Source organism: Pantherophis guttatus, chromosome 2 (genome assembly GCF_059756535.1).
Source record: "Pantherophis guttatus breed Tessera chromosome 2, ASM5975653v1, whole genome shotgun sequence".
Taxonomy (NCBI): domain Eukaryota; kingdom Metazoa; phylum Chordata; class Lepidosauria; order Squamata; family Colubridae; genus Pantherophis; species Pantherophis guttatus.
Window position 1 is genome coordinate 172,587,040 of NC_142064.1, and position 72,089 is coordinate 172,659,128.

Sequence of the window (72,089 nt, forward strand, 5' to 3'; positions counted from 1 at the left end):
TTAATTTTCAGGTGCAAACATTTATCACAATGTTATATTGGTGTAAAAGTATTGAAGCAGAATAATGTGCCATCATTTTAAAATACATTTGTGTGGTTATGCACTGTGCTACTTGCACTTTAGGTAGCACTATCTCTTCTTGCAATAGTTGGATATGCTCCATACATTAAATATGAATCCATTCTAAAAACCTTTGCTTGTATTTGCATGGAGTTTCTTATAGAAACTTATATTCTATCTGCATTACTCAGAGATGCATCACAGAATTTCAATACGGTTTAGTTATAACAATCACCCTGTTGTAACTCAGAAGCTGGAACATTAACTGATAAAAATTATTCTTTCCCTGTTATGATTGTGCTTTGGGCTTTAAGAATCAATAGGATTCTTAATACAGGTCTACAGCGTGAGTTGAAGTCCCCTATGTACTTGATTATTATTCTACTTGGAAACAATCAAAGTAAAATAGAGGGAAAGACATGGGAGTTGGCTAAAGGAATCAATACACATTGGAAAGAGAAATCTACAACTAATTTGCAGTGGTTGATTGTTGCTATGTGCTTGTAACCTTATGATTTTTTTTTTCAACAAAAGGAAAAGGAGAAAATTTTTGAGCAATATGAAGTTTTTGCAATTACATATTCTTTCTCATTCTCTTTTTATTATTACTGTACTTGTCAATTATGAAGTTGTATTGAACTTTTAATACTGTTATATATACCTGTACTTTTGCTGATTAGTTTAACATTAAAATATTAATTAAAAAGAACCTCTCTACCTGCAATTATCACAGGATGTAAAGCTATTCCATGTTTAGCACAAAATCAAGACATATCTATTTTCCTCTCATGGCACAGCAAAATTTTCTTTTTCTATTTTTATTTCTCTCTGTAACAGTCAATAGCTACATTTTGTCTGGGCAGTTCAGTGAATGCAGCTTAAACTTATACAACATCAGATAGCGCAACATAACATACCCTCTCTAAACATTAAGAAACAAATACACAAGAAAGCCTGAATAAATCTGTGCCATAGAAAGAGCTAAACAGTAGATTAAAACAAAAGCAAAAACAAAGATGAAGCCTTGTTTATTTGCACAGGCAACTTATTCTGGCTCCAAAGTGATCATTTATGCCAGATAAGTCTCTCTAGGACGAGTGTCATCATGGTCTCCATCTCACCTTTTGGGAGGGTGTCTGAGTTGGACCATCTGAAGATATCCCTAATACCTTTAACTCCTCAGAAATGCATAAATAATCTTTATACATTTATTGACATTTACTAAACTTAAAATACTGTAACATCTTTTAATAATAAATACATTAAATATCTGAAGGTATTCTGAAGACAATTTGGACAGCATGTATGAAAAGAGACAGCTCTGGTTAAATGTTTAATTTCAACATTTTAAACTAAGGCCAGAAATACAAGCAAAGACACTTGTGGAGTGTAAAGCAGTAGCATACATATCACTGCATCATGGTGAACAGTCTTGCTGCCACATTTTTGACCGGCTATTGTTTCCATGCTGTTATCAGGAAGCCCCTTGTAGTATGCTGTGGAACAAAGCCAAAATAAAGACACTCATAAAGAGTACCATTTTCAACTGGCACAGTAACTTTTCCAAGATGAAGGCTGATATACCCAATTTTTTATATGGGAAGCAAAAATTATCTTCTTGCCTATCACAGCTTGAATTCTCCTCTACAGAAGAGATAATGCCAACAATCTTGAGTTTCATATTTATTTTAAAGACTGAGATTCCTCGGCTGAGCTGTGCGATCTTTGTAACGAAGAAAGCACATGACCTCTTCAGCAAAATCATCTTTCCCGCTTTTTAAAAGCAGCAATCAATCATCCTTTCAAGCTAAGTGTTAAAAGAATAGCCAAGCTTCTAGATGTGGGAATCCAGAAATGACAGTTTGTTCCAGAACATTTTCATAGAGGAGGAACAAGCAATCACTTTTGTTGATCATCTTCTTTGCTGGGGGGGGCGGGGGGGGGGGGAAGAAAAGAAAAAAAAACAGACTCTGATGAAAGCCATCAAAGTTGTGTAGGTCAAGTCAAAAGAATTGATTTCTTGGCAAGTCCTCATGTAATAGAACAAATAACTTGTAGGCAAGAGTAGGAGAGACTTATTCCTGAACTACATAGCCCCTCCTTCTTCCCTTATTTGTGGGAGAGCAGAAAAATAAAGGGTGTCCAGAAACCACCTCATAATAAAAGATGAGGATGAAGATAGATCGCTATCTTCAGTCTAGGCCCTGGGCGAGTCCTTCCAGTGTCAATTCATTCATGATAGCTGGCTAAAGATTGGATCAAGATAGGGCCAGTCTCAGAAGAGTTCAAACGAAGACATTGATGAGGAAGAAGCCATCTTGCTGAAGAAAAAGGTAGCTAATGGAACTGCAGCCAGCAAGTCTCTTAAGGGCTAGTAGAAGTTTTAGGTCTTCAGGGGTGTCTGCTCAGTCAGGTTGCGTACATCTTCCAGGAATTGCTTGGGGGTCAGGATGTGGGATGACCCTGTTGGGAAGAGAAGGATTACCACAGGAGCCCATAAAAAAGAAGGCACAGGTGAAGAATCAGCCTATCCACTGGCTGTGCTCTTACCAATCAGCACTTCCCATTTTCCATCAGTAGCCTCTGTGACTTCATAGGCACAGCGCATCTCTGACATGGTAACACCGCCAAGCACATACAGGATAAGACGGGGTCCTGTCCTGTACTCAGTTGCTGTCTTGGTCTTGTGCCAATGTCCAAAACGGGCACTGTGAGACAAAAATGGATGTGGGTAGAGGAACCATCTGCAAAAACACAGTCAGCCTAGCAATCTGGGAAAAACAGCCTTTCCTTGCATGCTAGACATGCAACACCAAAGCAGGCCCAAGAGATAAAGGATCTCACCCTCCCAAATGTACATAGAAAGAATCAGCTCTATTGTATACTCTTCAGCCGTTCAAGGACAGGTGATGTTGCACCTACAATTCTTTCAAACAGGAGCATACGTGATGTGTGAGTGTTCTTCAACAAAACTTAAGTGGAAAAGCAAACATCTTTACCTAAGAGGCGAATACATTTTCTCCTAATCATTTACATTTAGATCCGTCGTGCTGTGAAGACCTTTTTATTCCACCAGGCGGGCTTGGCCTAATCTTTTCCCTCTTTTCTTTTTAATATGTAAATTTTAATCTGTTTTTAAATGATTGGGGTCTTTTAATTTGTCTGGACCAAAATTGTTTAACTCGATTTTATCTAGTTTTTAAATTTTGTATTTATGTATTTTATTGTTTGGCTGTTCACCGCCCTGAGTCCTTCGGGAGTAGGGCGGTATACAAATCAAATAAAGATAAAGATAAAGATCTGGTCTCTGTGTTAAAAATGGTGCTGCCTTATGCTTTCTTCTGTTTGGAGCATCACTTACCTCACAGCAGTTTGGGAACAGGGACCAGGGGCAGGGCAAGACACATAGGGCCAGACCTTCTTATCCAGCTTGTCTTCAATGGCATCCTGTGTCAAGATGAGCAAAAGTAAAAAGACGTGTTTCCTTTTTTTCTGGTTTGATAAAACCTGGGATTGTCTAAAAGGCTACGGAAGCCGTAAGGCTGATCCTGGCTGCTCAGTTTGCATGTCTGGGCACAGCCATTTTCATTTGTCATTTTCCCTGTGGGTGTTCTATTTTCAAAAATTTCATCCTAACCACAACTACTGTCTAAGCAAGAAGTCAAAGTGGTGCAGTTTGGCTGCACAATAGATCTGGATTATAGAACATAGTAATAAGGACTTGTTCTGCCCGAGCTATGGACCCCAAAGAACGCAGCACACACAAAGTCCGTTCAAACCTTAATTTACTGAATAAACCAGTCTTTTACAACAACGGCTGTTAATTAATTGCATTAACATCCGTCAAGAATTCAAAGAATAACTGAAAACTTACTATGGTTGGCAGAATGCTCAGAAGCAATTTGCAGGCAGCTGCTAAGATAAGCAAGATAAGACACGAAGGTATGTGAACTAAGTTGTTCCCTGCAAATTGCTTCAGTCAGCGGTCCTCCTTAAATAGGCTAAGGGAGTGGTCAATTAGCCCCAAGCCTTACTCTCGAGAAGACCTCCTCCTGAGGAGTCACTCCTGCCTTTGGCAGCTCTGCGCGCCCGTGCATTGAGAAGAGGCTCCTCCTATTCGTCCTCTTCACTTAAGGGAGCTTCTGGAGGTTCTAAAGGCCCTGGCTGAATCCCCGCCTCTGGCACCACATCTTCTCCAGCCTCCTCATTGTCCAACTCGAGTGCCAGCTGCACAGGCTGCTGGTGCAGCACCACACCAGCCTCCTCACTGTCTGAATCAGGCCACGTACAGGCCACAACAGGACTTCATGGTTTATCTTTTGTTTATTTTCTATGGCAAGAGCTTAATAATTTTTCTTGTGCAATCCAGGTCACAAAGATACACAGGGTAGATGGATTCTCAACTGGATTTGCCTCAGGGCTGAAGCTGAATCCATCTTCAAGTACACAACCAACACTCAAGGCAGCCAGCTCCCTCTCCCTCCTTCTGTGTACCTCCATGACATCCTTAAGAATGGGAATCCACCGGGAGAGTTGGTAAGTAGGCTCTAACCGTACTTTCCTCACAGGCTTCAGGTTTCCAGCAGTGTCCTGCGAGTAGAAAAAACCCATTAAAAAATAAAAACAGCAGGAACCGGGCCTGTTGGAAGAAAGACAGGAAGGGATGGACAAGATGGTTCAGGAAAGTTCAGTGTTTAGAAGAAGATGGAGTGGCTTACCTAAATGGCTCCAGCAGGACAGGCTGAGGGACAGGCAAGTGAGGAAAAGAGCAGAGAGAAGAATGAGTAGAGAGAAACATACAACATTGGCAGACTAAATAAGAGAGATTCTCATCTTCATCAATAGGATAGCCAGAGGTTACCCTTGTCCTTGAACTGCCAGGGCCATCATTCAGACTGCACTAGTAAGTGGTAACTGCACGAACCGCACAGGCACCAGCTACCTGCCCAACAAACGTCACTAGGCAGGTGTGTATGTGAAATACCTCTGGCATGATGGCAGCTCCCAGACAGTGCATATTGTAGAGGATGTCTCTCTCCTGCTGGATGTTGGCATGTTGGATGAGCTTGGTGAGGTTCTCCTCGTTAATGCCTAAGTAAAAGGAATACACTCAGAGTCATCCGAAGTTTGATAACCTTTGCCTTCTATTATATTATCCCTTGCTGTTGCCACATCAATCATCCACACTTTATTTTTCTCAACCACTGCTTAATCTGGTGTATTATGCTCCAAGGCTTTATCAGTTTGTATCTGGTAATACCACAATATTTCATCTTGCTCTATGCAACTACTTTTTCAACTCAATGTTCCCACCAAGTTTTACAGGTGCTCCAGTGAATCTTTTTGTGAATATTGTTTCTTCTGCTTCTTAGTACAATCTGCATTTTTCAGTTGTAACTCATCACCTAGTTTCCCCACAAAATGGTCTTCATGCCTAAGGGACACTAGAACTCTGGTCTCCTGGTTTCTAGGCCAGCACTTCTCTCAGTTTCTGTTGCTATTTCAGTTTTCATCACCCAGGAGAGGAAGTGGATGAGCACTAACCATGAGTGTGATGGTTCTAATCGTGTACGATGGATTTTTATGCTTTTTAAAAATATGTTCTGTAGAAACAAAAATTAAAAATGGAAGCAAGAGCCTTCTTTTCTCTGGTGGCTCAAAAGACTGTAAAATGGCAGTTGAGACAACCACCCGAGACTTATGAGTTTGATGTAGGTAATCATAGAGGGGATTTAAGACCACCTAGGAGACAGATGTAACACCTAGCAGTGTTGCGTGAGCATGGCATCCGAGTATGGGTAAGAAGCATCCTGAAATTTCTCTTCCTTTTGGTCCTTGTAGGGGACCTTTTCCCTAACCTAGGCAGCTGAGAGATAAGTTATCCAGCAATGGTACCATTCTGGAGAAGTATGCAAAGCAGGATAATGCGAATCTTATCAAATGCCTCCACACTGGTATCAAGGACAATTGGCACGATACTCTTCATAGGGTTCTTGATTTTCTCCCCTTCAGCATCTGCCCCTGTGGCCAGGTCCTGTGAGGAGAGAGAAGAGATGCCCTTCAGAATCAATCCTTTTCACCAGAGAAGAGAATGAGACATCCAAAGTAGGTTGTACTTCACTGTGAATACATAGAGTTGGGCTGCAATGGCTGTTCTCTCTTGTTCCCACCTCCCCTGAATTCATAATGTGCCTACCTGCTCCACGCTGCACAGCTTCTCTATGGTGCCCTTAAAGGTATTCATACAGTCTTCAGCCAGATGCAAATGGGTGGAATACTGCAGGATGAAAGAGGATAGTAAAAATATGGGCTTTTTGCCAGCGTTAAAGTTTTTCCCTCCTGCTCCTCCAATGAATAAAAAGATGTCTGTAGGTAATGAGTAAGGCAAGATCCAAGGGACTCCTGAAAAAATAGCCACATTCTGCAATAGCTAGAAATGCCATGGTCAATAAAAGTTACACAAATGAAATTAAGCTGGTCCCTGTGATTATTCTGCATAATCTGTCCTTCTTATACTTCTCGCAGTGCAATGACCCCAGCCATGGGTGGGTTCTACTTACCTTTACTACTGGTTTGCAACAGGGCTATGCGCGCGTGCATGCGCAGAAGCATTTTCATGACATCAGGGTCAGTGGGCAGAGCCTTCCGCCGGTTTTACTATCGGTTCTATAGAACTGGTGCAAACCAGGGGTAACCCACCACTGGCCCCAGCCCTGACTACCCAAACTCTTTTACAGCTTTGGAAGGCTAGCTGAGGAGCTTGAGAGCTTGTGGCAATTATACACACATTTTAACCACCGGAAACCTGCCTATTTAGAGAGTGTAAGTGATGAGATTCTCAGGGTGTCTCTGGGTAAAGATTTTGGCTCAGCACTGCAGGTGGCAAATGACGATTTTGAAGACAACACAAAATGAGAGATATCTTTCTCACAACCAAATATGGTTCTTAAAAAACAGCTAGCTTCCATGGAAGCTCAAGGAAGCAGCAGCAGTTTGGTGCAGAACATTCAGAAAGTATGAGAATAGTGCCAAGATGGGACAGGCTAAGTTTTGTGGAAGTCGTAACAATGGGGACTGTAGTCTTTTGGAGCTGTCATATTATAAGATACTGTATACAATCCATGTCCTGCCTCAATTCTTCTACAGCAGGGGTGTAAAACTTGCGTCATCATGTAACGTATCATGACTTTTCCCCTTCGCTAAACCAGGGGTGGGCGTGGCCAGTGTGCGATGCATCCGGCCTGCGGGCCGCGAGTTTAACACCCTTGTTCTAGAGCTTAAATTTAGCCAGGCCATTTAGCTACACATGAATGGGTGAAGGAATTAAGCCTTTTAGTTTAAAAGTTGTAAGCTCATACATGTTTCTATAGATAAAGAACTGTGCAGATAAAGAACTGTGAAGACTGTACCATGTCAGCTGAAATCAAAGAGCCAGAAGGCAGGATGAGGCAAACATTCTTATTGCTGGGAAAATTATAGACCTCCATGTCTATAAATGGGAAAAAGTTTTTTCCCCGATATTGGATTTGCTGCATGAATCAGAAATATATTAGGCCAGCAATTAAACATAGATGAACATGCCCAGATCTGATTTTGGATTGGATTTATTCAGCCTTTTAGTGTCAGATTTAAGGCATTTTAGAACATGAAACAATTTGCACTGTCAGTGTACTCTAATTTATGCTAATTAATAGTGGGTGATTATAGGATTGACTTATTTTAAATCTCTTATATAACTGACTGCAGCACACAAATAATTAAGTACAGGCACACAATACATTTTGCAGCTTTTACCTTGTGAAGTTCTTTCTGGTATTGAGGCATCTTCTTCAGGATCTGAGAGAGGTCTTTAATGTTAGCCTAGAAAGAAAAACAGTCATTACCCATGACAAACTCAACATAAAGGTAATCCAAACGATAGTAAAATTTCAGATAAAAGCAACTCTCTCACCTTACAACATCTCCCTACAACCTGACTGAATGACCTCCTAATACTCCTAGATACCCTGAATTTAGCCCCAAAATATGTGCAGGGCATCCAGGTTAATGAAAGTTGTCTTATAAGACCTACAGGGTGATGGTTCCTCTATTTTTTTACGTTTGGCTAAGTAAGCTCTACATTTCTAGAGCAGTCACTCAAGATGCGTGAAGAAACTCAATATTAAAACTTCGAAGAATGGAAATAAGTCATTTTGTCCAGAATTTCAGTTTGTATGAAGGCTCTATGGGGGAACGTCAGTCCCTATCCTATATTGCCTCTTATTCTCCCAAATGACTTCAATGTCACTTTTGCTGCTCTGCCTGAAGGTTCCTCAGCTTGATGTATCCAAAGGCCCTCTTGCTTTTGCATTATCTGTACCTCTCAACCTTTCTTGTGCATTGTGCACATAACTGGCTTTTCAAAATGTTGTCCAGAACAAATGAGACCTAGTTAAGTAAAGTTGTTTTTCCTTCCTGAAAAACCAAACAGCAATCTGATGTTTTCTTTCACTGTCACATAACTTGAACGAAAGAAGCCTAGCTTGCAAGATGTAGAATGCAAGCCCCCCTCCCTTTCCCCTGGCATGTCTCTCAGGAAGGCAAATCACAGCCAAGATGAGGCTCTGGCCATCCTACCTTATCTGTGGTGAGCCTTTTGCTTTCACAGAAGGTACGCAGGAGCTCAGTCACTTTCCTGTGGAAGGAGGTCACATTCAGGGCCAAATACAAACACTCATCCCAAAAGTGCAACTCTTCATCTCTCCCACAACAATGGACTCTGTGTAGCCTTCAAAGTCCAGGGATCTCTGCACCAGAAATGGCAGTAATTCTGGAACAGAGGGTAATGGTGGAAGCAACATTCCCCCCCTCCCCCAACTTCACAATGGACACCAATGGCAATCCAGATCAATTTAGGAAGAAGGGCTCCAGCAGTGTTATATCACTCCAGCCAGTTATCATTCTGGCTGATTCACAAACTCATCAGGCAACCAGGCAGTTGTATGTAGGGCTGCGTAGATGGGTAGGGTCTCACTTGGATACGTCTGCAATGTGCATATGGCGTAACTGCACCCAGAGGTCATCGTCCTCATCCAAGAGTACTACCTTTTCCCTGGAGTCACTGATGCCTGTGGATTCATACCTGAAGGAAAGCAACAGAGTAATATTCTGTAAGAAACATATGGTTGCTCTCTAAGTGGGAAGGCACAGAATTCTTTTACTCTCTTATTCATTCTTCATCCCCCACAATAGCTCTCACCGGTAAGTATCGCTGTCAATGTTGAGCAAGTCATAGGCCATGGCTTGAAAGGTGAGCTCATGAAGAAGTGGTGACACCAGATCATAGCTGCGGTCAACTATCAGAAGCTGTGATCGAGATTTGTCAGGGCCCTGAAAGCAGCAAAAAGGGAAAGACAAAAATAAATAAATAAATAAATAAATACAACCTTGTGATTTTGGTCTGGGTGTTATGCTGCATCCTTCCCTGCTAAGCAGAGTCCTTAGGCGTGGTCTGAAAGTCATCCACAGGACATACCCTGCATTTTAAGAAATGTTATGAACCATGGCAAGATTGATTTAATCTGTAATCTTATTTGTAAATAAATTCCCCCAAGCTCAATGGGCCTGAGTAAATAAAGATTGTCACAGAGCTGCACTGCTAATTATTTAACAGCAGCCCTGCTACAGGCACCAAGGAAGGGTGGAACAGCTAAGTCGTACAGACCCAATCTCCCCTCCAAACATTGTTGACTGTGTGCAGCCTCTCTAATAATCTTTGGTAGGGAGTCTGGTCAAAAATGTATTATTCGAACTATGCAAACCCCCTTTCAAGTGAAGTAAATACCCCCATAAGCATAATGGGCTTATACTTGTGATACTCTGCAAGCAACAAAAGAGGCAAACTAGAGGCTGTTGATTCTCTGTAGTGCAGATTCTGCTCTAGAGCCATTTGAAACAAGTCCTTTAGATTCAACCTGGACATCCTACCATGTCCACTATATCTTTAACTGACCTAATAATGTCCTGAGTTTTGAGAGTACTTTGGTTGTGATGACTGGGAGAGGATGGCAGGAGAACCCAGTTTTATCTAAATGCCACCAGTTGTTTAACATCCAGTGAAGACATTTCAAAGGCAGCAGCAAGGGCATCATTGTTACTTTTACTTTACTTTAATTTAATTACCGAGTTACCAAGGCATTTTCAGCATGCCCAAGTATTCAAAACAGTTGTAGCACTGTTGGGCCACTCTTTGGTGCTGGAGTACAATGCAATACATCATTTAGCCTGCAGGTGGCATGCAAATACACTATAGAGGTCTATGGACATTAATTTTCCTTTCAGAGAGCATAGTAGCATTCCAGATGTAGGTTATAACAGCCTTTTCTAAACAAATGTTCGCTGGTTATGTTGGAACTGCACAATCTCAGAAATCTCAATCACATAGCTACTAGCAGGGGACAGCTAACATATCCATGCACTACTGATGCTTGGATAGCATCCCTTTTCATGTATTCAGGAGTTTAATGACTACTTGATAACTCATAAAAACACATGCATGGGCTGTAGAAAATATGTCTTATAAGCAAGTGTCTCAAAATTGCTTGTTCTAGATAAATCAACGTCAAACTACTATCTCTTTCTTAAAGCAAAAAGCAGTACTTCTTCCTATTCAAAAGTAACACACTCTCAGGTTTCTAGATAAGAATTTCTGTTATGAAGTCACCTTGTCTTGCACAAAGAATTCTGTAGCTGTTGGATTTTCACACAATAAAGTCTTGCATTTGTTTTTCATTGTTTTATCTTTTTTTGCCACAAAAACTGATTAAATACAGAGAGATGGAATATCTGTATTGGGTCCTTTGGTTGGCAGCAGGAAGAACACTCCTCCACCTCCAAGACCACATTTTGATGCAGCATTCCTGTTCATTAACACAGTTGTTTAAAAATAAATTACAACCAATGGAAAGCCTTGCTTAAAAATCATTCAGTGCAAAGAAGTTGGTTCAAGTTATGACATGGGACGATCTCAGCCATAGATGAGAAACAAGTTCCTTCTCCTCTTGCCCTACACAATTAGGAAATTCTCCTATTACCTCCCTCCTGTTAACATTCTTTATTGTATTTTTATTTTAAGAGGACTTCACACCCATCAACAAAAGTCTGTCTGGCCTTTTCTTTATGCAGCAACTGACCTACCACTATGACAAATTACCATGTTGCGTAATTGTTACAAGTGAAATCAAAAAGTTTTTTTTTTCTTGAAAACATAGGTAGAGTATCTTGGTTCTAATCATAATGAATTGATTGATTGTATACTATCACATTGTTGTATGTATATTGATAGTATATTCTTGTGAACTCTGAAGTATATTTTCTTTATAATAATCTGTATCTAAACTGATCTTTCAGGTCTTCCATTATTAGTGCACCCATCACCACTTTAATTGAGTCCACCTATCTAACTCCTCTTCTTCTCTTTTCTTTCACCTTTTCCAGCATTACAGATTTCTTCACAGAGCTGAGTCTCATAATATGTCTACAATATGATGATTTGAGCATGGCCATCTGTGTCTGGTTTGATTTGTTCACTAATCCATTTGATTTTTTTGGTATGTCTATAATATTCCCCGGGTTTTCTCCAACATCAGATTTCAAAATGTGACCACTCTTTCTTTCCTGTTTCTTCAAATTCTTAACTTTCCAATTCATAGAGTGTCAGAAAGAATATCTGCATTGCTCTACACTAGTCCTGCATTATTCTGACCATTAGTCAAATTCAGGTCTTCAAAGCAATTCATGATGCTCACCTTGAAAATGGAGGGTACAGGCTCAAGATGGAAACTGGTTGGCTCTCTTCTTCTTTTGGCTTAACATGGGAACTTGCACATAAGCAGTCTGTTTCACCACCTGCAATCTGTTTCACAGTCACCACCTGGTCATATTATTGAACAACTCCACTTGTTTTTAGCAATAATGTAGTCAATTTGATTTCTATGTATTCCATCTAAAGATGTCCACATAGACAGTGTTAGTGATGAAGAAATAATTGGATTGGCAGTCCCAAAGGTGCTTTTTCAAGCACAAGAAAAACTTTTTCTTGTTTTTCTGTGAAGACGAAAAGGTGAAGAAACTTCTTGGATAAGAAGTGAAATGTCTTCGAAGAAGAAAAACAACAACAAAAAACAAGATTTAAGTCCAGTTGCCTCTTGAAAAAGTACCTTTTGGACAACTATGATCTGGATGACTGAGAACCTCCATTGACAATTGGATTGGCAGAAATCAGTAAGACATTTTCCTGTTTCATTTTGGTTTCTTAAGTCATATAGTCCAACTACATTTTCTTCCTTAATATTTCCAGTTTTGGCATTTCAGTCTCCAATCACAAGCAGCACATCCAAACTGAACTTGACCATCAAATTCTGCTTCTACATCAGTCGTTGTAGCACACATTAGGATAAATGTCAAATTAAAAGTCTAACTGATGTTACTGTCCACAAAGTCTAATTGATATATTTGATTGCAGCTAAGTACTGTTCTTGCTATACCTTTCCTAACTATAAAAGCAGTTTTCCAGCTCTGGTTTTCATGTCTTGAGTAGTAAACAGTGTGATCCTCTGACTCAAAATGTAGAGTTCCAGTCTGTCTCCATTCACTGTTGCCCATGATGTCATTTTGTAGTAGTTTGACTTTTTCACTGTTGTTGAGCTTTCTCATATTCTTACACTTCATATCCCCACCATAATTCTGTCTCTGAGACTTTGAATTTTCTTTTCCTGTTTGACAAAATCAGCAACTAGACTTCTTTAATCTAGCCACGTCATAAACATCATCAGCACTTCTCAGGTTTTTTTCTTAGTAGTAAGAATAATAGTAAGAAAAACAATAGTCAGTTGATGGCCCAGCCTGAACAGCCATCACCTAGCATTATATTGTAAATCATTTTATATTTTTATCCATGCTTTTTTCTTGGATTATCATTGCTTTCTCCTGTGCAGTATGAAAAAGGCTTTTGCCATTGTCATTAGAGTGATCATCTGCCTCCAGCATCTTTGTAGAGCATAATAGGTACCTGTTTTCTTTAGCTGGACAGCTGAGAAAATTTAGCTGAACAATTCATGCCTTGGGTAAATCTTCAGGGAATATATATTCTTGGCATTCTTTGCTCATCCCATCGTAGAAATATCCCCATTGCCATGGTGAGGCACCACAGGACGTGGGCATTTGTTATTAGCTAACTAGATGGTATGTGGAAAACCTGGAGGACTGCCCACAACAATTTATTTAGAACTGAAATGCAGCAGTGAGAATTTGTGCAAATAGTGTGCTTCAATCTTGTCTCTATTTTTCTGATCACTGTCTGGTTTTCTGACTTCTTGCTCACCCACTAGAAATGCCACTTGGAGAAAGTGATGTGCTGAATAGTAAGTCCAGGAAAGGGTTAAAGCAGAACCATTGTTCACAGTATTATTCCAATTAAATAGATAACCCACAGTAAAAGAGACTGCAGTCATCTTTCCCTGTGACCTTGGTCCTTAGTGAAGGTCTAAATGTGACTTGGAAAGAACTATCCCACTGCCAAAGGGCCTCTCCTGGAGCCCTTTGTGAAAAGCACCTTGACAATGCTTGGCTGGGCATCTTCACTTCTACTTAAATTAAATACACTGTTTATAATCAAGGATAGTATTTGGAAGACAGATTCTTCCAACTTTTCATGAGAGACCAGATTCTTCCAACTAGAGATGAGAGACTAGAAAATGTTCCATTTCTACACCCAACCTGTTCATTCTTAAATCCGTCACTAAGTGATACAACAGTCTTTGCTATTTTGTTCAACCCACCGGCCTGTTCTTCAACATTCTGGCATACTCTGGGATTGCTCACCTCTCCCATGGTTGGGTTGTCTGCTTTGAAGGCATTCAGTTTCGCCAACACTGCATGGGCCAATAGGCAACACTCTTCAGAACCACTGCAACCACAAATGCATAGTTATTTAGAAACAGGGCTTCTGGCATTCTAAAAGGGAAACCAATGCCCAGACAAGTAAAGAGTGTCTTGCCTCTTGCATTTCTTGGCCCACTTTCTTATACACATATACTGTAAGAAACTTTGTTTTCAATCCCTGGCAGCAGAGATGTGTCCAGGGAGCTCAACTGATGAAACAATCCCGCACATGATTAAAGCATCAGATCCTGCAGATGAACTGGTCTGGCAGCAGACATTCATTATAAGAAGTAGGCCGGTCCCCGTCTGCATCAACTAAAAGTAGCAGGATGCTTCATTGCATAATGGACAGATGTGGCCTCCCGATATGCTCCACAATTGCACCCCAGTGTTGTCAAGTATTACATCCCAATTTGTCCTCATTCTCTTTACGTGGTTTTAAACAGAGCACTGGTAGAATATCCGTTTTTTTCCCACCCTCTTCCCTTTGTACTAACTTCCTATAGCGAATTGAGGGGTATTCCTTGAGGGTGTCACACAGTGTGGCAATCTGCTCTGCCATCTTCTCTAAGTGGTTGTTTTTATCTTCCCTGCCATAGGGGCTAAAGAGATGATGGAAACTTTGAGCGCTGTCCAAGGTGTACACCTGAAGAGAAGGAAGGAGGAGAGAGGAAATGGGGGGAAAATGGGAGTGTTATATTAGTGATCTATGAGAAAGGCAGTGTAAACTCATACAGTGTTCTGGTAACATTTTTTTTTCACAATATTGCTGTCCCTCCTTAAAAATAGTCTGTTCCTCCAGGAACCACTCGCCCTGAATTGACTCTTGTCCTGTATTTGTCAGGATACTATGACCTCAGATGTCACTCCTCTAGACATAGTTTCCTCATTCAGAACTTCAAGTCATCATACCACTGGTAGGACCAGAGTTAATGGTTATTTGAAAAGAAAATCATCCTCTCTATTCAAATACATGAGAATAAGCTGTGGGCTACTTGACTTAAGATAGAAGTGAATGTAATAAACACAACTGATCAAGAAGACTGACAAAAAAAACAACCATTCTCAACACTTGGGTCAAGCAAATCTTTTGCTCAAATTGGAAATTGGGAAGATTACAGATTATTTTTTAGAACTCCAAGGGTTACCCACTGGAATTTCATGTAATATATAAACATGAGTTTATATACATTACATGACTCCAATGTATTGATGATTCTGGTCACTTACTAGAATGTAGTAGATTCTCATAATGAGTTTATAATATAGTCGATTTTCACAATGCCTATCTAAATTGCCATTACAATTCCAAATCATCACTAGCCATGCTGACGACAGTTGGAATCCAAAACAATTGGATTACAATTGCTTAACGCACTGTAAGCCGCCCTGAGTCTCCGGAGAAGGGCGGCATATAAATCAAATTAAAAAAATAAAAGAAAAGAAAAAAATTGGAAAGGACCAGGACATAATCTCCATAATTGCACAGGCTCCGCCCTCAAATTCTAAAGATAAAGGTTTCCCCTAACCAGTCCTGTTCGACTCTAGGAGGCGATGATGCTCATCTCCATTTCTTAGCAGAGGGAGCCAGTGTTGTCCGAAGATGGTTCCGTGGTCACATGGCCAACATGACATCACACCGCAGAGCAGAACATGCGGTGAAAGTGGAACACTTACCTTCCCTCCGAAGTGGTACCTATTTATCTCTTTCATGCTTTCAAACTGCTAAGTGGGCAGGAGCTGTGGCAAGTATGGGAGCATGACCCGTCACGCAGTGTTCAGGTCTTGAACACGGGTTGTCAGCTTTCCAGCTGACAAGCTTGGCTTCCTAACGACTGAGCCATCGTGACCTCCCCCTTAAGTTCCATAGATCCTTAAAAGAAGCTCTGCTTCTTTTCTTCTGCAAGGATTTTAGTATGGCTAGTAGCTCGATATAATTATTTTTATGAAAAGTGAAATCTCTCAGAGCAAAAGTGTTAATTCATGTATCCTTACAACCTTGAGACTATAGTGAAAATCAGAGGTCCCTGCTCTGTTCCTTTTTTTTTCCTCACCTGTGATTCATAGGGAAGGAATGCAACATTGATCTCCTTGAGCGTCTTGATTGCTTTCGTGATCCGGGACTTGCTGAGCTCATTAAAGAGGTCATCTGGGCAGGCTGAAAGACAAGGGTGGGAGTTAATGTTCATCATCCTCCATTCATTTTACTGAAAGTTTTTTTTATGGTTATAGGTCAACCCCAGAAACACTTAAGTAGACTTAAAATTTCATAAATGCCTCAGAATAGAAATTTACTTTTGAGCCCTCTTGGTCAACTTCTTCTCTGGGGTCTAGCACAATTCATAATCTCAGTGAAATGGGTTCATGACCCACACTAGGACGTAATTTTTTTGTCAGTTGGGATGCAATGTGTTAGATGAATCTAGCCATTATGGTGTGTAAAACATAGTTTACCTCTCAACAGAATTCATGAACCAAATAATTTATTCATCAAATCATGAGTCTGTAGAGTTCCTTGGTCATCCAGGTCATGGTTGTCCCAAAGGTGCTTTTTCAAGAGGCAACTGGACTTCCTTGTTTTTTTCCCCCTGAAGACGTTTTGCTTCTCATTCCCCACTATCCTGTCAGAGCTGAAGAAGCTTCTTGGATGAGAAGCGAAACGTCTTCAGGAAAAAAAAAACAAGGAAGTCCAGTTGCCTCCTGAAAAAGCACCTTTGGGTCATCAAATCACAGTTAAACAAATCATGGCTTAACATGAATTGTACAATTTTGAATCAAATAGATTAAATGCATCAACTATGGATTAGAGAGCCCAGTTTGGGGTAATAGTTAAAGCATCAGGCTAGAAACTGGGAGACTGAATACTAGTTCTGCCTTGGGCACAAAGCCAACTGGGTGAACTTGGACCATTCACTTTGTCTCCGATCTAGGACAGAGGGAATGACAAACCACTACTGAAAAACCTTGTGAAGAAACTGCAGGGACTTGTCCAGGCAGCCTCTGAGCATCAGACATGATTAAATGGAAGAAAAAAACCCCATCTCCCTAGGACCAGCAGCCATACAGCTCTGTTATTATATCTCAAGCAATTGTATAAAGCCCTTTGATTCATAGCAAAGAATATAATATATTACAAGTCAACACTTAGATTGGCTAAGTAACTGTTCAGTTGCTTTTATTCTTCATTAACCCAGCACCCAATAAATGTTATCCCAGGATCCCCCAATCTAGAAGACACCAAGTTAGTAAAGACAGTCCTACACAATCTTCTTGTTTGCCCGAGAACATTCCTTGAACTTACTGTCCGTGAAGAAGACGTGGGCAGCCTTATAGGTGAATGTGGGAGTGCTTTTAAAGTCATTTATCAGAGCACGGACAGACTGCAAATAGAGAACAGGCTGTTAGCAGCAGTTGTACAAATCCCAAACATTTTCTACTAACTCCCACATCTTGACCCTCCAGTTATACTAACCACCCTTAATCATTGTGATCTATGGGTGGATAATATTCCTGAGGCTTCAGGGAAATTGAAAGCATTTGCCTTTGTTCTTCCCACCTTTTTTTCTTTTCTCCTTTCCAAGGAGTTGGCAGAAAGTTCTAATTACTAGCCTAGGAATCTGTGGAAATTTCACAGGCTCTATCTTTAAGGAGGTATTTATCAATGTATTAACTGCCTAACTAGGCAATGGACCTACCGTCTCAATGGGGCTGATCAAATAGATGGCTTCCAGACTGGGAAGGGGCTCCCGGCGCTTGTTTATATCTTCAATAACTGAAGAAAGTAAAATGTATATTAGATGTCTGGATGGAAGGACAAAGAATTGGGCAACAATTCCTAGGGGTATGGAAGGAGGAAAAAAAATAGTAAAAGGATATATATATCTAATTCTGACAGTATCTACAGTATCTTACTGTAGATTGATCTAAAGAAATCAGGGCCCAGCTGTACCTGGATGGATACACTGGGCTGGGAACTGAGGCAAAGAGTTGTGCCACAAAAGATAGAAGCCTTTCCAGCTCTAATGAAGGCCTCTGCTGACAGGATCAACCATAGGCAGATAGTATCTTGCATGTGCCACTCACTTGTGATTCCTTCAGCCAGGAGATCTGACATCTTAAAGCAGGAGGAAAGGATGCGGGTGCTGGAATGATCCATAATGAGGACCTTCAGGGATAGAGAGGAAAATAGTATTATAATATAAAGAAGCAATTTTTAAAATGGGGCAAAGGTATTATTAAAGTTAGTTACACAAAAAGGCATAAATAGCTACACTCATGTTCCTATAGCACTTCCTTCTTTGTAATGAAATTATAAAACCAGGGAATTCTATTCTCCTATTCAGTTCTATATTGGTCTTCCAATTTTTTATTTCTACTCCCAAACGTGTATAGATAATTGAAATATGCCCATATTCACATCCATTTCTTGCCCCCACCTCCCACCAAATCCTTTTTCAGAGTGAGCCTGGAAGTTTTTAGTTTGGGGATCTGACCTGCTTTCTAAGGCATCTTTATCATTATGAAATGGCTGGATCATAATACTGGTACCACTTTGTTAGTAAAGGGGTATGTAAGTCAGCATTTATTAGTCCAATTCTGAGACTACTATAGAGAAGAGTTAGCATTTAAAACATTTTTACTTGCATTGGAGAGTCCTTTAAAACCCAGTATCTCATTGATGTAACTTCTCTCCAGAAAAGTAAAGGAAATGATACTTTCCGATCTGTTTTCTATCTTTAGCTAGTACTTTTTCGGCTAGTATAATGCAAGATTGGTCACAGCATTGGGGGCTCCGTGTGTGTGTGTGTGTGTATAAAAACTCTGTGTGTATAGTTTAAAAAGGCAATTATGTTTCAGAATATTCTGAAATGGAGAATATTTACTAACTTGACAGCAAATTGTAAGGAAGATATGAGATAATCAGCAGAGCCACATAACACACTTGCAAACCCAGTAGAGCAAAACTAATTTAATAACATCTTTGTCTGTCTCAGTTAGTAATTTCAAGGCTCACTTGCTACCTTGCTGCATCAGGAAAAGATATGAGAAGCATAAAGAACCTTAAGAGTCATGGTGAAGGATACAGCAGGTCTACCGAACACAAGGCCCAGAGTTTACTATACAATGAATTAAGATATTTTTTTTAAAACACATAAACGTCCAGTGCAGTTGCATACAATTTAGATTAGTAAACTGATCAGACAAATTTAACTCATCCAAGACACAGAGGTGTACTAACCTTCCATTCTCCTTCCTTCTTCATGCTGTGTATAACATCATTCAGGATCTCTGAAAAGTGAAGGTCAATTAAGTTAGAATGGAGGCTTTTTTTTGGTTACAATGAGAACGATTAGCTGAGTCCTGTGCCAGATAAATAATTTTCTTATCACCCCAGAATAGCTTTTTGTCACAATAAGAAAGGTTGTTCTTGATACTGATACAAGCCAAAATGAGTAAAATCACAAAACACACATAGTAGATGTTTTTGCATGGGTTTTAGAGCAGGAGGGTGAAACCCATGTTCTGAAGCGGCAGCAAGTATTCAGTTTCTGACACACAGCAACATCTCTGAGGAGAATCTCAAATTCTCTGGAATCAACTATTTAAAAGACCATTCCCGCACAGCATGGACAGCACCTCACCTCATCTGTTGACCTGGTCTTCAAGATCTTCAGAAGCTTTCCTCTACTGTGTGAAATAAGAGGGTAGCTATTTGAGAGGAACGCCCAGTGATAGAACCCTGGTTGTGGAATGCCCTCAGGTTGCCCTGAGGAATTTTATACAGGTGACAGAAAAACTATTCCATGGCAACATTTTGCTATTTAGAGGCAAGGACATGCTGTGAGAAGCCTGTTGTTATCATGAGGCAAAATGACCATTAGTAGTCCTTCTGTTTTTAAAGATTTTTGGAGGCTGTTTTTAAAATATTTTAGATATTATAATAAAATACTGTGTATTGTGGAATGCCCTCCTAAGAAAGGTTCATCTGACTACGTTATAGTCTTTTCACTATTCAGTGAAGGGTTTTTTTCGTTTTACCCTAGTTTTATAAGTCTGAAAGCTTTCCAGTGCATGTAAAATCTTGCATTTGTGGCTTTTTCTGCTGGAGGTTCTAACTTTATCTTTTAGGTATTTTGCTAAATACAGTATTTTAGGTTTTCAACTGGTACTGTGAACTCTGCATTGGATTCTGTTTGTAAAGAGCAGGCTGTGTATGTTGTACATAAACGCAATGTTAGAGGCCTGATTCTGAGACCCCCATTTCTCCTTGAAAGATGAAGTAAATGGGCAGGTCCTTTTTAATATTGCTGCCTTGTCTGTGCAACTATGCTCAGCTAATATTTTTCCAATGCAGGATTCATCTTATTTGGATGCTTGGTTGAATTTTCCCTGAATTCAGTTTGAAGACTACTGTTAGAAAAACATCATTTAAAGTTGTTAATTTGAATTTAGAATATATTATGTGTGACTTTTAAAATATTTTACTGAAAAAAGTGAGATAAACATAGTTGTAAATAAACAGGATGCTGCATTACGACGATATGGAGGGGGAACATTCAATAATGCAATTTCTATACCTCCATGTTAATTTGACCAATTACTGAAAACAGAAAGATTGCTGGCAGTGACCCAAGGAATCACAATAAGAGCCTTGGTGGCTCAGTGGACTAAACTACTGCTGTTAAAGTAGTACTTAGCTGCCAGCTGCCTGCAATTACTGTGAGTTCAATTCTCACCAGGCTCAAGGTTGACTCAGCCTTCCATCCTTCAGACGTAGGTAAAATGAGGACCCGGTTTGTGGGGGCAATAAGCTGACTTTGTATAAAATAGAATACCGCTCTGTTGGGGGGCGGGGCAGCGGCAAAAAGCCCTACTTAGCAGGTATATACAAAAGTATGAAGGCTATTGCTTAATGCATTGTAAGCTGCCCTGAGTCGCCGGAGAAGGCTGGCATATATAAATCAATCAATCAAACAATCAATCAATCAAACAAACAAACAAACAAACAAACAAACAAACAAATATTGCTTCTTATATGAGGAACTAGATTGTTGGGGGGGGGATATGCTGACTCTGTAAACTGCTTAGAGAGGGCTGTAAAAGCACTGTGAAGCAGTATATAAGTCTAAGTGCTATTGCGATTGTATTTTCAAGACGGCAATAAAAATGGCTAATATTAATAAGAATCCAGAAGATTTTAATCAGCCTTTCAGATATGTTGAAACTATAACTTCCAGATTCCTCCGTCTCAGCAGAAAACAGGGCATTGACTTGTCCCAAATGACAGGGAAGTATGATTTTAATATTGCTTCTCCTGCAGGAAAAAAAAAAAAAAAAAGAGCATCAGCTCCCTGTTGATTGTACTCCTGCTCAGAGAGGAGGTTAAATTCCAGGAATCCTGGGTCCAAAGCTCATTTTCCCCTAGTCAACACATTAGTCTTTCTATGAAAAGAAATGAGAGCCAAGATTTCTATTTTTAAAACTCATTCTGATCTCTAATTGACAAATGGCAGATGTTTCCCATGGATTAATTATAGAAAGCTGTTCCTACAACAGTAACTATATGCCAGCTTGAACCAATCTCTTGAGCTGTAATGTCCAAATACCTGATAATTATCTTAAAATTCAAACAGAAAATTGAGCTAGTGGTTAGGAATGAGATAAGTTGTCCTTCTTTACTAAAAATACTGAATATATTTATAAAGCGCCTGAGTTTATGAATCCAAATGAAATTTGATGGAATTAATCTTCAGAAAGCAGCTCAATAGTAAGTGTTGTTTTTTCTGGTTTTTTGGTTATCTAAATTAATCACACAGGTTAATTAAATAATCTAACAGACACTTAAAGTGCATAAATATTCAGATTGCACCAAATGTTTGTCTGTCTGCCTCTCACACACACAAACTTATTCTAACAGGACAGATAGAAATAAAAAAAAGAACTGGTAATACTGGTTTGGAAAGTTGCAGTAATAACCAGAGAATGTAAAACAAGCTCTAAAAAGTGGTTGCAACAAGATAAATGGAAGGATTTCAGTGCCTGACCCCTGACTGAGTATAGCAGGCTCCATATGACATCTTCCCATGCAAAACAGCTAACTGCAGAAAAAAACTAAAGCATGAATTTTCATAAATGTGTACCTGTATTACATAGTGAGTAACATACTGACCTGGAACAAAGAAATCTGGGTTGATTTATTTAATAAAAGATTAAAATAATTTACCTAGCCAGTAATTATATAAAGCAGAAGATAAAATGCTTTCATCACATGCTTAAGTTATCATAAGGCTGTGTACTATTTTAGGCATAAATCCATTGATTGACTGTCAGTCAATGGTGGGAAAGATCTCATGACTAGAATACCGTACAACACAGGTCTTGATTTATGACCAGGCATTTTATGACTGCTTTCCAGTTCCAATTATGGTCTGAAGTTGAGGATTCTCTCTCCTGGAAGGATATAATTTATTAAAAAGAAACAGGCCCAACAAATTGAGAGCTGGAGCTTCATTATATGTAGAGAATGAAAGGATGAAAACCCTGCTGAAAGTGCCTGCGTGAATATTAAGAAGAAACAAACAAAAATGACAGTACTGGTGTGGGTTTCAGGACACTCAACCAAGCAGAAGATACAGACAAAGTGTTCGCAGACGAGATGGCCAAGGTATCTAGGAAACGCGTCACTTTGAGAACAGGGGAATTCAATTGCCCTGACATCAACTGGGAATCAAACTTTGTGACAACTCAGAGGCTTCTGCCCTCTGCCTGGTTAAATAGGCATTTTGTTAATTGTTGTCTAAAAGAATACAGCAGAGAGCTCACCAGGATCCACCTGAAAGTGAGCACCTCAGTTAGGGTACTACCACTGGTCCTCTCTCAGTTGTACCTAACTGTGGGACCATTACTATTAATCTTAATCTACACATTGGATAGGAGTAATAAGTTATTACTCAGAAGCATACTCCTACAAATTCAATGGGGCTTACTCTTTACTAAATATATCTAGAACTGTAGTATAAGTGTGGTGCTGAATTAATTAAGGAACAAATGCTTTCTGGGGTCTGTGAGCAGAGTAATTCGTAGTAGACAGCAGCGTCCTAAGTAAACCCACTTGAAGCTGGTGCCAGAGGCCAGATCAGAGGCTGATGAGAATGTAACAAACTAATCTGTCTTTAAAACAAACAATCAGTGAGATAGCAACACTGAACAGACAATAGGTAGCCAAGAACAGAGATTCTTGAAATAGGACCAATGTTGTGGGTACAAGAGCATGTTTGTACATTGAATACTTATATATGTATTGTATACTTGAGCATAACTCATTTGATTCTCCCACTTATTACAAATGACATTCTGTTTGCGAAGTCTGAACCAAAATCTAATACTACTGTTAGCTCAATTTGGGGCACAATAGATACCCGTGACTATTGGGTCATCATCTCAGAGATTTTCCTTATCTAAACAGAGAAATAGAATGACCACGGAGCAGGCAAAAAAAAAAAAAAAGCAGCAGGAGCAAGAGTGACTTCTTGCTGGCTTCACCATTAAATTTCTTTGTGGGATGCTGGCAGGGAATCGAAAATTTGTCTTCCTCCCTGCCTCCCTCCAATACCTGCTGGCTTTCCCATTTACTGTATATATGGGAAGCTTGCAAGGAGAAAGTCAGTTTCAACACTGGGAAGTTGCAAGTCAATCTACAGTACCAGAAATTGGAAGAGGCAAGAGAGGGAAAACACTATTAAAATTCATGAGTAAGTGTTACAGGTAGTTATTGATTTATCACCATTTGTTTAGTGTCCATTCAAAGTTAGGACAGCACTGAAAAAAGTAACTTATGACTAGTCCTGGCACTTGACTGTTGTGGTGTCTCAGTGGCCATGTGATCAAAATTTGGGCACTTAGCAACTGGCATGTGTTTATGATAGTTTCAGCATTCTGGAGTCATATGACTGTCAATTGTGATCTTCTCAGTCAGCTTCTGATAGACAAAGTCAAAAGGGAAGCTGGATTTGTTTAATGACCGTGGCAAAGGTTGTAAAATCAGGCAAAACTCTCTTAACGACCACCATGCTTAGTAATGGAAGTTTTGCTCCCAGTTGTGATTGTAAGTTAAGGACCATCTATTCTATACATATTAAATTGTTACTTCCTAATGTGACTCTCTGACGCTTTTATATGTGGAGTGGAAAGATTTTGTAAAGCTCCACAAAGCATATTATCAATCTATTCATTGCTATTACCACATAGTTCTAGATCACTTAGATCTCAGGTCTGGCAATTTTAAAGGAAAAGGATCCCTGGCTAGGTATAGTTATTATCTAAAACAAGCATTCCATTCAAGACTGTGGCCTACTTGCTAGTCTTTCTTGCTGGACAGACTCTGACATACCTAGTGCACATAATCTTGGACATGGAATCTACATCTGCATGAAATACAGTTACATGCCCTGGGCTACCTACAAAGTGAGGTCACCATGCCCTTGCTTTCTGTGGAGAAAAAAACCAGGTTGTCTCTGTAAAACAGAGAGAGAGAAGATGGAATTCAAACTGAGAAGAGAAAATGAGGCCTTCTTCATTTCCCCAGCAGTCTTCGAAATAACTGACTGATAATTGCCTTGGAAATGAATCTTCCCTGTGTCCATCAAGGCCATTTTCTATACTCTCTATAACCCTCTCAAAACCCTGTTCTGATGTGGAATCCGGTTTTTTATAGTGCTTCTAAAATTGACATAAGAATCTCAATTTCTATCATATTCACATTCCCTCAAAGCAATTATATACAAACAAAGAAGAAGTTGAACTAAAGAAAAGAAAGGGAGGAATGCAAATTTGAATAAAAATATAATAAAATTAAAACACAATAAAAATACAAATGAAATTTTGAAAAAATGTTTAAAAAGAAAATAGATATAATGGTTATGACTGAGTACTATTTGAAGGAATAGTAAAGTAAAACCAAATGGGAAATATCTAAGACACATTATGAAGGCATATTAGAATAGTATTCCCATAGAATTTTCAAAAAGGTAGATGACAAACTACTGAATTATTTTTCCATCACCTGATCTCTTAATTCAGTATATAAGTGCTCTCATCTTCCCAGGCTCATTTGCTTTTGTCCTTAAGAAGTTCTCTAGCAGGAAATGATTCACACCTATGCATGCACTCTTGTACAGCCCCTTGAACATTACTACTGATAAAAGCTCTTGAAAAACTTTTATATAATTTCATTTAATGAAAAAAAATAATTTTGAACCAACTGAGTTATCAGGTAGGCAATGTGGTATCAAGTCTGGTTTCCATATTTGACAAAACAGATAACCTTCCATTTTATTTCCTATAATCATAGCCTGCATTTCCTCAAGAAGTCCAAAGTAATGTACATGGAAATCTCTGAATATTTGACCTTCATCACATAACCATATGAGGATGGGTTTAGTTCAAACAGAGGTTCTGACTGTGAATAGCTTCAGGATCAGATGGGGATTGAAACTAAGATTCTTCATTGAAGTGCAACTTAATCATGAAAACATACTGGATTTGCAACTTTTGCTATTTATTTTAAACCAACAGGTAAAAAACATTTATTTATTAGTTCTAACTTTAAAAATAATTTAACCATTCTAAGCGCTTGACAATATTCAGTGTTAGATCTTCCAATTTAATATTCACGAACATTGCATTTTACAACCCCTTTGTACTAGTGTTAACTTGCAAAGATATTAGCAAACAAGCACAACCACCCAAGGCTCTGGCCAGAAAACACATGGAAAAACCCATTGTAAAAATTAAAATATACAAACATTTTAAGACTCAGCTTATCTGTGGGCAGTGCATTTTTCATGATATTTTAGTTAAAAATTAGAGGGTTGGTTTACCTATGGATAGGATTCTTCTACAGGAGTATATATGGTAATAAATGAATGGAACAGTGGCCTAGAGGTGAAGACACTTGCCTCACATGCAGAAGGTTGGAAGTTCAATCCTAGGCAGTGACAGATGTTTCTCTATCAGAGCGCAAAGAGAAAATATCTGCTGCGAATTCTGCATAGGCCTCAGTAAGGGCATCTGGCCAGTAAACACTCAGCTCCATTCAGTCGCCCACACCCCCTCCCAACGCAAGGGATCACAGGATCGTAAAAAGAATATATAGATATATATAAGTTTTCATGGGTATATATCAGAACACACCTCGACCCAATCAGAACACAGCCAAACTCCCACCCAATCAGTTCACACCCCCACTGGCAGTTAAAAGGAAGAAACAGCTGCGATCACACATTGCTCCTAGAAGCACGAAGCCGAAAACACCAGCCTGAAGATGACGAATGAGACTTCGTCGAAACGTCGCCAAGACACTTCCAATTTTACGTGGGAGAAAACCCGAATAACCAAAGACCTACATTCATATGTGTGTATCATATGTGTGTGTGTGTGTGTGTGTGTGTCTTTGGTTATATATATATATATCTGAGGTAATAAATAATAAAGTTATGATTGAATCAGCTCCAATACATAGAAGGGAAACAACTTTTCCTCTGAATCAGACAGCCTTGGGATCCTCTTCATCCTCTTCATTTATCTCTGCTTTGGGGACTTCCTATTTTAATTCTGGAGCCAATACTAGAACTGTGGGTTCAAGTCCCATCGAACAGCTATAACTGGTAATACCTTAATTAAATATAAAAATATATACCTCAAAAGAGCCTTCATAGTACAGTGGTCTAAGCACCCTGTTATTAACACAGCTGCCTGCAATTTACTGCTGGTTCGAATCTCTCCAAGGTTCAAGGTTGACTCAGCCTTCCATCCTTTCTAAGGTAGGTGAAATGAGGACCCAGTTTGTGGGGGCAATAAGCTGACTTTGTATAAATATACAAAAGTATGAAGGCTATTGCTTAACGCATTGTAACCCACCCTGAGTCTCCGGAGAAGGGCGGCATATAAATCAAATTAAAAAAAAATATCTTTATTAAAAAGACATCAGCCACCACTCTGGCTTTAGGGTTAGGGTTAGGTTAGGCTCCACCTTTGTCCTATATTTTACTTGTAGGAATAGGAAACAAGGAATGCAGTTTTTTTTACATTTAAGGGCAGCATCCCACTGTACACAGCCTGATTATGGCTATCATAATTTACAAATATATTTTGGCTAGAAAGCAAGGAAGTCACAGAGGAAGTTTCACAAACATTTTGAGTGCCTATGGCTTTTACAAATGGATAGAAAAGCACTTTGTTCTTTAGGCTAAAAATACTACTTGTTCAAAATGTTCAACAATGATGAACATTTTGTTATAGGAACAAGTAGCACTGAGACTTGAACTCATTTATGTTTCTTTTTCATTCCCTTAACTTCAGCTATAATGGGATTGGAAACTCTTTTCTCCAACTTTCCATTAGTCCCAATTTAGCATTTCACATGAATTCTAGAGGGTTGTTAATGTTGTTGAAAAAAAGCCATCTTCCTATCTTGGAATATGAATCTGGGTCACATAATTTGACTAAAGTTGAGGTTAACTTTGTGTAAGACTAGGACAGGGGAAACCCAAGTCACAGAAGCCCACTGGGTGATTTGGGTTTTTATCTCCTCTTTTTCTCTTTCTCTTCAGCTGAACCTACCTCACAGGATGGTGGAGGTGAAATTGGGGAAGTTCTATGTTCACCACCTTAAGCTCTCGGAAGAAAGGAGCTCTAGGAAATCTATCAAATAAGTCAATAAATGAAAAACTAAGACTTATCAAATGGACATAAAAGCACTTGATTTTCACCCCACAGCTATGCCAAAGAAGAAAATGTGGGGGAAAGCAAGAAAGCCTCACCAGGGTTGATTTCTATAATCACACAACAGTTTAGTTGTACTTCATTTGGTCCCCCTTTCTCTCTAGTCCTCTCTCTATATATATATACTTTTAGATGCTTTATATATATACTTTAAAGTATAAAGTGGGAGATAAAATGTGGTTAACATATCTCAATGTAGTCTTCAGCGAAATATAAATTGTATGAAGCATAACAGTTGTCTTATTATGTTGTGGAAATTATAGTAAGTAAATCATGCTATAGGATAGGGTCATTTTACCCAGGCATGCTGGGAGTGGAATCAGAGAAGAAGCTAAATTTGAATTGATTTTATTTGCAACATTAGATATAGTTAATAGACAATTAGTTTCTAATATTACATTTATTGTTTTTCACTTCCATCACATTAAAAATTACAATTTCTTAACAATATTTGGAGGGCTCTGGGACTAAATCTTGCATGCAGCTTTAGGCTGTACATCTTTACGTTACAGTTTGTTATATCAATGCAGGTAAACATCATTTAGATTAGATTTTTTTAAGAATGTTTTTATTTTGCCTTTAATATTTTTAGAAATAACTCAAGATGGCGAACATACCTAATATTACTTCCTCCTATTTTTTTTGCAACAATGACCATGTGACGTGAGTTGAACAGAGAGAGAATAAATAGCCCAAAGTCACACAGCCAGCTTTCATGCCTAAGATGAAACTAGAACTCAGTTTCCCGGTTTCTAACCTGGTGCCTTTATTTATTTTTAAAATATTTATCAAATTTCTATACCCCAAACCCATCACATTTGCATGCCTCTGAGCAGTTTAGAGAAGGAGGCTGACTTCCCTACATTGTACCAAACATCAGATTAAACTTTCAACCAGCTACAAATGGATATGCAGTATATATCTTTACTCAACCTTGAACATCATGTTACCAAGAACAGCCCGCTGCAATATTTATTGAGTAGCAGTGTCTGCCTTCTAAACCAATTATTTCTGCTCAGTCTGATAAAGATAGTTTGTTTCCCTATTCATAGACATCCTTTGAACTGGTCTGCACCTTCATTAATGGTAATGAAAAGGAGAATAAGTGACAGCTCTGAATTAAGGTTTTCATTACAATGGAAGATAAGACAATTCCAAGCAAACAAGGGACTAGGTGGAAAGCACTCTTCAGTTTGTGGGTGTTTTATGTTCCACCCTTCCTTTCTGTGATCTAGAATTAAAATAAAGCTCTAGAAGGATGAAAGCTAGCAGACATTAATTGGAGACATTATTCTCACACTCTTTCCAAATTAGGAAACTCGAAGGACCAGAGCAAACATGACCGAAAAACAAAGGTTGTGCAGGTCATAGACCAATACTCCTTCGATGCTCCTATTTTCCCCACAACAACCCTGTCAGCTGAGTTGGGCTGAGTGTATATACTTTTACAAGTTATTTATTCGCTTTAAGACTGGGTCTGTTAAGTAAATAATTTTCTTAGATGGATATGACAACTTATCTCTATCTTTACATCGACTCCAAAGTTGGTTCATAATCTGGGAAGTAATACAGTAGATTAGGGAAAAGATGGAGGGAGAAAGGAAAAATGATAGGGACCAAAAACAGTTGGGGAAAAGGGATAACTATTCAAAATTTTGAACTGGAGGAATAAAACAGGCCATTTTCCAAAGAAACACAACTGGAAATACTCTAGGAAGGAATTGAGCTGTATTTATTTGGAAATTAGCTGCTGGACTTATTAAACAACAACCTGAAAGTTAAAACTGGAGCTTTTAAAAACAAATCATAGCTTTTTTCTAAATTCCGCTAGGATGTGTCACTTTTTTGTAGTCTAATTTGTAAACTTACTTATATGCAATGAGAAAATGCAAACATAAAGCTAAGAGTAAAGACAAAAGTCGATGCAGAAAATTGTAAAATTGTATATATCTGTTGTTAGTATTGTATTTTAACGTCTGATGTGCGTGCGTTTTTGTTTTTTGTTTTTGTCTCTTGACTTCTTTTGCTATTGTGTGTTTGGTTTTAAAATGTAAAATACTCAATAAAAATTATTTATTTTTTTAAAAAAGAGAAAATTCTAACATAATTAAATTTTAAAGATTAGTGGATTATAGCGGCAATATATTTCTATTTGGATGAAGACACAGATTGCAAAGGAGTTTACCACTGAACTGGATGCTTCTTCTGTCTTTTAGAATCCAAGAGAACCTGGATTCTCTTGTTACCCGAAGAAGCTTCTAGCACAACAGACCAACCAGTTGGTTCGTGAATTGAGAGACTGGGAGTACCTAACCATAATATAGCCAAAATGGACATAAAGTTTGCTTAGCCTCATTTCTTTTGGAAATGCTTACTTGCTTTTAAGTTATTAGAAACATTTGCAATTGCATACTTTAGAGTACCAGGTATGTTTCTTTTAATTCTTAGCAAAAGAGATTTTGAATACAGATTTGAGGATTAGAAAAATTCATTTATTTTGGAAAAAACAGCAAAGAGGTGATTAAAACATAGATTTTGGAAAGTTACAAATGAACTAAAGATGCAGATGGATTCAAAATAAGATTTTGAAATTAATTATAAATCTTAATTATAAAGATTAAAAATTCACTCCTTCTGAATTCTAAAAAAAAAAAAAAAGGATTTTGAAGGTTACCATAAATACTAGAGGAGACCTGAAGGAACTAAGATTACAATTAAAGGAGAACACAATTTGATTTACTAATACAGAATGGGGCAAAATATTTTTGCATCGGAGATATTAAAGACTTTTTTTTAATTTTAAAAATCTCTGCCATTATAGACTATATTTAAAAGGGGTAATGGAAGAAGAATAGGTTTTACCAGATAAAACTGAGTCTGATTTGAATGTGGATTTAAAAATGACATCTAAAAGAGTGATATAGAAAAAGATACTATACTGGATATACAAGTGAAATTGGCTGATGTCTTAATAATTAAAAAGAATATAGAAATAACAAACCAAAACAGTGATATGGCTAACTTTTCTTTAATCCTTAGCAAAAGAGATTTTGAATACAGGTTTGAGGATTTGAAAAAATCATTTATTTTGGAATAAACAGCAAAAGGGGTGATTAAAACATAGATTTTGGAAAATTACAAATGGATTAAAGGTCCAGATGGATTTGAAATAAGATTTTGAAATTAATTATAAATCTTAATTATAAATCTTATAAATGCTCCTGTTTTGAATTCTTTTTAAAAAACAGATTTTGAAGGCTGAGCACTAGAGAAAACCAGAAGGAACTACGATTACAATTAAAGGAGAATACAATTTTACTAATACAGAATGCAGCAAAATACTTTAAAATCAGAGATATTAAAGGATTTTGTTTTACTTTTAAAAATCTCTGTCATTATAGATAAACTGTATTTAAAAGACAAAATGGAAGAGAAACAGGTTTTACTGGACAAGACAGTCTGATTTGAATGTGGATTTAAAAATGACGTCTACAAAAATGATATGGAAAAAGATACTATACTGGATATACAAGTGAAATCGGCTGATGTCTTAATAATTAAAAAGAATATAGAAATAACAAACCAAAACAGTGATATGGCTAACTTTCCTATATTTGATTTACAAAAGAATCTTATAGGTTTGAGGGATTTTATGACAAAAAATGAAAACAAATCAAATTCTAGGACAGTATTTGAAGGGATTAAAGATCAAAATTAAAAATAAAGGGAAGGGATGCAAGTTTATTTGATCAAGGTTAAAATACATATATTTACTCTGGTAACTTAATGGATTTTCACTGATTAGGACTGAATGAGGTTTTAAAGGTTTGCTTATTGATAGAAAATGAGATGGAGAAAGCAGAGATCATTTATTGTATTTTAAGAGAAAGTGATGTTACTAAAATGGTTATACTTATTATGAAGGAGGAGATAATTTATATATTTTTTTTACTATATTCTTTTCTTTCTGCATATTATTCTTTCTTTTCTGCATTTATTCTGTCATTCCTTTTTTACTTTGTATTAATTATCTTTTAAATCAAATGTTCAATAAGATTATAAAAATGCTACAATATTTACTTCAAGGCATAAATTCCTCCAATAACTTTTCAAAATTATTTTCCTTACATACAGATAAAACATGCAGAATATTTTCAGGCATAATGTCTGGAACAGAGGATTAGTAGGTTGTTTTCCTTGTGTGTGTTCAACTTGTGGTTGAAGGGGAATTATGCCAACATCCTGAAATTGTAGTGAAAATCTTTTTCAAATAAATGATGATAGGTACATGAAAGAACCAAAGTGCAAAGAAAACGAATATGTTTACTAAAATATTATGTAAACAACACAAATCATAGGAATCAGATGATACACAAAAAGGAAAAAAACTATTCTCAAAGTACATGAGACACACTCCTTTTGAAGGGCTAAAGTATGAAAAAAATGCTTACTGTGCCTAATAATTGCTAAAGAGATTTATTTACAAGAGATTAAAAGATTTCAATCTTGTTTAAAATATATTTACACTCAAAAGAAATACATTTACATACTTTTTCAACTATTGTTTTAAAATGTCTATAGGAGAATAGCAATATATGTAACAATTTTGTTTAAACTAATGCGATCTCATTTCATCCCTGAAGGAAATCAGATCATTGTTTGCACACCTTATAAGGTTGTAAACAATGTAAACAAACAATGCATGCATCATTGGATTTTAGTTTGGGGTGTATCCTAAACCTGCAATAGAACTGGAATATTCTTCTTTTGCTAACTGAAGATCTTGATTTGTAAAATGGCCATTAACTGTAAAATAATGCCGCAAGGGAAAAGATACTTTGGATTGTAAAACACTACCAATTAAAATCCAACTCTTTATGATACATGAGCTAGAATATTTATTTATTCTTAAATCTAGTATATCAGCAATGTACTAGCCTTTCTCCTGTCTCAAAAACAGTCTCAAAATTTTCAGGGCATGATAATGATGATAATAATAATTTTTCTATCAGACATATTACATTTATAATAAACATACCAAATAGCTACAGTATACAATATATTGTATGGCCATACAGTATAACCTTTTTTTATGTGCAGAAATTAAATTTGATTTTCCTTTTCTTATTCTTTTGGGATCAAATAATCGAGGATTAACTAGAGTACTAAAATTCAAAAACTTTGGAGTGCAAGCATTATTTTGAATACCAGAATTAAATGACATTCCAACGTTTTACTCCTTTACCCCAATCTTTATTTCTGTGATTGGTTGGATATTTTATGGTGATGAAGGGGAGGCCATTTTGTTTCAACTATACTAGAACTGAGGAGTCAAAAATCCTTGTTAAAATGAGCTCAGTCAGTAGAACTAGATAGAACACATCAATGATAATCAAAACATGAATAAGAATTTAACATTAATCAATTCCTACTACAATGTTTTAATTCTGTTTTACCTAGCCTGGTTCCCTCCCTATGTGTTGGAATAACAATCTCAAAAATTATATATTTCATCAGTATATTTGGAAAATACCAGGTTTCTTTAATCAATACTTTTCCTAGTTCAAGTAAGGAAATTGAGCAAAACTATTGAAACCATTACTAGGTTTTGGAATTTATTGCAGAGCAAGAAATACTGGGTTTTATCAGGAAGATAGAAATAAAGAGGTTTTAGGGCTTGAGGCTGCACTAGTGTAGGCAGGTGCTAAATAACTTCATAAGGCAACAAAGATGTACAAGTTTCAAGGGCATTTATTTTAAGTAATTAAGAAAGGTTCAAAGCTGTACATGCTGCTTACTGATAGTGGCCTACAACTGCACCTGCAATTGTAGGCCATTATCAGTGGTAGATTGAAGTTAAATATTTTATTATGACATAGTTTACTAAGAAATGAATTCCCAAGCATGAAGACATGTTTATAAGCTTATGAAGACATGTTTATAAGCTTATGAAGATACAGAACCAGTTTGGTCTAGTGGTTAAGGTACCAAGCTAGAAAGCAGGAGACTATGAGTTCAAGTTCCGCCTTAGCCATGAAAGCCAGCTGGGTGACTTTGGGCCACTTCCTCTCTCTTAGCCCAACCCTTTACCTCACAGGGTTGTTGTTGTGGGGGAAATAAGAGGAAGGTGTGTTGGATATGGAACCCTTGGGGATACAAATAAAATTTACTTAGAAGAGGAACAATTCAAGCTTCTACTTTTAAACCTGAGTTGGAAGAACAGTATTCTAAGTCCCATTTTTAAATTACCCTTTGTCAAACAAATCACAATGTTCTAGTTAAGGGGTGTCAAACTCAAGGCCTGGGGGCCAGATCTGGCCTGCGGGGTGCTTAGATCTGGCCTGTGGGGCCACCCTGGAAACAGCAAAGGACCAGCCTACGGTGCAAAAACAGAGCTGTTGTCGCTGGCAGAGGGTTGCAGGAGGCCGTCGCAGCTGAAAACAGAGCTTGGGAGCCTGTTTTCACTGGCAGAAAACAGTGCTTGGGCCACCACAGGCAACCCCGACACAAGTGACGTTGAGCTGGCCATATCCACCCTGGCCCCCCAAGGTCAAACACAACCCTGATGCGGCCCTCAATGAAATCGAGTTTGATTCCCCCCCCCCCGTCCTAGTTCAAATATGTTAAGCTGTGAGTGGTTGTTCCCCACAACATGCTAAGTCGATAAAAACTATCTATTTCATGGCTTAATGTTGCGCAATGGTCAAATTTAGTGAGGGGGAAAATATGAATTTGTGATGGTTCTTTCCCCAAACATTATGATGCTGTACTTTTTAATAAAACTTTAGCATCTGGTAGCTTAAGGAGGAGAATGCAAATTTGGATTTACCATAAAGTGTAGACAGAGTTTGATTTAGGACAGGGGAAAAAAACAGCACCATATCCTAAAAACCCATGAAATCTGGTGCTACTTCTCTGGGGGAAAAAACAAATTAAGGACACATTAAGGAAAAAAAAAATTGTAAGGAGGGGACTCTTCTGAATGATTAGTGACTGCAAATATGTTGACGGTTGAGTTAAGGCAGAATAAACTGCTGTGCGTGGAGGCGAAGAATTTAAGAAGCAAGCAGCAGGAAGAATGAAGAAATGCAAGCAACAAAGATCACCAGAATTGAGGAAGTCCTATTTCCATATTCGGACCTTAGACCACGAGAAGCGGGTTAGGAGGAGGCGACTGGATTGTCAGCCCGCCCTTCTTCTTCCCCCCACCCCCCACTTCACAAGCCTGCTCCTATCAGAGAAGCCCCTGTTGCTACCAGAAGCCTAGGATAAATAAACCCCGGGAAAAAGCGACGTGGAACGGAAGGCGCTACTCGCGCCTCCCCCACTCGAGAAAGCTACCACCCTCACAGCCACAAATTCCGCAGGTGTTAAGCGACCCACCCGGCCCGTTCACACTCACTCTCGCCAACGACCGCCTTCAGCCCGGTGGGCGCCATGTCCCACCCAGTCCCTCTTTGGGTCCTTCTGTTGCTGTTGCTGTTGCTGCTGCTGCTGCTCCGCCGGAGGCTGCCACTTCCGCGTCTTCAGGCGGGAGGAGCCGACCTCGAACCTCGCCACCTCTCAGCCCGGCCCGCGGGGACCCACCCCTCACGTGCAGCAGGCGCTCCTGGGCTCCCGCGTTGGCGCGGCGGACCGGATGTGGGAGCCCGCGTAGGCTCGGAATGGGTTGCCTGCAACGGGTTGTACCTGCAACTGAGTGTCAACTCGGTGCGTAGGTCTTGGGGCTGCTGCTAATCGGCAAAGAGAAGCCGCCTTTGCGCAAGCAGGCCGCGCTTAGGAAAAGGGCAGAGGTGATAAATACAAGACGGCGACGGGCGATAGATAAAAGACACCACCCAGGAGCTCCGATCGGTGCTTTCTTCGATTTGTTCCATAGCATTTCGAAACGAACTTTCCACTTTCTCACTTTAATTTTAATGTTCCGGTTTAGCTTTATTTTGCCTAAAAATATATATTTTGTATTTTGAATAAAATAAAAATTTGAGTGGGAAAAGGAACTTTACTTTTTAATCTTCTAATTGGATCGAGATGTCATATTCGGTTCGGGTTATGGAAACTGCAAAGCGAAGGAAGATTTTGGAGGAAAAAAAGAATAGTTTGATAGGAAGATGCGAGTTGTAAAATAAAGAAGGGGTGGGTTAGATGGAGAGGGACAATCTAGGGCCACAGAATCAAAAGAGGGGTCCTGCTAACCTGTTATGAATTCCCTGGAAAGCCATATGATTTGGGACTTTACCCAGGAACAGTCAAGAAGCCAAAATCAAAGCCCAACACAGGATTTATTTTACCCAACACAATTTGAGCCAATAATTGGGCTGAGAAAGGAAACTGCAATTCAATACTTTATTTCTGGGCAGAATTAAAGAAGTATGATGTCTTGTCCTGATACTTCATCACTTGTTCTTAATTTAGGGAAGAAATGGCAAGTTTAGGCTAACATCTCATACAAGTATAAGGAGTGCACTTATAAATATAAGCTTTTCATCCTCTGGTTTTTTTTTAACATGCTAATGATGAACTTTTTACCTCTTGGCCTATGCCTGGACATTCTTGATCAATTCTTGACCACAGTTTAATATTACCTTTCCTTATTGTAATGAATCTACTTGCAAAATTCTTCAGGACAGCTACAAAAGGCCAGCTAGACTAGCACTTCTATAACTGAAATGTTTGTTGTCAGCCTCTTTAGCTTCTTCTGGTGTCAAAGTAGGTGTTAGCTAAGTGCTGATTTTAATAATGGCTACATCAAGCAAAAGCAGGGACAAACTGGACTAGCTCTGGTGAAGCTACTTCATGGCTCACTTGCAAAAGAGCCTTTTAATAGTTTGCTAATAATTTAATAGGCCAGGCCCTCAGCCCAACCCTGAAAACAAATCCTGGAATTCTGAAAAAGGAGAGGAAGAATATTTTCTCCCTCTGGAGGCCTGGAAAGGATGGAGAAAAGGTGCAACCAAAATGATGAGAAGAGAGCTAGAATCCAACTCTTTTGGGGATTTTTAGGACATTTCAGACAGCCATTCCAGGATGAGCATGGTGCTCCTGTACACTGCTTGTTCTTGGCAGCTGAACAGTCCAACTCAGCTGTGGTGCCAAACAGGTATCTGCAGATGTAAGTTCATGCTATCTATCCTGGGGTGAATAATTTTAATTAGAATTTTTTTTCTTTGCCTCACCTCAACTTCTGGCTCTGGGCTTCTTCCTCTTCATGAGGAAGGTTAAATGCCACACTATCATTGCACACTATCATTGGTTGAGTGCCAGTTTTTGCTTTCCAGCTGTTGATCAGCTGGAGGGAATGATAGATCTTGTAGAGTTTTTACTGGGGTCATCCTCATGTTCCATGTTAGTATGTAGTATGTTAGTGGGCTCATTCTCATGTCCTCATGTTAGTATGTATATATGCACAGAAGACATATCTGCCTGTATGTCACCTGGCCATTTGTAGAGTCCTCTTAGATCCATCTTATCTGTACAGATTTTAAGGAAGTGCTTTGTTCCTTCTCCAACACATGTTTAGTGTCAAATTGACATTGTTAGTGATGATGTGGTTAGTAGCTGGGATCTTACCTCTCATTGGCTGATGTAGGATCCCTTACTGATGACGGTGTAGTGCCTTCTATGACTATTTTGGCTTGGACCCCAAGACGAAACTGGGCCCCTGACTCTTGCAGAGGGATCTGTCCATGTAATATCTCACCAATACTTTGCAAAAAAATCCAAAACATCCAGGCATTACAGAGTCTCCTTATGCATATGCATATGTTACATATGCCTTTCCGGCACTCAATATGGCTCGTGCAGCTGCACTTTGCAGCAGCTGAAGTTTTTGGATATTTTCAAGGATAGCCCCATGTAAAGCACATTGTTGTAGTCCAAATGGGAGATGACCAGGGCCTGAATGACCGAGCAGAGAGCTTCCCTATCCAAAAAATGGCATAACTGATGCACAGCACAGATTTGAGCAAAAACCCTCCTAGCCATGGCTGCCACCTGTTCTTCATGCTCTTTCATGCGTTTCTCAGTTACAACACATGATTTTCCTAACTAATGTAAATAGCGATGATGTAAATTAGAAATCAATCAGTCGTTACCAAAGGTTGTGCTGTAGCTTCTTGATTCCAGAGAGATTTCCCAGAGTAGAAAAATTTGTGAGAGTTTTTCAAAAAAAGAAAATACAATAGCAAGCTTTGAATGGGGATACTCTTACATTCTACACATACACTTGTATATATTTAATAGACTCCTTCCATCTTACGTATAGAAATCATCTATTCGTCTATTTTATAGCCTGAAAGCATTGGGACTGGCCAACATTTGGTTTTCATCGACCGTTGTCATGAGATATTGTTACAATTTTGAAGACAATTTTGGGAGGGTTATAACTATTATTGAATGGTTCTTGTTCATGGAAGTCCACATTCTGACTCTTGGTACATTTTCCCAACAGTCATACTTCCATTTTTCCCTGGTGTTTAGCACATCGTTATTTTAGTTTACCCTAACTTGCTGTTGTGTTGCATCCACCTGGCCATTCATGGGTGGCATGTGCTTATTAGATGGAATTTGTTAAGCTCTTTATTCATCATGATCACTAGAAGAGGTCAGTGCTGGGCCTGATTACGTTCTGATTAAACATGGATTTTTTGAGTTCCTCTAGCCTTTGGTTTCTATATATCCAAAATACTTTTTCAACAAAGGGCAGCATTATATTATAGCTATAAAATCATATATAGTATGGAAAATGTAGATAAATAATTTCCCCTGTGTCTTATTTTTAGAATTTGGAATCAGCCATTGAAACTAGATCGCACTATATCAGAAAATGGAATATAAATCCCAGAGCAAAACATCATTTATATATGTTGGGGCTAAGTTGTATTATATACAGTTTTAGAATAGAAATATCCAGGTGATAACATTGATGTCAGTGAGCAACAAGCACAATGGGAGCATATTCTGCAAATAAAAAATTCTTCAGTATCAGGAAAAACAACAAATGGATGAATCAATTGTACAGATGGTATGTTCTTTCAGAAACCGCAAACCCAATCCTGGTTGCTCAATTCCATTATTGCAACGGGCTGCTGGGATTTCATATAAATAAACAAGGGGGGTTGATAGGATGGGAGAGAACATGTTTCAAAATAGAAAAACTGGCTGTCCTGAATCACTTGGGTCAACACAGCAGTTTCTGTCCTTTTTTCCCACAGCTTGCAAAGCAATTTCCCATTTGTAACTCACCAGCATATAATAGAAGTGTTTGGAATTGATCTAAATGATCGTTTGGGGATCCTTCACAAGTTAATATAATTGTAAGACATTCAAGATTAGAATTGTGCAATTCCTTCCTAAAATGTGCTTTATTCTTCCCAAAGTAATTCGGTCCAAATCCTGAACAAACAGTTTTTAAATGGAAAACAAAACTAAAAAAAACTGTGTCCTACTTATAAAATGATGGAGGAGGGAATACTTTTATCTTTAGAAAGCATAATTCTTTTCTTTTGTATTGTTTGTGAGAATTCATTTTTTCCTCTGACTTTTCTTTAAAATATTTTTTTAATCCTCTAGCTCCCAGAAAGCACGGTTCAGATTGTTAATCTTAAGAGGAAATGTCCAAATCCTGCCAAGGCTATCCTGATGAGATTAGTTACTGGAGTTAAAATATTCTTTTTTAAAAAAAAATTTTTTTTATCATTTACATATAAGTATATTGAATACAGTGTGACCATCCAGCATTTCATCCGCCATGAATACCAAAGTGAAAGACAAATAACACATATGTTACTTACACAGGGCTAGTCTTGTACAATTATTTTTGACCAACGTATTCATTCTAATACACATATAATATCTCATTCCGGGTCTACTTAGCCTTATTTTTTCGTGTTCCGACTCCCACCTCGTGCTTCCAACTATTGATAAAATCTGTTCCATGTGTCATAATGTTCTGACTCTCCTTTATTTTTTAATTCTAACGTTAATGTATCCATCTCTGCGCATACCAATATCTTCCTTATTACCTCTTTTTCTGAAGGGGTGTTTTCACATTTCCATTGCTGTGCATATACCATTATCGCTGCCGTCAGGAGGTGTAGTATTAGGTATATTGACCCTTTGATATAGCCATCTGTTATAATGCCTAATAGAAATAATTCTGGCTTAAATTCTCTACATTGTCCAACCATTTTTTCTAGCCACCTCTGAATTTTTAACCAAAATTTCCTTGCTTTTTTACATGTCCACCACATGTGGTAGTATATACTTGGTGATTGCTTACATTTCCAACATTATGGGGATGTATTACTAAATTTTAGCCAACCTTGCCGGGGGACATGCCACCTGTAAAAATTTTATAAAGATTCTCTTTATATGAAGTGGCCAATGTCAATTTCCTATTTCTTTCCCAAAGTTTTTGCCAATTATTCAAATCAAAATAATATCCAAAGTTTTTTGCCCATGCAACCATTGTCTCCTTAACTTGTTCTTCCTCCATTTTGTAGTGTAGTAAATATTTATATATTGTCTTTATCAATTTGTCATTGGTTTATCTAATGTCATTAATTCTCTATACTTTCACATCCTTCACATAACATGATGGTATTTGCAGGTATTCGCCAACCAGGTGAAAAAGAGTGGGCAACTCTACGGTATTTAAAAATGAGTAATTTGTTCAGGACAGAGAACATATTGGGGAAAAAAATCCTTCCTATTAAAGGTAAGTTTGTATTTCTTTTAGAAAGGGAATTGGGAGATAAGAACAGGAGGCTACTCTAATGTCATAGAATATCTACAGTCCCATATGTTTATCTGAGAATCCGTCCCCTAGAACGCCAAGGGGCTTCTGATTGCATTGCCAAGTTACAGATTGTTTACTTGCTTGTTGATTTGACTTTTCTCCATAGAAGATTAATTTAACTAAATAAATGGATGAAATGCTGTAATTGCCAAATAAAAACTCAGTAGAATTGTTCCCTTAGGAATTGAAATATCTGTCATGGTTTATTTGGACTTTGCTACAGATTCATATTGATCCTGAGTCCTGACTAGAGAAATCATTTAAATTTTTTTTTTGTAGGAATCTAGTGGTTAAACATTTTGTTATATTACCATATTGGTAGCCTACCTAAGAGCAATGTTTTCTGGCTGGTTTATAGCAACAGAATATTAAAATGCAATAATATCTTGAAAAAGACAGCTAAAAACATTAAAATTTCAACTGCAGCATCTTTAAAAGAACCCAGCATAGCTACAATGGTGAACTAAAAGTTCAGAGAAGTCAACATGCAAGACTTTTCACAGTTTTCATCAGATACTAGAAGCAATATTGTGTCAAGCAAACATTAATGGCTCTAAATTCCATCACTGGGTCAATAATAGTCAACATTCTTCCCAGTTGCAATTGCCTACATCTTATTAAGTTGAAGAATGAGAGATGAACCTGCAAGAATTTATATGACAATGATATGATCATTCAAGAAGCTCGGATAAATAAGTAAATAAATAAGTAAATGATTCCTCACCGATTTATAATTGATTTATTTAAGAAAGCCTTATCTCTGAGATCTTTTTCTCATCAAATAACTGGATCAAATTCATTCGTGAGTTTATAAATATTTTAGTAATTTTTCACTATATATTGCATTTAATTAACATTTCCCTTAATTGTAGACTCTGGCAGGGATGATGGAGAGGGTTATGGGTTTAATTGGGCAAAGGCAAAAAGTTTGCTTTCCAGAGGTTTCCTACTCCCTTACACCCCTTATAATGCCCCAAAGGTTGGGGGGGGGAGAACCCTTAAAACCTAGCGCTGCCTCCTGGAGATTACAACAATTGGATATCCTCCTGTTCTCCAGTTGATAACTGAAGTGAGTTCCAGTCCCTGGGGATATAACCAATTGCCCAGCCTGACTTCTGACAGGAGTGTGTAAGAAAGGCACGTGCAGGGGTGAAATGCTCCCAGTTCGGACCGGATTAATGTAGGTAGGTAAATGCGGATCCAGCTGGATGATCACTGAAGGGCCCTCTTTATTCATAGTATTGTAGGAAAGAAAATGTGCTTGCAAATTAACCAGTTGAGACAGTACAGAGGCAGAACAAAAGTTCCTTTGAAGTAGAAACATTTACAGAAGGGCCCTCAGTTTTCAGAGATAAGAAACATTTGATGATATACAGTATGAAGGTTAAAGAAATCAAGTATGACCACATGTAATATTAACAAGAGATAATTTGAATCTATGCTTCAGTAATCTACAAAAGGAATTATGACTGTTGGCAAAGAATAAAATGAAACGGTAATTGGGAAGTGTCAATTAAAAATGACAAATGTATATGACCATATGAATTGCTGAGTTAACAGAATCCTTTGTCTAGAAGGGTATAAAAACCATTGTACCTAATTTCTGTCTTTGTTCAACGTTTCATGTACAGAGCTTTGAACCTATTGCGCAATATACATTGTCTCTGATTAACCCCGAAAAGTTTTGTTGGTCTTATTAAATCCACAACAGGATCGCCTGATCCAGTAGCAATGGTGGGTGGTGGTTCGGAGAACCGGTAGCAAAAATCCCTGTGCTCCCCCCCCATGCCCAGCTGAGCTGCGCGATCAGTAAAAAAAGTTTTAAAAAATGCTTTTAGAAGCTCTGATGATCCCAGCTGAGTTGCCTGATCGTCAGAGGCTTTTAAAAGCATTTTTTAAACAATCTTTTTAAGCCGAAGAGTTTGTAGAAAAAATGCTTTTAAAAATAAAAAAAATTAAAAAGTTGGCCACTGCCACCCAGTCACATTACTCCCCACCAAGCCACGCCCACAGAACCGGTAGTAATTATTTTTCATTTTACCATTGGGCATGTGGTGAGGAAGTCCCTGCAAGAATAGATATTTAGTGTTACCAGATGTGAATGTGGGTTGTAGCACTGAATTTTTTTTATTTAATCATTTATACATACAAACATACATATTACTTTCTAATATATGTAGATATGCACTGATGTCTTTCTCTCTGAATGTTGGGTAAAGTAAGTAGGCCTGGGGAAGAAAGAAAGATATAGGAATAAGGGGGCTCTAAAAGTACCATGTCAGAGTGAATGATTACATTTTTTTCTCCGCAGGAAATTCTGCATCCCTAAGATGAAGAAACTCTTCATATTCCTACTGTTTACTGTGTTGCTTTCTGAAAAGTATGCAAATACTCAGGTGTATGCAGTTGACAATGTGATTAAAGACTAAGGAAATAATCCCTTCTGAAGGTATTTTTTATTGTTTTATTGTTTTAAATTTATATCCCTCCTTTATTATTTTTTTAAATAACTCAAGGTGGTTAATATACCTAATACTCTTTCCTTCTCCTATTTTCCCCACAACAACAACACTGTGGCTTGGGTTGACTGAGAGAGTGACTGGTCCACAGTCACCCATCTGGCTTCCATATTTAGGCAGGATTGAAACTCTCTGTTTCCTGGTTTCTACCTTTATCAAATTGTTGTACTCCTCATCACATTTGCATGCCTTTGGTGCTTTTCCTCTTCTCCTATCATCAGATGCTTTCTGGAGGCAAAATAGAGTGTTTTGCTGTGCACGGGACAGGCAGCCTGCAACAGTCTGTTCTCTGTTGGCACCAGGGTGGTTCCAATTCGTTTTCCTAATTTTTTGAGGGACCAGCCTCTTCCATCTGGAAGTTGTGCAGCCAATTTTTGTGGTCACTTTTAAAAACTTTTATAAATGGGTTGATAACCAGATCAGTGGTTGAAACTGACTAGCCTGTCTCTTATTAACATTTCTAGTTGGAAGGAATCATCTTTTGTACACTTGAACCTGCTTGGCAGGGAATTCCCTTCCTAAGGAAGTCTTAAGCCTTGGTTCATGTTGTCCTTTCCTTAATCTTTTTATTTATTTATTTCAGAAAAAAAGCACAATATTTTTTTACATTTGTAAAGAAATTGTAACATGTACCCTTGTAATGGGGTTCAATTTAAACAATTAGGCATCATAGAACAGCAAAGTCATTAAACAAATCATCATAATAAAGGAAATAATAAAATGGTTCTGTTCAAAAGTTTGCATATCTTTGACTGTTCGGGCTCATACAGCTCCTACACTTAAACTTCCCCCAATTCTAGCTTTTCAAGAACATTTATCCAGCAGCTGCACAGATCTCTTGGCTTCCACCTAGTGGTCAAGAGGTAGAAAAACTACCTGGTCTTTTCATGATATATATATTTAAAATTCTATTGACCATATGACAAGAGAGAAAGGGGATGGGGGGAAGACAGGGAAAAAAAAAATTCACTCCATAGAGGAACCAGAATGTCATGCAGGTCAACCAGAGAAGACCTTTATGTTGGATAGGGCAAAGAAAGAAGTGACTTCTGACTTTTTTCATTGCTCTAGAGCAATGGTTCTCAACCTTTCCTTCACCACAGGCCCCTCTTTAAATATCTTTTGTGGCCATGGACCATGTCCATGGACCTACAAGACTTAAGATTTAAATCATAACATTTCTTCAAGCCTTCGCAGACACCTTGTGATGGCATCATTACCCCCCAGGCAGTGGTGGGTTCTTCCCGTTCAGCCCGGTTTTCCCGAGCCGGTAGCAGTGACTATATGACATCACCGAACCGGTTCTGCCCCCCCGCCCCCTCACCCCCTGCGCCCCCGCACCCCCTGCATTATTCTTCCCTCCACCCCCAATCTATTGCTGCTTCCTGAGTCCCAGCTGATGACTAGAGAGAAAAAAAACTGTTTAAACTATTGCCCTGCGGCTTCAAAGGGCTGCCCTACAGCTGACCAGTGTTAAAAGAAAACAAATGGGTAGACCAGTGCCTGCAAAAAACAAATGAGTACACTGGTACAGTTCTACAAGCAGTTAAAAGCCTGGTAGACCAGTATCTCTGCTAAATCCTAAATAATTGTCACAGACCATCAAGCCATGCCCACAAAATAAGCCACGCCCACAGAACCGGTAGTAAAAAATTTTAGAACCCACCCCTGCCCCCAGGGGTCCACAGACCATAGGTTGAGAACTACTGCACTAGAGTACACGAAAAGTTAGAAGCTCAACCTTTTGCTTTACATTTTTAGTTAATTCAAACCATTTCTATAACAGCAAAGTCAATCTGATCATCAAAACCTAAAATCAAAGCTTCATTTTTTTTCTGTTTCGAGCATAAAGCAGCAATTTTGAGCGTCCAGAAGCAATTTTCAAGTAGGAAAAAAACTATATAAATTATTTTTAATTAAAACAGTCGGTTTTGCCATCTTCACCATCATCTTTACATCTATTCTTTCATTGTGGGAATTGATGTGTGTTTCCATCTTCGTGGATATAAAATTCTTAGCACTGTCAGCATACAGAGTAAGGGTTCTGAATTTTATTTCAAGTTCTTTATCACATTGAAAAGGAAAAGTTCTGGTTTTAGCTTTATATTTATTTTAAGAATCTTCTGAATTAAAATTAAGTTCTTGTCCAATTACTTTTTTGCTTTGACACAACTCCACCAGAGATAATAAAAAGTATCCTTATTACATTTACATTCTCAGCATACATAAAATTCCTTTATATATCTTTGATGGTTTCCTGGCATTAAGTACCAACAATACATTATTTTATAAAAGTTTTCTTTCAGATTGTAGCTCAATATTAAAGTCAATTCATTTATCCACATATTTTCCCACTGATTCTTACCAAAGTTCTTTGTCCATTAAATCATAGAGTCTTTAACATAGTGATTTTCCAAGTTCAATTTCAACAATTTATAAATCTTAGTAATAATATGTTTATCATTTGCACCAGGGGTGGGTTCTACTTACCTTTACTACCGGTTCGCAATGGGGCCTCACGCGTGCGCTCTTCTGCGCAAACGCAGAAGCGTTTTGATGATGTTAGGGTCAGTGGGCAGAGCCTCCCACCAGTTTTACTACTGGTTCTATAGAACTGGTGTGAACCGGGGGCAACCCAGCACTGATTAGCACACAATGCAATTTCAAACTCACTTTTTGCAAACTCTAGGTATGGATTTTCTTATCTAAGTTAAAGCTTTCTTTTAGTTGCAAATAGGTGAACTAGTAACAAATATGCCTTCTAACAAACTTCAATTTATCTTCAACTTCAAATTAGGTTAACCTTGAATAAAACATATTATTTCACCATAAGTTCACCAAATTGGTCTTACTATTATTTCTTTTCTAAGAAAGGCTTCTTGAGGTGAACAACCAAAGAGATATCTTAGGAAGAAGCCTTATTTTACATTTATTCCAAATTTTTAGGATGGCACATGTAAAAAATGATTCTTGAATGCTTCATTGACCTTACTTTTTTTTTTTTTTTAATTTGATTTATATGCCGCCCTTCTCCGGAGACTCAGGGCGGCTTACAATGCGTTAAGCAATAGCCTTCATACTTTTGTATATTTATACAAAGTCAGCTTATTGCCCCCACAAACTGGGTCCTCAATTTACCTACCTTAGAAAGAATGGAAGGCTGAGTCAACCTTGAGCCTGGGGAGATTCGAACTTGCAGTAATTGCAGGCAGCTGAATGTTAATAACAGGCTATTAGTCTGCTGCGCCACCAGGCTCTTTTACCACAAAGGCCTACCCTCCAAAACTCAATTTATGGCCCTCCAGATCTAATAATAATTTTAATTAATAGTTTTTAGGATCATCCTTCCATAATATGTCTTTTAGACATAGTGCATCCATAGAGACAGATTCTCTGTTGATACTTGAAATTAAGTGGTTCAAAAATACTCTTCAATATGTTCAATATTTTGCTTCATTCTGTAATTTTAAGTCAATATTATATGTTCTTCTCCTTTAATTGTAATCTTTAGTTCCTTCTAGTTCCCACTAATGTCCAATTTTTTAAATCTTACCTTTTTAAAAATAAAGCAAACAAAAAGCATTTTGAAGAATTCTTTATAATTAATTTCAATTTTTTATTTCAAACTTAGCTGGATCTCTAGTCTATAACTTTCTAAAACCAAAGTTTTAATCACTATTTTGCTATTAATCAAAAAATAAATTATTTAAGTTGTTAAACTCATTAAAACGTTCTTTTATAACTAAAAAAATAATAACAAAACGTTTCTGGGACTGATTAGAAAAAAAAAAGTGAAGTTAGTCTTTTCAAAGGTGTCACCACAGTTTGAGCAAGAGAGATAAACTTGCCAGAGACTGCTGTTGTGTGATCTTTTCATTAGAAACAGCTATCTGGAATACTTGTGGGCAATCTCAAGTTCTCTCCTTGTCTGGAGAGGAATTATTGAAGAGTCAATCTACAGGTAGTTTTCAATTTACATCAGTTCATTTAATGACCATTCAAAGTTATGCCTGGGAGGACTTTGGTTCCCTCACAGAGTATGGGCACCTCCTTTCCAGGAAACACAGCTGTCAGTTTTCGGACCAAAAGGGGGCCTGGGCAGACCTGATTTTCCTAAGCAGTCGAGAACGGGCAGCTCCTGACATAGGGCTTTGCTCAATGTCTTCCCAGCTGGTTATCCTCTCTCATTCAGTTTTCCATTCCATTTTCACATACTCTCTCCTTTCCCTAACAGAAGGTCCTGTGCTCTGGCTTGACCCCTATACATTCCAGGCTCTCTTGGTAGAACACACAGAGGAAGCAAGATCCAACTGTGATTGGAAGAAGGGCCATTCGTCAGGTTAGCTTGGAGTCCCATCTTTGGGTGCCAAATTGTTGGAAAAAATGTCCATCTGGGTTCAGTTCCAAGTGGGGAGAAAGACATTGGATACACGGAGGCTGTTTGGAAAGATGGTTTAATGGTGGGCTATTAACAAAGGTGGGGGATGCTTTCCAAGAGCATGTTTCTCCTTTTCTCACCCAGGGAGGTATAATATTCTGCCTTTTTAATATTTCCTGAATATTTCATTCTTCTAGGAGAAGGGTGGGTGCTAACTTTCTACAGGAAAAAGCCAGAATAATAAATGATTGCATGTAAATAAATTGACAAAGGGGGGAAAAATCAGAGGGAAGATCATATTTTTTCCAGGTGCCCTTCCCATATGTGAAGAGGGGAGATCAAAGTTTCCAGTGATGTGAGTGGCTGTTACTCACAAAGTAATTCAGGCATAAAAGTATTTAAATAGCTAGAAATCCAAGTTTTCATCTGGAATAAGAAATCCATATGCTTGAAATGATGAACACAGAGTGATAAGTGAAGTGCAGAAAGTTAGCACCCACCCTTCTAGAAGAATGAAATATTCTAGGAAATATTAAAAAGGCAGAATATTATACCTCCCTGGATGAGAAAAGGAGAAACATGCTCTTGGAAAGCAGCCCCCACTTTTGTTAACAGCCCCAGAAAGACTGGTGCCAACCTATCTACAAGACAAAAGGTTGGGCCAGCTTATCTACAAAACAAAAGACCTTCACCTTCAGGACATAATAGGATTAGCCCTCTACCCATCTCACCACATGGCACCTGGGAAGATTGAATCACCCAGCAAGGTTCAACCAAGCCTGGGACTCAAGACAGCCTACAAAGTTACCCCTCCATGGCCCCATGAAAGCCTGACAACAATCAGAATACATGCCCATGCCACAGGAACAGGAAGCAAGTTCATAAGTGTCCAAGAGAAAATCTGGTATAAATCTCTCTCTCTCTCACCCATGTGCTCAATTGCCCAGGACCTCAAACCATGTGGTCCTATCCAACATTAAACCATCTTTCCAAACAGCCTCCATGTTTCCAGTGTCTTTCTCCCCACTTGGAACTGAACCCAGATGGACATTTCTTCCAACAGAAGAATGATGAAAAATGCAGAAACTTTTGCCAACTTCATTGATCCATGATAAAAAAACCTCCAACATCTGTCTTTGCCTTCAGATAAAGCTAATCCTTCCTGTTCAGTCATCATGGTAAAGAAGCATTTTCTCTCTCCCTGAAGAGTAGATTTTACATTCCTTATCCAGCCGAATGTGGGGAGAAAAGCCTCCGCTATCCAATAAAGGTTGAACCTTTCCTAGCATCTTAATCAGTTTATTTTTCTTTAATCCACAGGCTTTGTCAAATCAGCTATGGTTTAACAAACCGATTAATAAAAGACCAGAGGACCTGAAAGGCTGTAAGTCATCCTGCCAGCTTTCATACCTAAGGTGGAATTAGATCTCAGTTTCCTGGTTTCTAGCCTCGTGTCTATATTTATTTTTATTTATTTATCAAATTTCTATACTCCCGACACATCACATTTGCATGCCTCTGGGCAGTTTAGAGAAGAAGGCTGACTTCCCTAAGCAAACAAGGGACTAGGTGGAAAGCACTCTTCAGTTTGTGGGTGTTTTATGTTCCATCCTTCCTTTCTGTGGTCTAGAATTAAAATAAAGCTCTAGACTAGAAGAATTAAGGCTTAGCAGACATTACTTGGGAGACATTTACACAAAATTATCTGCTATAATATCCTACCTGTGAATGCCTACTTCAGTGTCAACTGCAACAGTACACAAGCACACAATAGATACAAACTTAGGGTAAACCATTCCAAACTTGATTGCAAAAAATACGACTTCAGCAACAGAGTGGTCAATGCCTGGAATGCACGCCCCTTACAGACCTCTTAGGAATGGGTTGAGGTCGACAGTAGAGGGTCTAAGGTTAAAGTTATGGGGGTTTGGGGATGAAACCACAGAGTCAGGTAGTGGAATGCACTACCTGACTCTGTGGTTTCATCCCCAAACCCTCATAACTTTAACCTTAGACCCTCTACTGTCGACCTCAACCCATTCCTAAGAGGTCTGTAAGGGGCGTGCATAAGCACACCAGCGTGCCTACCGTCCCTGTCCTAATGTTCCCTTTTATTCCTATCCATTTCCTGTATTCATAATCATGTTTATACTTATACATGCTTGACAAATAAATTAAATAAATAAATAAAACATTTTCACAATCTTTCCAAACTAGTAAATTCAAAGGATCAGAGCAAACATGACTGAGAAACAAAGGATTAGGACTAAATGAAGTTTTAAAGATTTGCTTATAGATAAAAATGAGATATAAAAAGCAGGGATCATTTATTGTATTTTAAGAGAAAGTGATAAGTTACTAAAATGGTTATACTTGTTATGGAGGGGGAGGTAAATTATATATTTTTCTTTTTCTTTACTATGTTTTTATTTTTCTTTCATTTTTCCTTTTTTTCTGCACATTTTTTTCTTTCTTTTCTGCATTTATTCGATCATTCCTTTTTAGTTTGTATTGGTTATCTTTTAAATCAAACGTTCAATAAGATTATAAAAAATCAAAACGCTACAATATTTACTTCAAGACATAAATTCCTCCAATAATTTTTTAAAATTATTCTTCTCACTTACAGATAAGACATATGGAATATTTTCAGGCATAATGTCTGGAACTGAGGAGTAGTAGGTTCTTTTTCTTCTGTGTGTTCAACTTGTGGTTGAAGGGGGAATATGCCAACATCCTGAAATTTTAGTGAAAATCTTTTTCTTTTTTGGTTTAAAAACAAATTTTTTAAAAAATTATTTTTTCAATAAACACAAAACCAAAGACATACATACAAAAATACAAAAATGCAAACAAAAATAAAATAAAAAAGGGAAAGAAAGAGAGGAAGAAAGGAAAAAGAGAGAAAAGAAAAGAGAAAAAAGAAAGAAAAAGAAAGAAAGAAAAACATTTTTTATGCAGAACTGTGTCCATTTACAAAACTTATCCCTATAAAATATTTATGATCTATATATTTTACTTCATCAAATTTTGTTATGTCTGAGCCTGTTTCATCTTTCTCTTTTTAATCCATTCGTACCATTTCTCCCAAGATACATAGTATTCTGAGTCTGTCATTTCTTTCAGTTCCAATGTTAGTTTGTCCATTTCAGCACAGTCAGAATTTTTTTTGATTATTTGATCTTTGGAGGGCGTCTTCACTTTTTCAAAATCTTTTGCAGTCAAATGATGAATAGCTACATAATATATTGTATGGCCATAGAGTGTAAACTTTTTTTGTATCTGCATAAATTAAATTTGATTTCCCTTTTCTTGTTCTTTGGGTATCAAATTTCCTTGTAATGGACCCACTTGCAAAATTTTTCAGCACAGCTACAAAAGGCCAGCTAGACTAACACTTTTATAACTGAAGTGTTTGTGGTCAGCCTCTTTAGTGTCTTCTCGTGTCAAAGCAGGTTTTAGCTAACTGGTGATTCTAACAAGGGTTACATCAAGCAAAAGCATGGGCAAACTGATTAAAATGGACTAGCTCTGGTTGAAGCTACTTCATGACTCACTTGCAAATGAGCCCTTTAATAGTTTGCTAATAAATTAATAGGCCAGGCCTTCAGCCCAACCCTGAAAACAAATCCTGGAATTCTGAAAAAGAAGAGGAAGAGTATCTTCTCCCTCTTGAGGCCTTGTGAAGGATCCCCAAATAATCATTTAGAATTTTAGATCAATTCCAAACACTTCTATTATATGCTGATGAGTTACGAAATTGCTTTGCAAGCTGTGGGGAAAGAGGACAGAAACTGCTGTGTTGACCCTAGTCATTCAGGAAAGCCTATTTTTCATATTTTGAAACATGTTCTCTCCACCCTATCAACCCCCCTTATTTATTTATATGCAATCCCAGAGCCCCTGTTGCAATAATGGAATTGAGCAACCAGGATTGGGTTTGTGGTTTCTGAAAGAACATACCATCTGTACAGTTGATACATCCATTTGTTGTTTTTCCTGATACTGAAGAATTTATTTGCAAAATATGCTTCTATTGTGCTTGTTGCTCATTGACATCAATGTTATCACCTGGATATTCCTATTCTAAAACCATGTACTGTATATAACAGAACTTAGCCCCAACATATATAAATGATGTTCTGCTCTGGAATTTATATTCCATTTTCTGATACAGCGCGATCTAGTTTCAATGGCTGATTCCAAATTCTAAAAATAAGTGACAGGGAAAATTATTTATCTACATTTTCCATACTACGTATGATTTTATAGCTATAATATAATGCTGCCCTTTGTTGTAAAAGTACTTTGGATATATAGAAACCAAAGGCTAGAGGAACTGAGAAAATCCATGTTTAATCAGAATGTAATCCCTTTGCAGACAGGCCCAGAAACTGACCTCTCCTAGTGATCATGATGGATAAAGAGCTTAACAAACTCAATCTAATAAGTACATGCCACCCATGAATGCCCAGGTGGATGAAACACAACAGCAAGTTAGGGTAAACTAAAATAACAATGTGCCAAACACCAGGGAAAAATGAAAGTATGACTAATGGGAAAATGTACAAAGAGTCAGAACAAGAACTGTTCAAGAACAGCTATAATCCTCCCAAAATTGTCTTCAGAATTGTCACAACATTTCATGACAACGGTTGATGAAAACACTTTCAGGCTATAAAATGGACAAAGGGAATTTCTATACGTAAAATGGAAGGAGTCTATTAAATATATACAGGTGTATGTGTAGAGTGTAAGAGTGTCCCCATTCAAAGCTTGCAATTGTATTTTCTTTTTTAAAAAAACTCTCAATCTTTTCTACTCTGGTAAATCTCTCTGGAATCAAGAAGGTACAGCACAACCTTTGGTAACTACTGATTTCTAATTTACATCATCTCTATTTACATTAGTTAGAAAAATCATGAGTTGTAACTGAGAAACGTATGAAAAAGCATGAAGAGTAGGTGGCAGCCATGCCTAGGAGGGCTTTTGCTCAAATCTGTGCTGTGCGTCAGTTATGCCCTTTTCTGGACAGGTAAGATCTCTGCTCGGTCACTCAGGCCCTGGTCATCTCCCATTTGGACTACTACAATGTGCTTTACATGGGGCTATCTTTGAAAAGTATCCAAAAGCTGCTGCAAAGTGCAGCTGCATAAGCTATATTGAATGCCAGAAGGGCATATGTAACACCCCTGTTCCATGAACTGCATTGGGTGCCAATTTGTTTCCGGGACTAATTCAAGGTGCTGGTTGTGACAACCTATAAAAGCCTAAATGGCATGGCGTCAGGCCACCTATGAAACCAGTTGGTCCTGTCACATCTGCCTGTCGCATCTGGTCAGGCAGGAAAGATATGTTGCAGATTCCATCAGTTAAAGAACTCTGTCTGGTGGGGTCTAGGAGGAGACCCTTCTTTGTCACTGCCCCTATCTTATCGAAGATTCTCCTCCCAGATGTGAGGCGGGGTCCCTGTCCTCCTGGCCTTCCAAAAAGGAGTTAAGTAATGGCTCTGCAGCCTTGCATGGGGATCAGAAAGGAGCACACAGTTGTGGAGTTGGTTGGTGCCACCAGAGCCTTCTCTTTGCTTTGATGAAGTAATTTTTAACAGGGTTTAATTATTCTTGCCTCCATAATTAAAAAAAAAATAATTCTAAATTTTAACTAACATTTTAATTTTTATATACTGTTTTTATATTTTGGTGTTTTATTGTACACCACCCAGAGTCCTTCTTTGAGGGAGATGGATAGATAAGAAATGTGAAATATAAATGAATGTATGAATGTATGAATGAACATTATTTATTATCATATCAGCCTGTCCCACCTGGTCAAGCAGGAAAGATATGTTGCAGATTATATCAGTTAAAGAACTGGGCCGGACTCACTTAACAACCATATTGCTTAGCAGTGAAAATTGTGGTCATCAGCTGAGAACTACTTTATTTCCATTCATTCATATATGAAGATGCGCGAAACAGCTTGCCCCCCTGATCCCTGCTTTCTGGGAGCTAGAGAATTAAAATATATTTCAAATAAATGTCAGATAAAAAAAATGAATTCTCACAAATAATGCAAAGAAAGAAAGAATCATGCTTCCTAAATATAAAGTATCCCCTCCCCCATACTCTTATAGATAGGACCCAGTTCTACTTAGTTTTGTGTTTGTTTTTAAAGCTGTTTGTTCAGGGATTGGACTGAATTACTTTGGGAAGAATAATCACTGAGTTTTGGGGGTATTTTTGTCATGATTGCCATTGCCTTGATTAATGCTTTTAACTTTTGTAATTCATTTGCTTTATTGTATTCCCCTTTGGGATTATTCTCAAATAATTGAGTGAAACTATAGGTGACATGAAAGCTGGGGGGGGAGGGATAATAAAAAAAGAGAGAATAACTTCCCCCTCTTTTTATTTTGTATTTTTCTGAAAAATGTGAACAAAGTTGGGGAAAATAAAATTCTCCAACACAGTACATTATTTTAGAAAAAAGGAAAGGATTAGGGACCACTATATCACTATCCTTCATTTCTTCAAAATGTTTTCTGTTAAGGTTATGCAATGTTTTAGATCCATAGGCAAAAAGATGATTCTTATCAGAAAATGCACACAGCAACTGTCTACACTTCTGAAGCCAAACATGTTATTTTCTGGGATCAATGAAAGTTGTTTGGCTTCCTATTAATCATGAGCAGAGAGGTTCAAAACCTTTAGAACAACAATTTCAGAGTAGAGGGAGCCTGTACAAAACACTTATTTTTCAAATATTAAATTCAGCTACTTTGGAAGTTGTTCCCGGCTATCTTCCCATGTGTATGTCTAGGAGAAACAAAAAAGCAAATGTGTCAGGCATATACACAAATGCAGTGAACAACTGAGAGCAATTTCCAAAAAAATGAGTTTGGAAAAAGACACACCTGGCTCCCTGCCACGTGGCGACGACCCTGCCCGAACTCCTCAATGTTATAGCCGAGGTGGCAGCTGATACCCCCAGACTTCTGGTCATGGGGGATTTCAACTTGCCATCCATTGGTGAAACTTCTGAGGTAGCTCGGGAGTTCATGGCTTCCATGACGGCCATGGACCTGACCCAAGTAATTCACGGCCCTACTCACATGGGGGGACACACTCTGGACTTAGTTTTTGTCTCTGGTCAGTGGTTGAGTGGCCTTGATATAGGGGATATAGATACTGAACCCTTGTCATGGTCTGACCACTCGCTCCTTCGACTTGACTTTCTGACCGCCGCACCCTGTCGCAGGGAGGCGGAGCCGACCAGGTGGTTCCGCCCCAGGCGCCTGATGGATCCTGATAGGTTCCAGATGGAGCTTGGGCCATTTCCTGAAACTCTAGCTCACGACTCGGCTGATGACCTGGTGGCCGCCTGGGATAGTGCGGCTGCCGGGGCTTTGGACCGGGTCGTGCCTTTGCGGCCTCTGACCCGGCACCGAACTCACTTAGCTCCTTGGTTCTCCGAGGAGCTGAGAGAGATGAAGCGCCGGAAAAGACGCCTAGAGAGCGGTTGGAGGGCCAGTCGTTCCGAATCCGACTTGACACTGGTAAGGTCTCATATTAAGACCTACCTAGTGGCGATAAAAGCGGCGAAATCTAGCTATTTTGCCGCTCTTATCGTGTCATCAGATAACCGTCCAGCCGCCCTGTTCAGGGTGACCCGCTCCCTTCTCCATCTGGGAGCGCGGGAGGACCCCTTGCAGGGCCGAGCTGAGGATTTTGTACAGTATCTGGATGATAAAATAACTCAGATTCGGGAAAACTTGGCCACTGACTGGGTTAGTTCAGACGAGATGACTGAGGCAGGCCTTGAGAATGTTATCTGGGAGGAGTTCGATCCTGTGGCTCCCGAGGACGTGGACAGGATCTTGGGACGGCTGAACGCCACCACATGTTTATTGGACCCGTGTCCCTCCTGGTTGGTGCTGGCTTCCCGGGAGGTTACACGAGGCTGGCTCCAGGGAATTATCAACGCTTCTTTGAGTGAGGGTGTCCTGCCGGCCGCCTTGAAAGAGGCGGTGGTGAGGCCTCTCCTCAAGAAGCCATCCCTGGATCCGGCTGTTTTGGCTAACTATCGTCCAGTCTCCAACCTTCGCTTTATTGCGAAGGTTGTTGAGAGTGTGGTGGCACGACAGCTTCCACAGTACCTGGATGAAGCTATCTATTTGGATCCGCTCCAGTCCGGTTTCAGACCTGGGTACAGCACGGAAACGGCATTGGTCGCGTTGGTGGATGATCTCTGGAGGGCTCGGGATAGGGGTTACTCCTCTATCCTGGTCCTGTTAGACCTCTCAGCGGCTTTTGATACCATCGACCATGGTATCATGTTGCGCCGGCTGGAGGGACTGGGAGTGGGGGGCACCGTTTTGCGGTGGTTCTCCTCCTATCTCTCCGACCGGTCGCAATCCGTGTTGACAGGGGGGCAGCGGTCGACCCCGAGGTGCCTTGTTTGTGGGGTGCCACAAGGGTCGGTCCTCTCGCCCCTCCTGTTCAACATTTATGTGAAGCCGCTGGGTGAGATCATCCGTGGTTTTGGGGTGGAGTTCCATCAGTACGCTGATGATACTCAGCTGTACATCTCCACCCCAGACCATCCCAACGATGCCTTGGAAGTGATGTCCCAGTGCCTGGAGGCCGTGTGGGTCTGGATGGGGAGAAATAGGCTTCGACTCAACCCTTCCAAGACCGAGTGGCTGTGGCTGCCGGTGTCCCGGTATAGCCAGCTGACGCCATCGCTGGTTATTGGGGGTGAATCATTGGCCCCCACGGAAAGGGCCCGCAACTTGGGCGTCCTCCTGGATGCACGGCTGTCCTTAGAAGGGCATATGATGGCCGTGGCCAGGGGGGCTTTTTATCAGGTTTGCCTGATACGCCAGTTGCGCCCCTTTCTGGATCGGGACTCCCTACGCACAGTCACTCAAGCACTCGTCACTTCTCGTCTGGACTATTGTAACGCTCTCTACATGGGGCTCCCCTTGGGGTACACCCGGAGGCTCCAACTGGTGCAGAATGCGGCCGCGCGGGGGATTATGGGAGTGACTGGGCGCTCCCATGTGACTCCTCTCCTGCGCGAGCTGCATTGGCTTCCGGTGGACTTCCGGGTGCGCTTCAAGGTGTTGGTGATCACCTTTAAAGCGCTCCATGGCTTAGGGCCAGGGTACTTACAGGACCGCCTTCTGCCACCAATAGCCTCCCACCGGCCAGTTCGCTCCCACAGAGATGGCCTCCTCAGGGTGCCGTCGGCTAGACAATGCCGGCTGGCGACCCCCAGGAGGAGAGCCTTCTCTGTGGTGGCACCTACCCTTTGGAACAATCTACCCCCAGAGATACGAGTGATCTCCGACCTCCGGACCTTTCGTCGGGCCCTAAAAACTCATCTCTTTCAGTTAGCCGGTCTCTCTTGATTTTATGATTTTATGGTTGGTTTTAAATTTTGATATGGATTTTAAATTGATAAATTTTAAACTATGGGCCAAATTTAATTATTTTAAATCTATTTTTAATCGTATTTATGTATAAATGTTTTTATTTTGGCTGTTCACCGCCCTGAGTCCGAAAGGAGAAGGGCGGTATAGAAATTCGAATAATAAATAAATAAATAAATAATAAATAATAATAAAAGAAAGGATGATTTGTACACATTCCCACACATTTCTGAATAGCACAATGACAAAGTTGGAAGGGACCTTGGAGATCTTCTAGTCCAACCCCCTGCTCAGGCAGGAAGCCCTATATCCATGATGGCGAACCAGGGGTGGGTTCTACTTACCTTTACTACCGGTTCGCAATGGGAGCGCACATGCGTGCGCGATTTGCTTGCTCACGTGCTTCCTTCTGTGCATGCATAGATCATCCATTATGACATCTGGGTGGGTGGGCGGAGCCTCCTGCCGCTTTTACTACCGGTTCGCAAGAACCGGACAGAACCGGGAGCAACCCACCACTGTGGCGAACCTATGGCACACGTGCCAGAGGTGGCACGCGGAGCCTCTCTGTGGGAACGTACGCCATCTCCAGCTGCTCTTCTGGTTTCTGGCACACACATACGCGCTGGCCAGCTGGTCTTCACACGTGCCGGAGCACTGGAAACTTGAAGAAGAGCTGGCTCTGGTGCGCACGAAGACCAGCTGGCTAGTGTGCACAGGCGCACCAGCCAGCTGGTCTTCAGGTTTCCAGCGCTCCGGCACACGCGTTCTGGTTTGGGCACTTGCTGCCGAAAAGGTTTGCCATCACTGCCCTATACCATTTCAGAGAATCTCTTCTTAAAAGCCTCACATTTTATGAAGGATTTGCATAATCCTAATCTCAAATGTGTTGCAATTATATAAACTTGTGAAGGATCCCCAAAAGATCATTTAGTTCAATTCCAAACATTTCTATTATACACTGATCAGTTACGAACAGGAAATTATTCATGGTACTGCCTGACTGAGAGGTAGGGGCCGTAGTTGAAATCAGAGAAAATTCGGAAGTGAGCTCTCTTGCCTCCACTTTGTCTAATCTCACTCCAACTCCACCACATGGGTACCTATCAATGGCTTATGTGGTGAAGCAAAAATGGCAGATCCATCAGGTCACAATTTCGGCCACTACTGTATATTGTATGAATGAATGGAAATAAAGTAGTTCTCAGCTGATGACCACAATTTTTGCTGCTAAACAAAAGGGTTGTTAAATGAGTCAAGCCCAATTTTATGACCTGTTGTAAAGCAAATCGCTGTAGTTGTTAAGTGAATCACACAGTTTTTGAGGAGTTATGGCTTTCCCTACTGACTTTGCTGGTCGCAAATGGCGATCCCAGGATCCCAGCATGCAGCATTCATCATAAATATATGCCGGTTGCCAAGCTCCTAAATGCTGATCATGTGGCTGCAGGGATGCTGCAGCAGTTGTAAGTGCAAGGACTGATCATAAATCCATTTTTTCAGTTTCGTTGTAACTTCAAACAGTTGTTAAATGAATGGTTGTAAATTGAGGATTACCTGTATTGTTATTTTCAAGTCTAATCAGAGAAATAGAGTTTTTATTTTATTTATTTATTTATTCATTTATTTATTTATTTATTTATTTATTTATTTATTTATTTATTTAAATTTTTATACCGCCCTTCTCCCGAAGGACTCAGGGCGGTGTACATACATACTAAAACAACATATACCCATAAAATTTAAAAATAGTTTAAAATATATTAAAAATTTGGCCCTTATATTAAAAAGTACAAACACCAATTAAAATTCATTTTCTAAGCCAGCCCAGCCTGTCGAAACAATAGAGTCTTAAGGGCACGGTGAAAGGTACGTAGGTTGGGGATCATGTGAATCTCCGGGGGCAGGTGCCCCCACAGAGAAGGCTCTCCCTCTGGGTGTCGCCAGTTGACATTGTTTGACTGACGGCACCCTGAGGAGTCCCTCTCTGTGGGAGCGTATTGGCTGTTGGGAGGCTATCGATGGCAGAAGGCGATCTCGTACATACCCAAGTCCTAAGCCATGGAGCGCTTTAAAGGTGGTGACCAACACCTTGAATCGCACCCGGAAGACCACCGGGAGCCAGTGCAGCTTGCGTGGGAGAGGTGTTACATGGGTGTGCTGTGTCACTCCCATAATCACCTGCGCGGCCGCATTCTGGACCAGTTGGAGCCTCCGAGTGCTCTTCAAGGGGAGCCCCATGTAGAGACCATTACAGTAGTCCAGACGGGACGTGACGAGGTCATGAGTGACCATATACATAAATACATAAAATTGTTATCTTAGAGGAAATATCCTAATCTTGCCAAGGCTATCCTGACAAGATTAGTCAATGGAGTTAACATATTCTTGAAGACAGATTTGCATCAGATTTGTCTTAGGTAAATTCTTTAACTTTTGCTACTTCCTGCTCTGTGGCTCAATATTGAGCAAACCAGGACATTGCCCAAGTGCCTGGAAATACATAACAATAATGTTCCTGCTGCAGACACGAATGGTATGTCAGGTAGGAAAGGGGAGGAATGAAACCATTTTGAAACATTTAGACCAATCAAGTGAAAAAGAGTGGGGAACTCTATGGTATTTATAGGTGGGTAATTTGTTCGGGACAAAGAACATTTGGGAAAATAATCCTTGTTGTTAAAGGTAAATTTGGTCTTCTTTTGGCAAGGGAAGGAGGGGATAAGAACAGGAGGCTACTCTAAGGCTATAGAGTATCTACAGTCTTGTATGTTTATCTGAGAATCCATCCCATAGAACGCCAAGGGGCTTCTGATTGCATTGTCAGGTTACAGATTGCTTGTTTGTTGATCTGACTTTTCTTCATAGAAGATTAATTTTAGTAAATAAATGGTTGAAATGCTGTTATTGCCAGTTAAAAACTCAGTAGAACTGTTGACTTAAGAACTGAAATATCTGTCATGGTTTATTTGCACTTTGCTACAGATTCATACTGATCATGACTAGAGAAATCATTTAAATTTTTTTTGTAAGAATCTAGTGGTTAAACATTTTCTTATATTACCATATTGGTAGCCTACCTAAGAGCAATGTTTTCTGGCTCATTTAAGTAAATGATTTTTCCTCGTCCAATTTATAATTGATTTATTTAAGTGATCCTTGTCTCCGAGATCTTTTTCTCATCAATTAAATTGAATGAATCAAATTCATTCATGGATTTATAAATATTTTAGTAATTTTTCTCCATATATTGCATTGAATTAACATCTTCCTTAATTATAGACTATGGTAGGGGTGATGGAGTTTAATTGGGCAAAGGCAAAGAGTTTGTCCCAAAGATGGGGTGGGGGGGGGAATCTTAAAGCTCAGCTCTGCCTCCTGGAGATGACAACAGTTGGATATCCTGATGTTCTCCATTTGACAAGTAAAGTGAGTTCCAGTTCTGAGGAAATAACTGATCACCCAGCCTGACTTCTGACAGGAGTGTGTAAGAAAGGCACGTGGTGAGGAAGTTTCTGCAAGAGTAGATATTTGGTGTTACCAGATGTGAATGTGGTTTGTAGCACTGATTTTTTTTTATTTCATCCATTTATACATACAAACATACACATTACTTTCTAATATATGTAGACATGCACAGACGTCTTTCTCTCTGAATGTTGGATAAAGTAAGTAGGCCTGGGGAAGAAAGAAAGATATAGGAATAAGGGGGCTCTAAAAGTACCATGTCAGAGTGAATGATTACATTTTTTTCTCTGCAGGAAGTTCTGCATCCCTAAAATGAAGAAACTCTTAATATTCCTACTGTTTACTGTGTTGCTTTCTGAAAAATATGCAAATACTCAGACATGTGAAGTTGATAGTGTGATTGAATTGAAGACTAAGAAACTATTTGATTCTGCAGGTATTTAGTGTTTTATTTTTTTATATTATTTTTTATTTATATCCCTCCTTCATTATTTTTTTTAAATAACTCAAGGTGGTAAACATACCAAATACTCCTTCTTCCCCCTATTTTCCCCACTAGAACAATCCTGTGGCTTGAGGTGACTGAGAGAGTGACTTACCCAAAGTCACCCAGCTGGTTTCCATATTTAGGCAGGATTGAAACTCCCAGTTTCCTGGTTTCTACTTTTGTTTATCAAATTTTTTGCTCCACACTTGTATGCCTTTGACCAGTTTACAGAATAAATAATAGAACAATATAAATATAGGTAAAAGCAAGTTAAAAAGCAGATTAAAGCTAATTTGAAAGGGACAATTACAAAGTAAAAAAGGCAGAGGGAGCACCTTCAGTCCCCCAACCACCCCCAGGATTGCATAGCACTCTTGGACCTGCAGATAAGTTGGCAGAGCCAGTTCTTAATGTTCTTCCAGAAGGCCAGGAGAGTGGGGATTTGCCTTTTCTCTGGGGATAAGCCAGGGGTGGGTTCTACTTACCCTTATTGCGCAACGGGAGCGCGCAGATCGTCCATGTTGACGTCCGGGCGGGTGGGTGGAGTCTCCTGCTGCTTTTACTACTGGTTCATAAGAACCGGACCGAACTGGGAGCAACCCACCACTGGGATAAGCTGATCCATGAGACAGGGACAACAACAGAGAGGCCTCTCTTCCTGAATCTCGCCAGTCAAAGTTCTTTAATCAAAAAGGATACATGACATGCCCTGTCACCTGGGACAGGTGGATGAGGTTGGGAGATGTTCCTCAGATAATCTGTTCTATGCCTTAATCACTAGAACAAACGGTCTACTTCTGGACAGAGATTTATTGCACACATCAATTGCCTTAGAGATAGTCATACATTTCAGATCTCCTGTCAAACCCAGAGCAGTAAATAATAAAAAAGGGAGGGAAAGTAGTATTCTAGGTATATTGAATTTGCTCATGTAGTTAATGATTTTCTTTGATTTTAGATAGGAGTAAAGGCTGACTTTAAAAAAGTCCTATATAATTTTAACACTTGGTGACTCCGCATCATTGAAACCCGAAGCAATGAAATTCAGGGTGTCAAAGAGCAAATCCACACAGCCTCCTTGTCCTGGTATCAGGATGGTTCACTAACCATTTCCAGAAGATGGGTCCAAAAGCCACAGCCTATATCTTCATTGTCCATCTGCAGCTGATACAGCCAGAGAATTCTTTAAATGTAGTGTTTTTCCTCCTCTCCTATCCTCAGATGCTTTCTGGAGGCAACATAGAGTGTGTTGCTGTGCCTGGGAGAGGCAGCCTGCAACAATCTGTTCTCTTTTGGCACATGGGTGGTTCCAATTGGTTTTGCTGATTTTTTGAGGGACCAGCCTCTTCCACTTTGAAAGTTTTCAATGATTTGATGAAGTGGATGCTATGCTAATCTTTTAGCTAATCTTTTATATTGTTTTCGTATATTTTAATTTGCAGTAAATCTGTTTTATTTTTTTAAAAAAGAAACTCATTTTGCATACCTCCCCTCTCCAATATGATCCAATCCAATGGAAAGGCAATGTATTTCAATAACTTTTGCATACCTCCCCTCTCCAATATGATCCAATCCAATGGAAAGGCAATGTATTTCAATAACTTATATATCTAACAATTGCTAAGGGCTTAGTTAACATAGTCGCAGAGCAACCCATTACCTTAAATTATAGCATGTTTCTAAGGACAGGTACAGGCTCCTGAAAGCATATTTAGCAGACTTGGAGTTCTTTAAACTACAATCATATATGATTGCTGCAGAGATATATGAGAACATTTATACTGAATTTCATCTCACCTATGCAGAAAGCTTTATTCCCAGGTTATAATATCCATGATTTGACAAGAAACATTTATTATGACAGAGTAGAGCATTGCATTGGGGATATAAGATAAGTCATACTGTATGTTGCACCAATACTTGCTTTAAGCATGACATAGTAAATAATATGAAAAATAAATGAAAAATGCATTGCACTGGGCTATATATTCTGTATTCAACTATCTCTGTATATAGATGAATTGTTATTAGTAGGCAGTTATTTTAGAGTTTGCCTTTGAATGTAATTTCCTTTTCTCTCTCTCTCTCCCCTCCCTTCCCCTCCCCTCCCCTCCCTTCCCCTCCTCTCTCCTCTTCATTTATCCTCTCAGGACCAGCCTGGAATCTTCCCAATGTTCAGTCTTAAAGTTGCCATGGTTGAGTACCCTTTCCCTATGGGTAGAGGAGAACATGGCAGTTGAAGAAATTGTGCTTGTAGGAAGGAACCATGTCACCCATGCCAAAATAGAGCCTCTAAGTAGATACAGATCCTGAGAAATGTTTTTCATGTGATCTCTCATCTGCTCAGAACTGTTTAGTTTCTCTTGAAACCCAATAGTGGTTTTTTTGATAACTCTCCTATAGGCACAGTAAAAATATTGATCTTACTTCTACTCTTTGTTTAAGACCTTCAGATTTCATCTCTTCTCTCATATCCATTATAACACATGCTAAGTTTGATGATGAGGTAATAATTGTTTTCTGTACATGAATATGCAGACTATATCTCTGCTTTCTTGAGAATGAAAGCAAAAGTATGAGAGCAAAGCAAAAGACAGCAAAACAAATGATTGCAAAACAGAAATAAAGAATCCTGTTTGAATAAGTATACATGTGTTAATAACAATTACTGGTTTCATTCTCCAGTATCTTCATATCTGCCAAAGTTGAAGCTGGCTTGCGAAAATGTGATTAGTCAAGGTGCTATTGCCACTTGTCCATCAGGTAAGAACCAGGGGTGGGTTCTACTTACCTTTGCTACTAGTTCGCAGCAGGGCCACACGCATGCGCAGAAGCGTTTTGGTGATATCGGGGTCAGTCGGCGGAGTCTCCCGCCAGTTTTACTACCAGTTCTATAGAACCGGTGCAAACTGGGGGCAACCCACCACTGGTGAGAACTAATAACTTGTGGGAGAAGATCAGGAGATAAGAGAAGAGTACCGCGTGGGGAAAAAAACCCTCTATCAAACCCCTTTTTCTGACATCTGCCAGCCTTGTGTATGCATGGATACAAAATGCAGACTAAGCTAGATTGTTGAAGGAATCTACTTAGCTTGTTATTTATATCACAATTATTGCAAACACTCAAATAACGTGATGCAGATCTGTATAACCTTCATCTTTTCTAACTTTCTTTTCATTTCCTTTTTTCTTCCTAGGTTTTATACCCACTTCCTGTGCCTGTGGAATGGGTTGTGGATCTTGGGATGTTCGTCAAAACTCAGTTTGTCACTGCCAATGTGCCCGTATTGACTGGACTTCAGCTCGGTGCTGCAAAATCTCTCTTACCTGATGTTGCTTTGATGGCAGGTTGGCTCCAGTTTCTGTGCTCAATAAAAGTATGAATCAATAATTCTATGAATTGTTCTCTACTTGAATTTTTACCCAGTGTGCAGCCGGAATTTGATAAATGGCTAACTGTTGAATTTTATGTGTGTATGTATCTGTGTCTGTGTGTCTGTGTTTGTGTTTCACTAGCCCCAAATTGGAAGTAAGTGCTGGTTTCTTTATCCTGTTGCAACCCTCTTACACACAGAATAACAAAAGTCAGTTTGGCTCCTAAGATGTTTTCCTCATATCCTTATTGTGGCTGAAAAAGGAAATTATCCCAAAGGTTTGATTTAAAAAATGCAAAACTGTGTCACAGCTCGCATGCACATATCAAACTTCACCTTGAGAATTGGTTTAATGACAGAGTTTTCGGAAGCGAGCGGCGTGACTGGTTGGGAAAATACCAGGCTCCGATGAGCCTGGCGAAACCCAGCCAGACAAACCGTCCTCTGTCCAGTCCGAGGACTGTCCAGGGGTCCTTGGACTGGATCTGTCCTGTAGGGACAGTGAAGAAGGAGAGGCAGCTCAGTAGCTATAGAGGAACAGGCAAGTTCCTTGGAAAGCCTGAGAAAACTCTTCAATCCGGCGATGGGGGGCGGCGATCAGTGCGAATTGCCATGAAACCGGAGCACCCGGAATAAATGTTGTGCACGAGTGAAGATTTGTACAGAGTACTGGTACCGGGTGAGTGATTGGCCAACTCACAGGTAATAAAAGAAAAATTGGAAAATTTTAGAATTACCCCGGCGTGAAAATAGCAGCTAAATAGTAACCGGGGGGGGGGGGGGGGGGAGACAACTGATAGAGAAAAAATACGGAAGTGACAAGCACTCTATAGGAGAGCCTGACTAAAGATTTAAAGTTGAATATGAATGAAGATGTTAAGTTGGAATTTGGACTTTTCAGATTTGAATTGGATTATTAACAGATTGGTTGGATATAAGAGTTAAAGAAGAAGTGGGAAAACTTTCCTTTTCTCCTTTTTGAATTACAAACAAAATGGATATTTTTTAACCAGCTGAGTGGAATTGTGGATTGTATAGAGAGATCTCCAGGAGAAATGAGAGTATAACATTAAACTTTCTGTTTTGAGGGAAAACTTTGAAGCAGTGAGAAAAAAAAAAAAACCTTGAACTTTTAAAATGATAAGCTGTGAGAACTAAGGAGGATTTGTGTGTCTACAAGCAGTTAGACTTTGATGATTAAAAAAGGAGGATTATAATGTGGATTTAAATTTGAACAATGTCAACCCAGAAAGAATAAAATGGCGCAGGAACTTAAGGAAATGATGAAGATGATGTGCTTGGAAATAAAGGAAATGATTACAATCTTGCATGTAAAATCGAAACTTGATGAATCTAAGACTGAACTAGAATACATGGAAGCTGAAAAGGAAATAATCAATGAAAAACAGGAAAGAGAGATCAACAACGAAGAAGAAGACAAAGACACTGACTATGGAAAATTAAACAATGAAATATGTTGTAATAATAAAAGGGGGAACCTTAAAGATTACAGTGGGACTAATAATGGGGAATATAGGAAAAAGGGAAAGAAACAAGGAAGGAAAAGAGGGTCGAATAGAAAAAATATAAAATGATTAAATGATTACACTGGGATTTACAGTGGAAGTACAAGAAAGAGAGAAAAGAGATGGAAAATAATGGGAAATAAAGGGCAAAACAAAAGATTTTATGATTTTAAAATACAAAACAAGTATACTGGGATTAACAATGGAAATATAAGAAAAAGGAAAGAGAGAGGAGAAATAATGGGAAATATAGGGCAGAATAGGAGAGCTCAGAATCTTAAAACACAAAAGAAATGAAGAGGAAGGAAAAAGAAAAAGAAAAAAAAATAGAAGAGAAGAAGGGGAGAGAGGGAGAAAGAAATGAAAGGGGGAATAAATTTAGAATTGTAAGATTTAACAGGTAAGATGAAAGTTAGAAAAAAGATAAAATAGTGATACCAATTAAGTGACTTAAAATGAAATTATAGAGATGTATGAAGTAAATGGAGAGGTGGCATAAGAACCATAAGAACTTTAAGGGTTTTACTAAAGGGGCTTTATATAATTTTTAATGTAAATTTTTAAGGGGACTGGGGAGGGGGGACGGTTGCGATTTCCGGTTGGTTGGGGGGCCAAGTCCAGCCAGGGGAGGAGAGCGGTGGGGCTGGAGCGGGGACGGGGCCCGATGGCGCCCCAAGGGAGAGGGTGGGGACCTTGATTCCGGTTGCAATTGGGAATGGTGGCAGGTGGATGAACAAAGGGCCATATTGGTGTTTGGGAGCGCCCCCCCCACTATCTTCGAGCAGTGGCGTGCTCCGACCCTTTTGGTTCTGTCCAATTCCCTGGGGGTTTGAGAGAGAGGGTCCCTGGGCTTAGGCTGGTTTATTTTAATGCCAGGTCTGTGGTTAACAAAGCTCCCCTCATCCGCAAGTTGATTGAGGAGGAGAACACAGATCTGGCCTGCATTACGGAAACCTGGTTGGGCCCAGAGGGAGGGGTCTCTCTGACTGAACTTTGCCCACCAGGTTTTCAGGTGCTACACCAGCTGAGGGCCCAGGGTAGGGGTGGGGGGGTGGCAGTTGTTATTAGGGAGTCCCTTGGCCCACGGGGGTCCCTTTTCCTCAGATAGACGGGTGTGAGTCCCTCCTTATGAGATGGGGTCTGCAAGGGCAGTTGGGCCTGCTGATTACGTACCTATCTCCCAGCTGCATATCAACAGCCCTGCCCGGGCTGCTCGATGCTCTCTCGGGGTTGGTGGTTGAGTTCCCTAAACTTATTGTTCTGGGGGACTTCAATCTGCTGTCCTTGGGTGGAGCGTTGGGGGCAGCCTGAGAGTTCATGGCTTCCATGGCAGCCATGGACCTGACCCAGATAATCCAGGGCCCGTCTCATGAGGGGGGGCACACCCCCGATCTTGTTTTTATCTCGGAACAGTGGCACGATGACTTCGGTGGGGGAGTACCAGTTATCCATCCCCTGGCATGGACCAATCATCATCTCCTGCGGCTAGGCTTCCAGAATGCCACCCCCCCACACTGGGATGGGGGACCGACCATCTGGTTCCGCCCCAGGCGCCTGATGGACCCGGAGAGGTTCCAGACGGAACTTGGGACAATACCTCTCTCCCTCTCCCACGCCCCAGTCGAGGCTCTGGTGGATGGGAAAAGGCAGCCTCCGGGGCACTTGACCGTGTCGTGCCTTTGCGGCCTCTGACTCAATACAGATCCCGGCTGGCTCCTTGGTTCACGGAGGAGCTCCGGGAGATGAAGCGCGGTAGGAGAGGCCTAGAGAGCGGTTGGAGAGCCAGCCGTTCTGAATCTGACCGTTCCCAGTTGAGATTGTTCACACTATCCTATCTGGTGGCGATGGAGGCGGCGAAGCGGGCATACTTCTCCACCCTCATTGCGTCCGCAGATAATCGCCCGGCCACCGTGTTCAGGGTGTCCCTCCTAAATCGGAGGGTGGGGGACAATCCTTTGCAGGGACACACCAAGGAGTTTAGTCAGCATCTGCTGGATAAGATCGCTCGGATTCGGGACGGTCTGGACTCTGACTGGGCAGGGTCTAACGGTGAGGAGGAAGCTGGTCTTGGGATCTGGGAAGAGTTTGATCCTGTCACCCCTGAGGAAGTGGACAGGATCATGGGAAAGTTGAGTGCCACCACATGTGTACTGGACCCGTGTCCCTCCTGGCTAGCTTATGCGGCCCGTGAGGTGACACGGGATTGGATCCAGGCAGTAATAATGGCATCCTTGGATGAGGGGATCTTCCCTGCCACCCTGAAAGAGGTGGTGGTGAGACCCCTCCTCAAGAAACCTGCCTTGGATCCAACCATATTGGATAACTTTCGTCCGGTCTCCAACCTTCGCTTTGTAACGAAGGTTGTAGAGAGCATGGTGGCACGGCAGCTCCCATTGGCCCTGAAGGATACAGACTACCTGGATCCGTACCAATCAGGTTTCAGGCCGGGGTACAGCACGGAGATGGCATTGGTCGCACTGGTGGATGATCTTTGGAGGGCTCGGGACAGGGGATATTCCTCTGTCCTGGTCCTCTTGGATCTTTCGGCGGCGTTTGATAGCATCGACCATGGTATCTTGCTGTGATGACTCGAGGGGTTGGGAGTGGGAGGCACCATTTTACGGTGGTTTTCCTCCTATCTCTCAGGCTGTACACAAGCGGTGTTGGCAGGGGGGCAGAAGTCGGCTATGAGGCCCCTCACCTGTGGGGTCGGTCCTCTCGCCTCTCCTGTTCAACATCTATGTGAAGCTGCTTGGGAAGATCATCCGTGGTTTTGGGGTGCGGCATCATCAGTACGTTGATGATACCCAGCTTTTTATATTCACCCCAAACCAGCCCAGTGATGCCCTCGACGTGATATCCCATTGCCTGGAAGTGGTACGGACCTGGATGGGGAGGAACAGGCTTCAACTCAACCCTGCCAAGACCGAGTGTTTGTGGGTACCGGCATCTTGTTCTGATCGAGATATTCCATCGTTGACCATCGGGGGTGAGATGTTACCCCCTGTGGATAGGGCCTGCAACTTGGGTGTCCTCCTGGATTCACGGTTGTCTCTGGAAGACCATGTGATGACCGTGACTAGGGGGGCATTTGCCCAGATTTGCCTTGTGCGACAGTTGCGTCCTTACTTGGACCAACATGCCCTACACACCATTACTCATGCGCTGGTCATCTCCCGTCTTGACTACTGCAATGCTCTCTACCTAGGGCTGCCCTTGAAAACCACTTGAAGGCTTCAGCTGGTGCAGAATGCGGCTGCGGGTTGTGATGGGAGCATCCTGACACTCCCATGTTACACCCCTCCTGCGCGGCTTGCATTGGTTACCAGTTGCCCTTCGGGTGAGGTTCTGGTTCAGGTGCTGGTTATCACCTATAAAGCCCTTCATGGCCTAGGTCCAGGATATCTGTCAGACCCCCTGCAGCCAGCAACGATCCCCAATCACCCGGTGCGTTCCCATGGACAGGGCCTCCTCAGGGTGCCGTCGGCCAGACAGTGTCGGCTGGCGACCCTCAGGGGGAGAGCTTTCTCTGTGGGCGCACCCACCCTCTGGAACCAACTTCCTTTGGAGCTCCGGATGGCCCCTGACCTTCGCTCATTCCGCCATGAGTTGAAGACCTGGTTGTTCCGTAGCCTGGACTGATGGGGTTTTTTAATGAATTTTAAACTGTTTTAAATTGGGTTTTAATTTTATATTGTTTTAATAAGTTTAATAACTATGCATTTTACCATTGTGAGCTGCCCTGAGTCCTCGGAGATAGGGCGGCATATAAATTGCATAAAATAAAATAAATAAATAAATAAATAAATAAATAAATAAATAAATAAATAAAATAAGATTTATGTTTGATGTTTGATGTTTTAAATATGCTCTATTGAAAATTTGAGAAATTGAAAGAATTGTCGTATTTTTAAGTGCAGTGTTGGAGGTTTATAAAATGATAAACTGTAATAATATGAATAAATTTAATTGGGGGAATTGTAATAAATTGGAATATTTTAAACTATATATTTGAAATGTAATCAAAAAAGGGAAAGAAGCAAATTAAGATTAAAATAAGAACTAATTAGATTGGGGGTAATTAGAAATGATTAAGATGTGAATTATAAATATATATTGTTAACAATTAAAAAGATAAGAAGAATTTTGAGAAAGATATTTAATAAATGAAAGAAAGGTCGGGGTTGCCTGGACACCATAGTGAAAATATTAAATTGAAAATCTATACAGAAGAAGTAGAGGGATGGGAGAGAAGGGAAGGGAAGGAGAGAGAGGGATAGAAGAGAGGAGAGGAAGGAAGGGAGGGGAAATCAGAGTAGGAGAGAGGGTTAGTCAGGGAGGAAGAAAGGAGGAGAAGGAGAAAAGAAGAGGAAGTAGTAAGGAGCAGGAGAAGAGGGAAAGAAAGGAAGAAGGAAGGAAGAGAGGGAGCGGGAAGAGACTGAGAAGAAAGATTGCTGAATAACAAAAAAGAGGAAATGGAAGAAAGGCAACCCCGAACACACATATGAATATAAAGAAGAAATTGTTAAAAAATAAAAGAGAATAAATGTGAACAAACAGGAAAATTAGAATTTGAGAGCGAATGAAGATGTTGTTTATATAAATAAATATAGAAATATTGAGATATGAATTAAAGAAAAAATAGGGAAAAAAGGAAGATTTTGGCAAAAATTGTAATTGAGTAAAATGTATTTGAACTTGAAAAATTGTATAAGATAAGAAATGGCCAATACTCTGTTCAAAAAAAGATGCGGGTGAATGTGGGGGGGAAAAAATCAATAAAACTTGATTCAAAAAAAGAAGAAGAGAGAATTGGTTTCATGTTCATATTTGCTTACATGTAACCCAAATCAAGATGGAGTCTTTTTCCCAAATACTGTTTGCCTATACTCTCCCTATTTTCTTTACAGCTTTTCCCTCTTTATAACAATGATGTACTGTTGCCTCACTGAGAGCTTGGAACATTTTGTGTGTTTGCTGTTAACCCAAGTATGCAGAAAGTTCATCAGATAACCCAAAACAACCACTTCTAAAACAGAGAAAAAAACCTGTACACTAACTTCCTATCCATAAATAGTGCCCAAATTCATTATCCACACATCTATACAGCGATAGAGAGAGATGGAAGAAGAAGTAGAGAGATGGGAGAGAAAGGAAGGATAGAGAGGGATAGAAGAGAGGGGAGAAAGGAAGGGCGGGGAAATCAGAGTAGGAGAGAGGGTTAGTCAGGGAGGAAGAAAGGAGGAGAAGGAGAAAGGAAGGGGAAGTAGTAAGGAGTAGGAGATATGGTATGTCTTATAAAGGGACATGTCGGTTTTTCTCACTTGGGATTCTTGTACACTTTCAGCATAATGTGTGAAGTAACCAGTTCAAGTATAAAATGTTACCTGAGAGAAATATGTCATGTTACTAGACGACATGGTATTTTCATAATTTATGCTAAATGCCTTTAGAAGCAGGGAAACACATTTTCAGCACTATCATAACTTTGGTTGTTAAACTAATTATCTTTTTAAAATACATTTTATTAATTTTCGATTAATTACATTTCTTAATCATCAAGACTAATCATTCTTGTCTGCAGTAGGATTATCATTTTTCATTTTTCTCAGGAACTCAAGCGATTTCCTCATTTGGTCATGAGGATTTTCTCATCAACACTCATCAGGATAGCCTTGGCAAGATTAGGACATTTCCTCTAAGATGAACAAACAGCCAACCGAGTTGTGAATCAGCTCAATAATAGATTTAGGAGGAGTGGAGGTGATAATGCTGGAGAGCAGTTAAAGCCAAACTGTAAACCAGTTAAATATAAGGTGAGGGGTGGAGGAAAGTATCCCTGGAAAACAGCTAATTAAGCTGTGATCCAGCTAAAAATAAACTTAGGAGGAGTGGAGGAGAAAATGTTGGAGAGCAGTTAAAACCAAACTGTGATCCAGCCAACAAATATTAATTACATTTCTTAATGCTTAACAATACAGATTCCCTTCTTACTCTCCACCCCTTTTTTCCAACCATTGGTAAAATAAGCTCCATGTTTAATAATATTTCTGTTTGATTTTCAATGCAAGTTTATCCATTTCTGCACAGTCTAGTATCTTCTTAATTATCTCTTCATCTTGTGGTCCTTGCTGCTGTTAAGACATGTAATACTAAATAGATACTTTTCTTATCAATTTTTTCTGATATCATCCCTAATAAGCTTTAAAATCTACATGTTTCCCTATTATCTTTTCTAGTCATCTGTGTATTTTCACCCATTTTTTTTGTTTTAGCACAAGTCTACCACATACGATAAGATGTGCTCATCTTTTGATTACATTTCCAACATTTGCTAGACATA

The 72,089-nt window shown here is 39.5% G+C and overlaps 2 protein-coding genes across 2 annotated transcripts; one reads left to right on the forward strand and one right to left on the reverse strand.

The window, feature by feature from the left end:
* Nucleotides 1–862: 862 nt before the first annotated feature.
* On the reverse strand, nt 863–35,491 carry STXBP2 (syntaxin binding protein 2). Its single transcript, XM_034407482.3, has 19 exons — nt 35,165–35,491; nt 19,220–19,269; nt 18,064–18,145; nt 17,676–17,752; nt 17,282–17,360; nt 16,035–16,138; nt 14,478–14,626; nt 13,921–14,005; nt 9,299–9,429; nt 9,074–9,181; nt 8,677–8,734; nt 7,855–7,920; nt 6,257–6,337; nt 5,956–6,094; nt 5,045–5,151; nt 4,555–4,650; nt 3,422–3,507; nt 2,611–2,768; nt 863–2,523 (listed from the first exon to the last, which is right to left on the reverse strand). The coding sequence occupies exons 1-19, from the start codon at nt 35,199–35,201 to the stop codon at nt 2,444–2,446; spliced, it is 1,773 nt and encodes a 590-aa protein (XP_034263373.1). The 5' UTR covers nt 35,202–35,491; the 3' UTR covers nt 863–2,443.
* A 23,829-nt stretch (nt 35,492–59,320) lies between these two features.
* Nucleotides 59,321–64,242, forward strand: LOC117660602 (resistin). The gene is made up of 4 exons (XM_087883622.1): nt 59,321–59,576; nt 60,653–60,795; nt 63,532–63,609; nt 64,044–64,242. The coding sequence occupies exons 2-4, from the start codon at nt 60,672–60,674 to the stop codon at nt 64,175–64,177; spliced, it is 336 nt and encodes a 111-aa protein (XP_087739748.1). The 5' UTR covers nt 59,321–59,576; nt 60,653–60,671; the 3' UTR covers nt 64,178–64,242.
* The last annotated feature ends 7,847 nt before the right edge of the window (nt 64,243–72,089 follow it).

What these genes read in the sequence shown, in the direction of transcription:
- LOC117660602 (XM_087883622.1), top strand. Translation starts at nt 60,672, where the DNA reads ATGAAGAAACTCTTAATATTCCTACTGTTTACTGTGTTGCTTTCTGAA. An exon ending in GAAACTATTTGATTCTGCAG is followed by an intron (nt 60,796 to 63,531) that starts GTATTTAGTGTT and finishes TTCATTCTCCAG; the next exon opens with TATCTTCATATCTGCCAAAG. An exon ending in TATTGCCACTTGTCCATCAG is followed by an intron (nt 63,610 to 64,043) that starts GTAAGAACCAGG and finishes TTTTCTTCCTAG; the next exon opens with GTTTTATACCCACTTCCTGT.
- STXBP2 (XM_034407482.3), bottom strand. Translation starts at nt 35,201, where the DNA reads ATGGCGCCCACCGGGCTGAAGGCGGTCGTTGGCGAGA. An exon ending in CCTGGCTGAAGGAATCACAA is followed by an intron (nt 17,753 to 18,063) that starts GTGAGTGGCACA and finishes TACTTTCTTCAG; the next exon opens with TTATTGAAGATATAAACAAG. An exon ending in TTCTTAAGGATGTCATGGAG is followed by an intron (nt 3,508 to 4,554) that starts GTACACAGAAGG and finishes ATCTTGACACAG; the next exon opens with GATGCCATTGAAGACAAGCT.